Below are 71,617 nucleotides of genomic sequence, written 5' to 3' on the forward strand. Positions count from 1 at the left end.
CAACCCGGATTTGAAAAACACCCGGTAAACCCCCACAAAGCTTCCAGGGGCATCGGTAATGGCATCGGTGGCCTCCGGCAGACGAGGATGGAATTTGGAGTCAATTTCATACTTCCGAACGAGCATACCCATAGTCCGAACAGTTAACTTGGATTTTACCGTCCCAATGTGAGAAATCCCAGTGCTCTCCATATTCAGAAAAGAAAAAGGAGATGTGAGAAAAGGTTGGCAGAAAAAGGAGAATAAGTCTAACTAAGATGGTGAATGGTGAAACGGATGATTCAATACCAAATATTTATAGTAAGTCTAGAACATATGAGGATTAACGGTAGACAATGTGGTTGGTGGGTACTGTACCCCTATTAAAGAAAAAGTAGCCGAAAAGACGGTTATAGGGATCATCATGAGGACTAGCATAACCTTCAGCACGTCACGTCAAAGTTAATTCAGTAGTTTTTCGCCTTTATCCGATTGCAATGGCTATAATGTCGTTCCTTCCAAAGTTTACATCCCTACTCCACCGATTACATAGATATACAAACTTGGGGGACTTAATAGGATATAGTCCGGAAGTACCTATATCCTTCCTAAATATACCGAACCTGCATGTTGCAAGCTCACTCAAAGTCACCTGCCCTATATGTCTCGAAGTTGCCCACCTATATACAGAATTGGCACGAAGACTCGAAAGGAAAAGAAAGGCCAACGAGAAAGTACAAAGTGACGTCGAAACCGTAGCAATAGTACATCGTAACCATGAGAATACAGTCTGTACAAGGATGTGTGGCTGACAAATCCTGGCACAGCCATATGACAGTTGTGTAACGACATACAAAGTACAACTAGTCGTACCGTCGAGCATAATGCCATAAATACGATAAGATGGCATGACATGGTCGATACGGGAAGAACCTGTTACCTCTTCCTCCTTCACTATAAATAGGTAATCCGACTTGTCAAGGAGGTACGTACACAAAAGTCATACTTATCTCACTTGTTTAACTCTCCACCCCTAAAATCGATCGATATTATAGCCTTTAGCTAACTTAACCATTGGAACGTTGTCAGGGATCTCATCCCGGCCGACTAGCTTATGGTTTGTTTGTATTCTTCAGGTCAATCTATTTGCTCAGGTAAAACTTATCCAAGGGTGAAAGATGGAAGACGGACCCGATGGTACATCATATAAGAATAAGTCAGTCGAACCGCTAGTACGCCTCATTCACAAAGCCATACTATAAGGAGAGTTGAAGGAAGCGGCCTATAAAATGACCGCCACTGGGTATCCACTCTTACCCACCGTTCTCTTGTATGGTGGAGGGTAGTTAGCTGAACGGGTTTGATAGGACAAATTAATTCTCATTAACAATTATAATGAATTATAAAGTAACTAAACTTTTAAAAAAAATCCCATTCATAATTACTTTAGGAAAAATGTGAATTTGTATGCTAACCCATGAAATTGCACATTACACTTTATAAGTCGTTAGTGGAGCGCGTGTGGTTAACCGACACACTAATAGGGACAAATAAAAAGTGTCAATGGGTGTCTCAAATATTATCATTGATTAATGGAGCACGTGTGGCAAACCGACACATTAAAATGAGATGATAAATGACATCGAGAGTACCATGCTAATTTGCATATCCATTCACATCTTGTTTGTGATCCTCAGTATCCCAATCACAAATGGAAGAGCATAATCGAGATTAAACATGCCATTGAATAGTTTCAATGAATCTCAAAAGATATAGGAATTTCATTAATTAAAACCTAATTCATTCAAATTTCGTTTTTCGATGATGAAATTGGTAAATCGTCATTTACCTACCTTTATATAATTTACAGTTAGATTACGACATCCCTTTTCTAAGTTGTGAATTATCTAGTTGGATCCTAGCCTTAATATTTCATTTTGGGTGTTATATTAAGGATTATTCTTATCTAACTAAAACTATCTTCTTTTTCAGATGTCTACTCCTACTGATGCTTCTGGTTCCTCCTCCTCCTCCAACAACAACAACTTTTCTTTGTTGAACATCCGCTCTAAGGTGTAACCAGATGACACCAACTACAATGACTGTATGTGCAACATAAAGATGGCCCTTCGTTTTGAGGACAAGGAATATGTCCTCGAGAGACTATTGGATGAGATCGACAAAGAGAAGGCCACTCCTGATGAAATGGTCGCCTACATGAAACACTACAATGATGCCACAAAAGTTGAATGCATCATGGTGGGCACAATGACTCCTAAATTGCAGAGACACTATGAGGATTACTGGCCGTACGAGATGAACAAGGACCTTATGTAAAAGTATCATAAGCGAGCTCGTCAAGAAAAGTACGAAGTAGTAAAGTCCCTCATAACAAGCAAGATGAAAGATGGAGAGTCTATGAGCAGCCATGTGCAGAGGATGCAACGATACATGGATCATTTGATCAAGATTAATGTAAATTTTGATTAGGAATTGGCTATTGATATAGTCTTGCACTCTCTACCTAGTTGTTATGATCAGTTTATTTTAACAACAATGAGACGACTTTGTCTCAACTTCAGAACCTCCAGCGAATAGCTAAAGCGGGAATGAAGGGAAAAGGTGTTGCCTCCACTCCTGCTACTACTCCAGTTATGGCCATAGGTCAAAGGAAATGGAAAAAGAGGAAAGGTACTCCCAAGAAAACTGGAAGGGAAAGTCCCAAGCTGGGTCGTCTAGTAATGGGCCTAAAGGAAAATCCAGTTCTGATGCTCCACTTGTCTTTGACCCTAAAGAAGCCACTTGCTTCTACTATAACGACAAAGGGAATTGTAAACGAAGCTGCCCAAAATACTTGCAAGATATCAAATATGGCAAGGTGAAGCCAACTTCGGCAGGTATTTACACTATCCTATCTAATAACTCATCATATTCTCATTCTTGGGCCTTGATACATGATGTGTATTTCATATTTGTTCTGATTTGCAGAGGCTAAAAGGAAGTGAGGATGTGGAGCATGGAAGGACGCACTTAATCATGGGGAGTAGGCGATCTTCACCTGTCACCAAGATTGGAGTTTATGGCTTAGTGCTTAGTAGTGGGTTAGGATTAGATTTAATAAATTGTTGCTACTCATCAAAGATGACACGAAACATCATTTCTTTTCATGCATTGTTTTAAACAAGGTTTTAGATATTCTTTTAATGATGAGAATGATTCTATTTCTTCTTTTAAAAATGGTGTTTTTTATTTTGAAGCTTTACCTTGTGATGGTGTGTATGAAACTCTGATGATTGTAGACAATTTAGGTAATGGTGTTTTTCAAATTGATTCGTCTAATGGTTTAGACAAAGCATGCTCGTGGCATTGTCGTCTTGGACGCGTTAACAAGAAAAGCATCGCCCAACTCCAAAAAGATTGAGTGTTGGAATCATTTGTCTTAAGATCAGATGATACATGGGAGTCTTGTTTATTGGGTAAGATGAAAAAATCACCTTTCACTGGATCTTGTGAAATAGGTGAAGGTTTGTTGGATCTCATACACATAGATGCGTGTGGGACTTTTAGATCCACCATAAAGGATGCAAATTATTTCTATGTGACCTTTATTCATGATTATAGCAGATATGGCTATATCTACTTAATCAAGCATAAGTCAAAAACCTTTGAAAAGTTCAAAGAGTTCAAGCAAGAAGTCGGGAAACAATTGGGCATGAAGATAAAGATGCTCAGATCCGATAGAGGCGGTGAGTATCTTAGTATCGAGTTCCACGACTACCTAAAGGAATGTGGAATAGTTTCACAATTGACTCCTTCTAGGATACCACAATTTAATGGTGTGGCTGAGAGGCGTAATCGAACCTTGTTGGACATGGTTCGTTCCATGATGAGTCGAGCTTTACTTCCAATCTCATTCTGGGGGTATGCCTTAGAGACTGCAGCCCACATTCTTAATCTTGTCCCAACAAAGAAGGTTTCCAAAACACCTCACGATATGTGGACAGGAAAGGCTCCATCACTAGCACATATAAAAGTTTGGGGTTGTGAAGCTTTCGTTAAACAAGAGACTCACGATAAGCTCGAACCTCGAAGTGAGAGATGTATTTTCATCGGCTACCCACATAAGTCCTTTGGATATTTGTTCTATAGACCTAGTGAGAATGTGGTCTTCGTAGCACGAAGGGGAGTCTTTCGCGAGAGAGAGCTCATATGCAAAGAGGACAGTGGGAGTACCATTGATCTTGAAGAAATTCAAGAGTCAAACGATGAAGGAACCTATGAAGATGCTAGGGCTCAACCTGAGGAAGAAATTCCAGTTGAACCGGTTGACGAATCATTCCCTCTTAGGCATTCCACTAGAATTAGAATGCAACCTGAGTTGTATGGTTTCTACATCACTACAGATGGCGATACATTTATCAGTGACATTACACTGGTAAATTTGGATGAACCAGCTAACTACAAGGAAGCAATGGCAGGCCCTGAGTCAGCCAAGTGGAAAGAGGCAATGGACAGCGAGATCAAGTCCATGTATGATAATCAAGTTTGGAACTTGGTTGACAATGTACCAGGTCATAAGACAGGTGGGTGCAAATGGATCTTCAAGAAGAAGACAAAAATGGATGGAAAGGTACACACCTTTAAGGCTCGACTGGTTGCGAAAGGCTTTACTGAAACCCCAGGGGTTGACTATGATGAGACTTTTTCACTAGTGGCCAAGATAAAATCTATTAGGGTAATGATGGCCATAGCTGCCTTTCATAACTATGAAATCTGGCAGATAGATGTCAATACCGCTTTCCTTAATGGGAAACTGGATGAAGATGTTTACACGAGTCAGCCATAAGGTTTTGTAGATGCAAAGTATCCGAATATAGTGTGTAAGCTTGAGAAATCAATCTATGGATTGAAACAAGCTTCTCGCAGATGGAATCTTTTCTTTGACGAGAAGGTCAAAGAGTTTGGCTTCTCCAGAAGTGAAGACAATTCATGTGTATATGTCAAAGTTAGTGGGAGTATAGTAACCTTCCTAGTATTGTATGTTGATGACATAATTCTTATAGGAAACGACATTCAAGCTTTGCAATAGGTTAAGTCTTGGCTTGGAAAGTGTTTCACTATGAAGGATCTGGGAGAGGCTCCCTATATTCTGGGGATAAGGATTTTGAGAGACAGGAGTAAAAGATTAATTGGACTTAGTCAAAGTACATACTTGGAAAAGGTACTAAAACGTTTTAGCATGGAGAATTCCAAGAAAGGAGAACTGCCTATACAGAGTAATACCAAATTGAGTAAGACTCAGAGCCCGAGTACCGATGTAGAGATAGCAGAAATGAGTAGAGTACCATATGCTTTTGTTGTTGGATCTATCATGTATGCTATGACAGAGTAATACCAAACTGAGTAAGACTCAGCCGTTATCAAGGAAATCCAGGTAGAGCTCACTGGATAGTAGTTAAGAATATCCTCAAGTATCTGCGAAGAACTAAGGATTGGGTCCTTGTGCTTGGTGTCAATGATGCATTGAAAGTAACAGGGTATAGTGACACCAACTTTCAAAACAGACAGAGACAACTTCTGTTCTCAATCTGGCTGGGTGTTTACCTTAAATGGAGGAGCGGTAACCTGGAAAAGTTCCAAACAGGAGACGGTGGCTGATTCTACATGCGAATCAGAGTACATAGCAGCAAGCGAAGCATCAAAGGAGGCAATTTGGTTGAAGAACTTCATAGGAGACCTTGGAGTTGTTCCAACCATTCAGGAGCCAATGGAGATTTTATGTGATAATGAAGGGGCGGTTGCCTTAACAAAGGAACCAATAGATCATGGAAGATCAATACATATCGACAGAAAGTACCATTTCATTAGACATAGAGTAGAAGAAGGTCACCTCATTGTAAAGAGGGTGTCATCTGAAGAAAATCCTGCAGATCCCCTCACAAAGGGTCTGAGTAGGGTCAAACACATTCATCATGCAAGGAGCATTGGTCTGAAAGATGATATTAGTTTTAGTAGTTAGATAGTTATTTTGAAACTTGTAATAAGTAAATGTAATTGACTTTTGGTGATTAAATAATAGAGATTTATTTATGAGTTTGTTTACTACCTTTTGTCAATTGTTTATTATTGTGTTTCATTTTGCATGTTTTACTTCCTGAATAATTCGATTATTCAAACATCCGCAGTCGATCATACTTTTGGAAGTAAGTAGTGAATTAAGATTGTCATGAATTAGATTGTATATTGTCAAAAGGGTTTTAGACATAGCAATAGTATTGTTGCAGTATTCATGAGTACTTTGAAATGGAGATTTAAGTATTAGATTAACCCACGCTCAGAGAATTACTTCATGGAATTTATCACGAGTAATTATGAGATGATAATATCTTATAATCCTTAAACAAAGATATATGAGTTGTGGTTTACAAATCAGTTGTGCATCGATAATACGTAAACGCATCAGTAACTTGATGTTATAAAATGTATTGTTGTGTATGATTTAGTGAGTAGATAGTACACCAATATAAGTCAAAGTTTATATGATCCTTTTTCCCTAATGGGAAAAATCGATATATTTGGGCCCCTCGATGATTTGGTGTTGACTTATAGTGTCGGGCCCGACCAGGACTAAATTAATGTGTTCGATTGGTAGTTCTTTGTCATTACAAATCAGAAATTAGGAAACAAAGTAATGGAAAATGAGATTGATTCTGTTCAATGTCTCATATTCGAATGATATCTTGAATAACAGAGGATTATATGATCTCTTATTCTAGGACACGTATCTGACTGGGTCAGAGCTCGACAACGACTTTTGGAAGCTACAATTTGCTGATCAGTTTAGAAGGTGTGCCAACAGTTATAGTTATTAGACTTATCCAAGTGGGAGACTATTGGATTAGGTTTCTAAGGTCATAACTATAATTGGTTTAAACTTGAATTGATAGTATCACAGTCCTTTTGGGTTGCCCTCAAACCTAGCAATTGGACAAATGATTTATTGGAGAGAGAGGTTAATTTATTATTTGATTAATAAATTGAAATAATTGATTTAGTAATGTATTATGAAAATAATATATTAATTAGAAATCATATTATTTAATTAATAGTTGATCAGAAATTAATTAGAATTACTTTTGGAATTAATTGTATTAATTAAAAGTGCAGGGGCTATTTGGCAATTTATTGCTAGTTGAGGAAAAGGGCTCTAGAACCTCCTTGAAGGAGGTTGGATGAAAACTTCTAGGAAGGGCCTAGAATTTTCGTCCAAAGGCTCTTGGATGGAGGCTCATGGGTTGCTTGGTCACCGAGCTAAGGGATTAGGGTTTCCTCCTTAAACCCTAGCTTTGGCTCTAAGCTACCTCACTTATATAAAGGGCCTTAAAGCCTCTCAAATTATGCACCTTAAACCCTTGAGAGCATAGGCCGAAAATTCTCATCCCTCCTCTCTCCTCCTCATCGTTCTTGCTAGCTTGGGTGTGAACCACTAGAGGCACGACAATTATGATGCTTGCTTCCAAATGATCAAAAACTATGTTTTCTTTTGTTGTTTCTAATTTTCGAAAATACCTAGGTATCCTTAGGGTTCTTATTTGATGTTCAAATTTGTATGTTCAATTAGATAAAACATAGATCAAGAATTAGGGTTGCATGCACACATAGGATTTTATTTGTTTTGCATAAAACCCATCATGAATGACCACCCAGTTTTGGAATGTATAAGCGGTAGACGTACTGGTCAAGGAAGGCTAGCTATTGTGGAACTCAGGTTGTCGATTGCTACCATCAGTAGAGACTGAGAAGAGGTAGCATATCACTCTTAAGTATGGGAAAGTGTTGCTCGCATGGGTTATTTCAGCCATCAGAGTTGTTAGCAGAAATTTAATGGTATCTATTGGCGATCCATTCGATCCGGTCAAAGGTTATAGTTCTATGACACGAGCTGAAGTGGTTTAAGGGTTGGACTTGTATTTGGGATTATTGAAATCATTGAGAATTCGAGAAGTGTTCCTCTAGTTTTGGATTGCGTGTGATTGATAATATGGCTAGTAATGGAATGCTAGTTCTTGTAAGCTCAGGCTGTCGACAGTTTGAAATTTCAAGGCTGCAAGATGGATTGGAAATCCATCAAATTTTGAGGATTGGAAGAGAACAGTCAAATCTAAGTTGGGGAGAATCATTTGGTCTAAGGGATTGCACAAGGATGGATATTCAAGTTTTGTTGCACACCAGAAGTGACGCATGGCGCGTACGTGGATGGTTTCAGGTTGAGGATTGTGTTAGAGCCTCTCTTTCATGTTCTTGACTGATTAAGGCTTTGAGTTTCGAAGCATGACACGAATACCCGATTGGGATATAGTCGAGTACGGGTTCGACCTATGATGATTATGGTTGGCGTGGCCCGATTTCAGACGGGGTTTGATGGATATACCGGGCGGGGCTCGATGTATGAATGTGTGTATACATGATGTGCATGGTAGAAGGATTGTTGGATCCTAGAGGAGGTTAGGCCTATACAACACTCGACTAAGTAAGATCCGTAGGCGAGACCGCATGGTTATGATAATGCGAGCGAGACTTGGAGGAGATTGGTTGGAACATGGCATTTGACTATGATGGAAGTGGATGACTCTGTGGTCAGTGATTGGTATCTGTGTAATGTATAGGCTAAGGTAGTCTTTTCCAGTAGGCTCTCAATAGGAGCCTGGTTGTTAGACCATGTATGAGACTATCAGTCTTAGTGATGGATTGGGGGATTTTTTATCCCGGTTCAGTGGGAGGTCACCATAGATGCAGGAGATCTGGACAGATCGGAAATGCTAATTTTTGGTTATCAGGATGTGAGTTTTTAGATTAAACTGGAAATTAGGGGTGATGCTTACATTGGGAGTCACCCTTTCACCTCAATTGATGGATTCGATTGGGATTAATGGTTGGTAATGTTATCCTTGGTTGGCTAGAAGGGATGTTGGAGCCATTGCGGCAAGCACGCTTGGATAGCTCTTGCCAGATAGACCTTCGTTCAGGAGTTGCGTGGTGCGACTATGTGAGCCTATCAAACTCATCAACCGGTTGGGAATCTGGTATATCAGTTAATTAGTAGGTAAGTACGAGACCAAGTAGGTCTCAGTTGCATCTAGGATGTAATTATGGGCCTGCAAGATGAGCCTGAGGTGGTACTAGTGATTGGGACTCGTGTTAGGAGTCGCTTGTTATTAAGTAAATATGTTAAGTCATTTGTTGCATGGGTTGGATAATCTTAGAGTAATTGATTTGACCTTACTGCGCAACTCTCGTATAAGTCTAACCGTTATAGGGATGAGTCTTGTACTCAAAGGATTATCTAAACCTTCTATGAAGTGAACAGTTTCGGCGGTAAGAATTGGTTAATGTTTATGTTTTCAGTGGAAACAACAAGATAATCAAGGGTTGGAAGTGTTATGATCAGTTAGAATCCGAAATGGAGTTGAAGTGGCAGTGATTCAGAGTGGACTATTTTTCGGGGAGTCGGACATGGTATTAGGATTTCGGACTTCAGACATAGTAGTAAGGGTTATTCTCTAGTGTTTAACTCTAGTGGTGTAAAGATCCGTTCGTCGCAAGGAAGTGAGAGCCCTGCTAAGTCCTGGCTCTGTCACAGGTTTGGGATGTTGTCGTTTGTGTGAGTTGTTCTCTCAGTTCATATCAGAGTTGCGATGGGCTATTTAATTATCTAGTGTGGCTGGGTGATAGTAAGGATTGATTTCAAGGACAAAATCGAATTTAAGTAGGGGAGATTTGTAACACCATGGTTTCCAGGTATTTACACTTTTAACCTTGTTGTATTAATTTTTGGCACTTTGGTCCAAACACCAGGCGTATGGCATAGGACGCTAGGCGTTCAAACTCCAGGCTTTTGCACGCAGAGACCGAACCCTAATTTGTAGGATTTTCACCCGATTTAAAGAACAATATGGCCTCAAACCCTTCACCACACCAGCCACCATCTTCATTTCGAAAACCCTAAGTGTGTATGAGAGTTTAAAGCCTTGGTTCATCTTTTTGATATCATTTAGTGTTCTTGATAAGAGAAGGAAGATCTTTGGAGTATTGTGGATGCTCTCTAGCTTGTGGATATGGACTCTTGACATCTTGGAGCATCATTTTGAGGTATAAAGTTCAGATCTTGATGTCTCATTTGTTAGATCTTGAATTAGGGCTAATATGTTCTTTTTTGTCCCAAAGAATTGATATTTGTGAGTTTGGAATGCTCCGGAGGTTTGGACTATCCTTTCAAGCATAATAGTGAGTATAGAATTATCAAAATGCAATCTTGGGTCTTCATAATCTTCCATGCAAGAGTTTTGGAGCCTTATAGTTGATTTTGAGTTAGGATCTTGATGTTGGGCTCATTGTAGCCATGCATGGCCATAAAGTTTGCAACTTTATGGATTTAGACGTTCCATTATGATTGGATCTGAAGTTTGGATATGAGATCTTAAGCCATTAAGACATTGGTTTGGAAGTTGGTAAGCAGAGAGCAAACGCCACGCGTTTGCATGGGAACGCCCAACGTTCAGACGCCATGCGTCATAGGGTGGGACGCCAGGCGTTTGCATGGGAACGCCCAACGTTCGGACGCCAGACGTCATAGGGTGGAACGTCAGGCGTTCTCAGCAGAAGCCCAATGGATTGATTTTGGGCCTTGGGCCATTAGGGGTTTTGGGCTTAGTTTAGTTGGGCTTGTATATAAAGGGAAAAATGGTCTTTTGCCCTCATCATGATAAGGAATGAACTAGACCATGGGTTTGGGTTAAACCCTAATTATTGATTGGGTTTGTTTCTGGTTTTGGTTTAGCGTGAGGAGCAGTGTTCGCTACGGATCGAGTGTTATTTCAGTTATCATCAGTAGAGGTGAGTTTCCTCACTGTGTTGATGGGTCGAAGGCACCAATACCGACCCATGGTTTATTATGGTTAGAATGCTAGTTGTCTGCGTGACTCTGCATGCATGATATCTGATATGTATACCGGGCGAGGCCCAATGCCAGGCGAGGCCAGATGAGTATATTATCTGCTAGTTATGTGTATTTGTTTATATGTTACCGGGTACGACCCGATGCCGGGGGGTGGGGAAGATGACTAGTCTGTATGCTATTTATTTGTGTGATTATGGCATGTGTTGTGTGTTTATATGTTTATATGTATACCGGGCGGGGCCCGATGACTGACAGATCTGTATACCGAGCGGGGCTCGATGCTGGACGGGGTCCGATGTCGGGCAGGCCCAATATATGTTGATATGTATGGTATGTGGTATTTTGGGGAACTCACTAAGCTTTGTGCTTACGGTTTTTTAGTTTATGTTTCAGGTACTTCCAGTTCGAAAGGGAATGACTTGACGTGACTGCACTGCATCCACCTAAGTTTCCGCTATGTGATGATTTTGGGATTGTACTCTGATAACTGTTTTTACATTAATATACTTTTGAATGATTGGTATTACTAAATGGTGTTTTATGGTTGAATTAAAAACAAAATTTTTACCTTGAAATTTTGGGACGTTACCTAAGGACTTTTGTTTTTGTTCTATCCAAACATTAAAAAGTGCTTATTAGCAATGTAAAGCACTAAGAAGCTAATAAGCGATTCAAATAAACAATCTCAAACACCCCTTATAATGTAATTTTTGGCTGTAGGTCATTAATAATTTATGTACCAAAACATATTTGTCTAATTGAAACATTTATGGCAATAGACTTTGAATTTTATGCACGTTATTTTGTATATGTAAAGGTCTTTGCAGAAAAAAAACACAAAGTGGGTTTGTAAGCTAAGTCATCTTATTTGAGTTTTAATGAGGTCCGACTCAATTTCGTTTTGTGAAGTAATGACACATTTACTTGCTTCACTAAATTTTAACAAATATTAAAAGGTCTATATCCTTATTTTCAAGTTCACTTTCATAATGATGCTTAAGGCAAAAGGGTCAAATTCACAAACCTAAGTAGAACTCAAGTTGCGCAAAGGGTCAGGCCTTAAGGCCTGACATGCCAGTGGACCTGCGAGTAGGCATCAGCAGGTTAAGCTCGATCAACAGTGGACCTGCGAGTAGGCATCGCTAGGCTAAGCCTGATCAACAGGCCCAACAAGCTTCAGACAAACTCATTTTTCATAGGTATGCCCTAGCCTCAACCAAACTTTTTGAGGTCTACTCGGGCTATACTTGGACCGAGTCGAAGCATTTCAGTTATTTACTTTTTTACCTTTTTTAGCATTGAAATACATGAAGTCTGATGATTAATATAAAATACTTGAAAACGATAAAAATAAATGGAAGTAAGATACTATAACTAACAATATACATTCATATATTTGTGCACTATAAACATCATACTCTAATTTCTTTTAGTTTCATGTATTTGAACATTATAAAAAACAAGTAGGGTGTTGTATAAGTAACATAACTACAATGATACATAAACTAGCGAAAAAAAATATGAACCAAGCGGAGCTTTTAGTCTCGAGGGTAGCACTGATAAACTTTTTTTGCTCGATATCTTCAATGCCATTCAAACCCTTGAAGCAAAATATAGACATATATCAGCACAATGTGTATTAGGTTAATTTTGATAAACGTTGTAACCGAATTCTATAAAGGAATATTTTAATATCAAATTGAGCTAGTCGCTACAAAGTTCTTCATGAGTAATTGAAAGGTTATACATTTAAATTATGTCATTCGAAATGTTCATTAAATTACCATGAATAAGATCAAATAACAAAAAAGGGTTTACTTTTGATTTCAAGAAAATTGAAGGGGTTGAACGACTAATCCCTACAAGTACATGAAATCTACATGGGTTTTAGGGACGAGAACTCAAATTGTTTTCAAGCAGAAGGCTCGTTTTAGATGGGACGTTGAAGGGGACGAGAACTCAATTTTTTTTTCACGTGGTTGTTAATAATAATTTAAGGAAAAATCGCATAAATGGTCTTACAATTGATGGTGTATGGTTAAATGATCCGGTCAAGATTAAAAATGAAGCTTGTGACTTTTTCTCAAAGAAATTTAGTGAGCCTATGTATAATTAGCCCACGTTGCTTAGTAATACATTCAAGAAGATTGATAATAGTGACAGGGATGCTCTCATGACTCCATTTTTGAAATTGAAATTAAGGAGGTTGTTTGGTGCTTCGAAAACGATAAGGCTTTTAGGCCCGGAAGGATTTACTTTCAAAATTTTGAAATTTTTCTGGGAGCTGATTAAAGACGATGTGATTAGGTTTGTTCGTGACTTTGGTGATTCCGACATCTTGGCTTGAGTCTGTAACTCCTCTTTTATTTCTCTTATTCCAAAGTCAAACAAACCTATCTGGCTGAAATATTTCAAACCGGTCAATCTTGTCGGTTGCCTATATAAAGTTCATTTCAAAGATTCTTGCCAATTGCCTCAAAAAAGTAATTAATAAAATTATTAGCCCGGAGCAATCGACATATGTGAGTAGGATAAGTATTTTGGGCGGTTCCCTGTTGCTTAATGAAATTTGTACTTGGTCTAAAAAGGTGAATAAAAAAGCCCTTATTTTCAAGGTCGATTTCGATAAAGCTTTTGATTCTTTAAGCTGGAAGTTCCTTGATTCGATTATGGAATAAATGGGCTTCGAATGGAAGTGAAGAAGATGGATTTCGGGTTGTCTTTCCTCTAGTTGGGCGTTCGTTTTAATTATTGGGTCTCCTACAAAGGAGTTCGATATCAAGAGTGGTGTTAGACAAGGAGATCCCTTATCCCCTTTCTTTTCATAATTTCTATGGAGGGTCTACATGTTTCTATGGAGGTGACATGTAATCTTCACCATTTTAAGGGTCTCTCCCTTCCTAATGGTTGTATCTCTCTTTTGCATCTTATGTGTGCTGATGACGTCACTTTCATAGGAGAATGGTCGAATTTAAACTTTGTTAATCTTAATAGAATTCTTTGATGCTTTTATCTTGCTTCAATATTGAAGGTGGACGTGCAAACAAGTAAGGTTTATGGTGTCGGCATGGATAGTTTGGAGGTGGAAAGACTTACTAGCATTTTAAAGTATGAGATGGCTTCCTTCCATTTTACCTATCTTGGACTTCCAATGGGTGCCAATATGAAGCTTGCTAAGAATTGGTTACTGGTTGTTGATAAATTTAAAGTTAGACTTTATAAATGGAAAGCTAGGTCCTTGTCTTTTGGTGGTCGCCTTACTCTCGTGAATTCGATGTTGAATAGTTTACCTCTTTACTATTTTTCTTTGTTCCGGGTTCCAAGAAGATTATTAAACTTCTTGATAGTATTAGAAGGAGTTTCCTTTGTGGTGGTGATGATGACAAAAAAAAAGAATAATTGGGTGTATTGGGACGTGGTAAATCAACCAAAGGAGAAAGGAGGTATTGGGGTCGATTGTCTTGATGTAGCTCATTTGGCGTTACTTGCTAAATGGTGGTGGCAACTCAAGAGATGTTATGACTCTTTTTGGATTTCGTATATAAAATCTATTCATAATTTAAAGCTTATTAATGGTAAATCATTGGCAAAGAAATCTATAAAAGGACTGTGGTTTGATATCTCGCAAATTGATATGGAGTTAAGTGGTAAAGACATTGTTCTTAATAATCTTTTTAAAAGAAAGGTGGTTATGGGGGATTTAAATGATCTTTTTCCTAACTTATATGTGGTGGAATCTAATAAAGATGGTTTGATGGTTGATAGAGTAGGTGGGGTGACAGGTTCAAGCTCTCGGTGGTCTTGGAGTTGGTCTAGACAGCTGCGAAATGGAAGAGAAACTGCTCAATTCTCTGTTTTATTTATAGCATGCTGAATAATTTTCATTTTACTAATGATATTGACAGATGGCAGTGGGTTGGTGATGTTGGAAAATTGTTTTCGGTGAAAGCTATTAGGAATCGCATTGCTGATTCAGGTGTTATCAATGATCAGGAGTTTACCTGGATTAATTTGATCCCTCTAAAAATAAATTGCTTTGTGTGGAGACTTGTCAAAAATAAAATTCTAACTTATGATAATTTATTAAAGAGGGGTGTTACTTTGAATTCGAATTTATGCCCTTTTTGTAAGATGTTTGAAGAGGACATTGAGCATGTTTTCTTCTCCTGTTCGGTTGCTTTGAAATTGTGGAGCTAGTTGTTAGATTGGTCGTCTATATTACCGTCAAAGCCTACTTCTTGTTCGGTTTTGTTTGATATGGCGAATTCAAGTATTGATGGAGTAAATATGAAGAGGTTGAGGTTATCTCTTGTGTACACAACCTTATGGATCATTTGGAAGGCAAGAAATTTCATTATCTTTAAGAACGAGAGGCGATCAATCATGTTTATGGCGGATGATATTCATGTCTTCACTTTTAATTGGATTAATAGTAGATCGAATAGTAGCAAAATTGTTTGGTCCGATTAGCGTATGTCTTCTATTATGAACTTGTTTAGGTAATTGCCTGAGGTCCTCGCTTTGGTTTTTTCTTTTTATGTTTAATGATATTGCTTGCTATCTGTTAAAAAAAATCTACATACTCATTAAATTAACCCTAAATTTTCGCCTACTTAGGAATAAGAGTGGCTGCAACAAGTTCTATTAGAGAGCCAAAGGAGCCCTAATCATGCCTAATATGTATATCTGTGCTAGTGAGTAAATGTGTCTATATAGTTATATATATTTTTTTCGCAATAAATTACTCTAAAATGTCCAATATCTCTCTTCCCATCTCTGACCTGTTGATTAAGAAAAAAAAAAACCATTATCTTCATTTGTCGGTTTTCTCTGTCAGAACCTCCTTTATTTCTTAAATTTATGACCTTTCAATTTCATTTGGGCTCTGTGAGGAACAAAATCCCTATCGATTTAGACTGTAAACTGTAAAGGGAGTGTGAGTGAAGGGGGAAAATGAAGCAAAATTGGTGGAGGTCAGCTTACAAGCAGAATCACTTGGTTTTCAAGTTAGGGATTTCGATTTTGTTCGTGGGTTTTGGATTCAGACTTCTTTTCTCGCAATCACCCAGTGTGATCCCCGATGTTTCTGATAATAATATTGATACCCCTGTTGCGGAGAAGAATGTGAAGCCGATTCCTTTAGATGTTTCTGAATCTCCCAAAATAGAACTGAATCATATTCATCCCAAAGGTATCCATGATTGTATTTTAGCTAACCTTTTTTTGTTCTTGTACTGTCGGTCTAGATTTGAACTGTTTGCAGTTTTGATCTGCATTTACTTGTGTTCCTGAAATAGAAATGGATTAAAACTTGCGGGTTTTACTATTTACCCAATAATGCCATCGCCCAGAATAAATCTCGAATTCTCGATGCATCTGTTCAACTATATTCGTACATTAACTTTGCAAAATTACTTTTTTGGAACTGATTCCGTTTCTTGGAAATTGTTGTGAAGATGATGGATCAGAAAAGTGTGATATTTTGGATGGTGAATGGGTACCATATTCCCGCGGAGCACCATACACCAATAACACCTGCAGATGGATCGAAAGTCATCAAAACTGTATGGGAAATGGTAGGCCGGACACCGGGTACATTAACTGGAGGTGGAGCCCTAAATCTTGCGAATTACCTCGTTTTGATGCGAAGAAATTTCTTGAAACGATGAGGGATAAATCGTGGGCTTTTGTTGGCGACTCAATAACTCGGAATCATCTTCAATCCTTCATCTGTCTTCTATCTGAGGTACGACTTTCTGTGGTACGTTTCTTGATGTTTAGCTTCCAAATCCAGAAATATTTATCTGTATCTTGTCTCCTCTAGGTAGAAGATGCCGTTGAGCTTTTCCATGACAAAGATTACAAGAACAGAAAATGGCAATTTCCATCCTACAACCTTACAGTCTCAGTTATTTGGTCTCCTTTTTTAGCAAAAGCAGACATTTTTGAAGACATCGATGGTGTTTCATCTTCAGAAATAGAACTCCATATTGACATTCTTGACAAAACTTGGACAGAGCAATTTCACACATGGGATTACGTGTTGTTCTCCTCTGGTAAATGGTTTATCAAAACAGCAATCTACTTTGAAGAAAACACAATTTTAGGTTGCCATGGTTGTGAAGGAAAGAACTTCACTGATCTTGGTTTCAATTTTGCTTATCGAAAAATCATAAAGAATTTATATGATTTCATTATGAATTCAAAGAAACAAAGTACGATTATTTTCAGAACATCAACCCCAGATCACTTTGAAAATGGGTCATGGTCAACCGGTGGGACCTGTGATAGAAGGGTGCCAGCTAAAGAAGGTGAGTTTGAGTTGACCGATTTGAACATAAACCTACGAGAGATTGAATTGCCTGAATTTGAAAAAGCAGAAGCCCGAGCTTCTGAAAAAGGGAAGAAATTGAAGCTTCTCGATGTGATGCCTCTTTCATTGGTGAGACCAGATGGGCATCCAGGTCCATATAGACATTTTTACCCTTTTGCAAAAGATAAGAAGGCTAAAGTTCAATATGATTGTTTGCATTGGTGTTTGCCTGGGCCAATTGATCAATGGAATGATTTGTTGATGAAGTTGGTGGTAGATGATTGATGTAATGGTTTGTGAATAGTGTTGAGAACTCCATTGGTATCCACTTTGAGGTTTTTTAACCTCTTATAACTTTATAAATATATGTTGTTTCTACCAATTCTTAGGGTTTAGAGGTGTATTGTTATTCCTTGTTTTTTAGTAGAGAAATCTTAAATGGTTGTAGATTGAACAGACGTATGCTTGTATAATATGGGCTTAATGGAGTATTTGTGATGTTTCTCATTCGTCTGTTTCATTTTCTTTGTCATATGAATCCCGTTCTTCGGTTGAGTATGGTTTGGTTTTTGCCTAAAACCAAAATCGAATAGAAAGAATCAAGTTTCTAGCTGTCAGCAAATATCAAACGACATTTGTGTTTGTTCGGGTTTGGGTTCAAATGTACATCGTAGATTCCCTTTCTAATTTTGTTTTTTCCATGCAACTTGGTTAAAATTTGACCAATTTAATCTATGAAGGTGTTAGTATATTGCTAATGTGGCATCTCATTGTACATCTTAATAAAAATCGTAAAATAATAGGAAAAAAATATTGTTGATAATTTTAGTATCATATGCATTTTGGGTAATTGGAATTGTAGGAGTGCAAATGAGATTCTAGACTATGATTGTATAAGAGTCATGTGGTGTAAAGTGTACATTCATATAATGCTAGTTTGATGAGATTAATGAATGACTATGATTGTATAAGTGTCATGTGGTTACAGGGTCACTCTCCTTAGATCTAGGGACAACACCCTTACAGGGTTAGGCAGTAAAGGTCGTTGCAGTAGTACAAGATAAATGGAGTTTACACACTACAAGTGTAGTTGAAAAGATTGAATAGAAATGATGATACTCATATAAGTCATTAATTTGGTACATGCTACTAAGGTTAGTCATTGATTGAGTTAACTATCCTAGCTAATGCTAAGGGGTCACATGTTGCCGGGGTTCATCATATATTTTTATCATTAATTGTTAGACTTACATACCTATAACATGTTGTTTGAAGTAATATTATTGAAATAGATGTTGGAAAAAGGGGGTTGGTGTTGAATTGGCGGGCCATTGTAACATATTCACCACCGGTGGATGAATCGAAATATGGGTATGGTTGAAGTGTTGTGTTTAACGCGTACAAACTGATAGATAGCGTTGTAAAAATCCCGACAAGTCTCATATTAGTCCCTAGTCGCTACTTGATGGACTGCGATGCTCCTAACAAGTAATCTATGCCTAGAAAAGGAATGAATCTGTAGAAACCGATGAATTTTTAACAATTTTAAGAAGTTTTATCTCAATAGAAACTATTTAAGGAATGGTTAGTGGTGTATTAATCATATTAACCTATTTTGTTATGATATTAGTGACATTTACCAAATTTTTTATGATATTAGTCGTATTTAATTTTTTAAAATCTAATGAATTTACAACTAAGAGTCTCCGACTAGTTGCTGATTAGGGTTAGGCTAATACCTATACGGTTTAGATTAAGCCATGAGCCTATTTTGTATTCCTATTTATATGAGGTTAAATCGTCAAAATGATTAGACAATATTAAAGCATTCTACACTACAAAATGATATCAAAGTTTTAGGTTAAAACCATACCGTTGACCACAACCCGTAGTCGTCACTAAACTAGAGCTCCTTCATCTGCTTCTTCCTCCTCCTGCCTCCTCCTCGGATGGCCCTTACCTCCAAGCAGCCTTCTCTCTCTTCCTCGACTGGCCTCTTTTTATCCGGATCTCTTTTCCGATTCAGCCTCTTCCGATGTTGCTATTTCCTCCCTGCGATGACACCTTTTCCACTGCGCAAGCTCTAATTTGCAGTCTTCTCTCTTTAAATCAACATTGTAGTCGCCGATCTCTTTTCCGAGTCAGCCTCGTCCGGTGCAGCTCCATGCCTTTTTCTTTCTTGCTGTTTTTTTTTCAGACTGCTCTATCGCCCAACACATGATAGTCGCCCTTCTCTCTCTCTCTCTCTCTCTCTCTCTCTCTCTCTCTCTTTTTCTCTCTCTCCAACAAAGCGACCTCTAGCCGCCATTTCTTCTCTCTTCTTCTCCGATGAGTAGTTATTGTTAGCCGCCAATCGTCAGAGCTCTGCCACCACTATTGCTATTGTCTTCATCTATTTTTTATGTTTTGTTCTTTTGTTTATTTTTCTAGTATAATATTCTCCTCCCCGTCAAATTGCGAGGAGTTGTTAGTGATTAGGATTAGATTAATACCCTCATTATGATCATGCAATACCAAGAGCCCATTTTACATTCCTGTTTATATGAGGTTAAATCCATGATCATGCAATATGAAACCGTTCTATATTATAAACAAGAAGAAGGGGGATGGGGTAAATTGGTATTTTATAGACATTTAACGATTCATTTAGATGGTAACAATTTTAGAGAACATGCACTCAACTTTTAGAAATTAGATGTACAAGGCATGTCAAAAATTGAAGACTTTGACTTAAATTTCACATGGTGCAAACCACACTGATCAAAATTGCAAATTACTCTTAGTTTTAATAAAAGTTGAAAATAATAGAATTATTTCCATAGACTGTCTATAAAGTATCCACATTACGTAGTTTTTTGTCAACGCATGGAAAACAATATGGGTCACCCCTCTTAAATATATGAGCTTCCTTTGTGGGGAAATAGACTGTAAGGAAACTATGAGTGAAGTTGTAATGAAGCAAAATTGGTGGAGGTCAGCTTATAATCACTTGGTTTTCAAGTTAGGGATTTCGATGTTGTTAGTGGGTTTTGGATTCAGATTTCATTTCTCACAATCACCCAATGTGCTTCCTAATGTTTCTGATAATAATATTAGTACACCTTTTGTGACGAAGAATGAGAAGCCGATTCCTACAGATTTTGCTGAATCTCCCGAGTACTTAAATCAAATTCGTCGTAATGGTATCCATTTCGTACTTTGTATATTGTCGTTCATTTTGTACATATTAGATTTTAGTTTTCTGTTGCTTCTATCTACAATTCCTTATGGCCACGGGATAAGATTTGTGGATATTAATGTAATAAAAACAAGGCTCGTATTTTTAGTATTTACACAATAATATCATAGCCAGAATAAATCTGGATGCACATATCTGTTCATGTTCAACCATATTCATACATTAAACGTGTTTTTTGAAAAAAAATACAAACTTTCTGGAACTGAATGTGTTTCCTGGAAATGGTTGCGAAGATGATGATGAATCAGAAAAGTGTGATATTTTCGATGGTGAATGGATACCGAATTCCGGCGGAGCAGCATACACCAATAACACCTGTAGATGGATTAAAAGTGATCAAAATTGTATCGGAAATGGTAGGCAGGACACTGGGTATCTTCACTGGAGGTGGAGTCCCAAAGCTTGTGAATTGCCTCCTTTTGATGCCAAGAAATTTCTTGAAATGATGAGAGGTAAAACGTGGGGTTTTGTTGGCGACTCCATAACTCGGAATCATTTTCAATCCTTCATTTGTCTTCTGTCTCAGGTAAAGCTTGTTTGAGTTTCTTTCTTGATATTTAGTTTTGAAATCAAGAACTAGTTTATTATATATTTTCAAAAGAACAGTTATGATCTCGGTGTTTTTGTATCCTGTCTCCTTTAATTAGGTAGAAGATGTGTTGACTTTTTCCATGACAAGGATTACAAGATCCAAAAATGGCATTTTCCATCGTACAACCTTACAGTATCCGTTATTTGGTCTCCTTTTCTTGTAAAAGCCGAGGCTTTTGAAGATACAAACCATATTCCGTCCTCTGAAATACAACTCCACGTTGACATTCTTGACAAAATCTGGACCCAACAATTTGACACATGGGATTACGTCTTGTTCTCCTCTGGTAAATGGTTTGTAAGAACAGCGATCTACTATGAAAACAATACCATTCTCGGCTGCCATGGCTGTGAGGGAAAGAACTACACTGATCTTGGTTTCAAATTTTGCTTACCAGAAAGTCATAAATAATCTTTTTGATTTCATTATGAATTCAAACAAACAGAGTACGATTATTTTCAGAACATCAACCCCGGATCATTTTGAAAATGGGTTGTGGTCAAGTGGCGGGACTTGTGATAGAAGGGTACCAGCTAAAGAAGGTGAGTTTGAGTTGGGAATATTTAATAGAATCCTACGCGAGGTTGAATTGCCAGAATTTGCAAGAGCAAAAGCTCGAGCTTTTGAAAAAGGGAAGAAATTGAAGCTTCTTGATGTGATGCCTCTTTCGTTGGTGAGACCAGATGGGCATCCAGGTCCATATAGACATTTTTACCCTTTTGCGAAAGATAAGAAAGCTAAAGTTCAGTATGATTGTTTGCATTGGTGTTTGCCTGGGCCAATTGATCAGTGGAATGATTTGTTGATGAAGTTAGTGGTAGATGATTGATGTAATGTCTTGTGAATAGTGTTTAGAACTCCATTGGTATCCCCTTTGATGTTTTTTAACCTCTTATAACTTTATAAGAATATGTTGTTTCCACCGATTCGTAGGGTTTAGAGGTGTATTAAATATTATTCCTTGTTTTTTACTTTTTTAGTGGAGAAATCTTAAATGGTCTTAGATTGAACAAGATTGTATAATATGGGCTGAATGGAGTATTTGTTTCTTCGATTTATGAATCCCATTCTTGGGTCGAGTATGGTTTGGTTTTCCCTAAAACCAAAATCAAATATAAAGAATCCAGTTTCTAGCCTATAAAAATCGAGTTTGTTCGTTTTTGGGTTCAAACCGGTTTTTTTTTTTTTTTTTTTTTTTTCAAGAGAATGAATCTTCCTTTCATTTCACTTTAATTCTCTACGACTTAGGAGAAATTTTTTTTAGGGAATATTAGCATGGATTTTTTTGCCTTTCTCCTCTTATTTTTTCTAATAAATAAACCGAAGAACAATGATATTTTCTTAATCTTCCCACTTCTTTTCCTTTCTATCATTGGAGTCATTGGACTCTGGAGAGTAGAGTTTGAGTTATATTATACTTCATCCGTCTCATATTTATTGTTCATTTTTGACTTTTGAAGTCTTTATTTTTTAACTTTGATGTTAAATATTTTTTATTTATGTTATATATTACTTGATGAAATTTATAATAATGAAAAGAAATTTAAAACACAATCCTCCATTCATATAATTTATATAAAGTATTATATATCAGAAACAAAAATATTTATGGTCAAAATTGTAGAATAAATACTGAAAAAGTCAAAAATAGTAGACAATAAATATGGGATAGATGGAGTATAAGTCTTTATCCACAATATTCAAGTAAGAAAACTCATACATTTTAAATTTATGTTCATTTAATAAATAGTATACATACATTGAGTTGAAGGGTCGATTGACTCATTTTATAGTTGAGTTAAAATCACCAATTCAAAACACATTTTTTTATGTGTTTAAGTTATTTTTGGTCATTTAATTTTTGGTTATATGCTCATTTGGTCACTTAACTCATTTTAAGTTTTAAAATGTCATCGAACTTGAAAATTTGTGTCAACATGGTCATGAAACATTTTTTTGGTCACTTAACTTTTGAGTTTGTGCTTACCTAACGATTTAACCAAACAATTTCACATTTTCAACCAAAAATCAGCAAAATCCCAAAAGTCTCCAAAAACCTATAAACGGGAATTCAAGGTCCATTATCAGTAGAAAAATGTTAAGAATTAGGACACGTGTATTTGAATAGAAAAGGAATCGAAAGGAAGAAAACGACAAAACCTAGAAATCACGGCATGCAAGCCTCATATGGGCCCGAATCCCGAAAAGTGGAAGAAAAACGGAGGTGTACGTCGAAAAAGGGGGGGGGGGCAACATGCGCTTTATACACCTGACCCCAACGCGCGCGGCTCACCCGCTTGTGTGGCGTTCATCCCCAAAAATTTGAAATTTACCTTTTAAACCCTAAACTATTTTACATGATCCTTTCCAATTTAAAACCATAGAAAATTTACCTAGAATACCCATTACTTAGATCAAATGAGCTCTAGATGCACCAAAAAGCCATAAACTAGAATAAAGTTCAAGAAAAACAATAAACAAATAGCGGAAGAATAAAAGCGACATAAATCGACAAACCTACCTAGAAGTCGATAAGCAGACACGTTGCTAAGAAATGAGATTAATACAAACACTGCCCAGAAGTAAACCACGAACCGTCAAGCAAGATAAGAAGAAATCGATCATTTAGTGCTAGGATAAATTAAGGAACTCATAAAAGAATTACAAGAAGTAACAACATACCTACCATCCTTGGGCGATATAATGACAACTCGAAGGCCAAATTTAGTAAACCTTACCACCATTAAGGCAATAAGAGAAAACAAGTCACGGGCATCGGAAGAAATTCCAAAGTTAACAAAAAAGGGAAAGGGCTCTAGCAGGATAGCTACCAACAAATAAGCATCTTGAAACACTCATAAAATATGGTCCCAAAAATTTTATTTTCAAATCATGAATAAGCCAGAGTTATTAAAATCATCTCATCAAAACATAAGTCATAGTAGTTCAAAACATCGTAAATGGTATATCCATATCAAAACATATGTCAAATATATAAGAGTAAACCTCCCAGGCTAAACATCATGGTGTGTGCAATGCAGTCATCCCGAGCTCTTCCCTTTTCTACCAGAAGTACCTGAAACCAAAACTGAAAACCGTAAGCACAAAGCTTAGTGAATTTCCCCCAAACTACCACATAGCATACATATAACATGCAACTAGGAGATTCGGGCCCCGCCCACACTCGGATAGCGTGCCCCGCACTATGATATACGGGCCCTACCCACACTCAACTAACTAGGAGATACGGGCCCCGCCCACACTCGGCTAATAGTGAGATACGAGCCCCCGCCCACACTCAACTAACTAAGAAACACATACATGTATCACACAGACAACAAGTATAACCAAAACATACCAATCCATTCCATATCCATACTCAAGTAATGCTAAGATACGGGCCCTCCCCATACTTAGCTACTAATCAGCACACATAATATACACGGACCGGCATTCGTGCCTTCGGCCCGTTCAATCCTGGAGGAAACTCACCTCAAATGTCGGATGATAGCTGAACCGTCTCTGCCCCAGAATCAGCTCTACTCACTCCCTGAACCAAAACAATCCCTTAGATACCATTTCATACTCATAACCCCTTTAGGTTCATCTACAGTCAGAATCAAGGTCAATGTCGAAGTCAAAGTCAATGCTCCAAGTTGACTCAACTCGTCGAGTTTACCCCTCAACTCGTCGAGTTCCCATGATTCACAGAATCGTGAAATGGCGATCCAACTCGTCGAGTTTTCCTCTAACTCGTCGAGTTCTTCCTTTTAACAGAATCGGGATACTTCGACCCAACTCGTCGAGTTCATCTATGAACTCGTCGAGTTCTTCAGTCTGTTAGCCCTTCTTAATGCATTAAGCCCTTATTCTTTAGATCTACACCCTATACTCCAGATCTAGACTGGAAATGCTTCTAAAAGGGTAAAGTTTCCAACTTTACCCATTAATACCTTTCCTAAATGGATTAAGCTCGAACCCTAACCTAAAAAGGCCAAAGTCTTAATCCCAAACACAACCAAAACTACAAGATAGACCATGAGGTCATAGATCTGGACTCTAAGGACAAGAAGATCATGTAAAGTCCCAAATTTCTCTTCATGCATGGACATTAGAAGCTCCAAAAGGCCAAAATGATGGTCTAAAGATTGAATGGGACTTCCATGGCCATAAAGTTGGCACCTTTATGCCATGAAAACCCCTCAAGACCTTAGATATGAAGTGTAAACCCATTTGGGACGTCCAACTCCCAAGGACCATGATATTTGGACCAAAACAATCAAAATAACCCTAAAAGAAGATCTAAACAACTACAAATCAAGGTTCAAGCTTTATACCAGCAAAATGTCGTGGATGAGGCAAGGATTCTGGATCTATAAGATCCTTCTTGTGTCCTCAAGCTTTTCCTTCTTCCAATGGCTTCAAGCACACACTAAAACACTTAAAATGGCTCACCAACACTCACAATAGCATTAGGGTTTTGAGATCTAGGGTTAGGGACTTGGAGGCTAGAAATGAGGCCAACACCTTGGGGTTAAGGTGTTTACATAGGGCGCAAACCCCGGAAATTAAGGTTTCATATCTGCCAGCCTACTCGTCGAGTTGAGGCCTCCCAACTCATCGAGTAGGTTACTTAAAATACGCGACCCTTATGATCTCTAATCGACGAATTTGGGGCTCCCAACTCGTCGAGTTTCTCTATATAATAGAATAAATTATAAGTTAAATACATACCAGGAACCAAGCGTTACAATTCTCTCCCAATTGTCTCAGACTTCGTCCTCGGAGTCTGCTATCTCAAATAATTCTGGATAATGCTCTCTCATCTCTTCCCCTGGCTCCTAAGTCCACTCTGACCCCTTGCGGTGCTGCCACTGCACCTTCACCAACTGTACAACCTTGTTCCTCAAGGTTTTCGTTTTCCGATCCAAAATCGCTACTGGCCTCTCAACGTAGTTCAGGCGGTCGTCCACCTGAATATCTTCCAAAGGCACAACTGCGTAATCATCCACTAAACACTTTCGCAGCTGGGAGACATGAAAAGTACTGTAGATCTGACTAAGCTCGGCTGGAAGATCAAGACGATAAGCTACGCGGCCCACCCGAGCCAAAACACTGAACGGACCGATGTACCTGGGACCCAGCTTACCCCGCTTCCTAAATCGGATGACACCCTTCCAAGGTGACACCTTCAGGAGAACCATGTCTCCCACCTGAAACTCCAAGTCTGACCGGCGCTTGTCGGCATAGCTTTTCTGCCGACTCTGAGTAATCTGGAGCCTGCTCCGAACCTGCTGGATCTTCTCAGTGGTCTTGAGTACCACCTCAGTACTCCCCATGACTCTCTGACCGACCTCGCCCCAACAAATCGGGGTCCTACACTTTCTCCCGTAGAGCATCTCGAAGGGAGGTCGATCTATGCTAGCGTGGTAACTGTTGTTATACGAAAATTCCGCTAACGGAAGATACGTATCCCAACTCCCACCAAAATCCAATACGCATACGCGTAGCATATCCTCCAGAGTCTGAATTGTCCTCTCACTCTGCCCATCCATCTGAGGGTGAAAAGCTGTACTGAAATGGAGACGAGTACCCATCTCGTCATGAAACCGCTTCCAAAATCTGGAAGTGAAACGAACATCTCGGTCTGATACAACCGACACCGACACTCCATGACGTGCCACTACCTCGCGGACGTAGATATCGGCTAGCTTCTCAGCCGATATACTCTCATTCGGGATGAAATGTGTACTCTTGGTCAACCGATCCACAATGAACCAAATCGAATCCACTCCACGTGCAATCCTGGGAAGCTTTGTGATGAAATCCATGGTGATGTCTTCCCATTTCCACACGGGAATCTCCAATGGCTGCATTTTTCTGTGAGGTCGCTGGTGCTCGGCCTTGACTTTCCTGCAATTCAAGCACCGCTCCACATACCATGCTATATCCCGCTTCATGCAGGGCCACCAATAATCAGGGCGAAGATCTCGATACATCTTCGACGCCCTGGGATGAATGGATAATCTCAACTTGTGAGCCTCCTCCATCAGAACCTAGCGTACACCGCCCCAGTAAGGAACCCATACCCTCCGATGCAGGGTCAACAACCCACAACTCTCATAATCAAATGGAGCCACCTGACCTATGATCCGCTCACACTTCCGGTGCTCCTCCTTCATACCCTCGACCTGAGCCTCCCGAATCTATTCCAATAACGGAGTAATCACTGTCTCCTCAGACATATATCCCGAATCGGAGCCGCGACCGCCTTCCGGCTAAGAGCATTGACCACCATATTGGCCTTTCCCAGGTGATAAAGGATCTCACAGTCATAATCCTTCACCACGTCCAACCAACGACACTGTCTCATGTTTAGATTCGGATGGTCCATCAGATACCTCAGCTCTTGTGGTCCGTGTAAATGGTACAACGAACCCCATAGAGGTAGTATCGCCAAATCTTGAGGGCGAAAACCACAGCCCCCAGCTCCAAATCGTGCGTCGAGTAATTCGCCTCATGATACTTCAACTGCCTTGAAGCGTGTGCTATCACGTGACCCCGCTGTATCAGAACTGTACCCATTACTGTGATCGAAGCATCACAGTAAACGACGAAATTGTCGACCCCCTCTAGCAAGGACAGAATCGGTGCCTCGCCCAATCGCTGTCTGAGAGTCTCGAAAGCTGCCTGCTGCTCAGGCCCCCAGCGAAATGTCACCGTCTTCTTGGTCAGTCGGGTAGAACAGCAATCTTGGAGAAATCCTGGATGAATCTCCGATAATAACCCGCCAAACCAAGAAAACTCTGAATCTCAGATTGAGACCTCGGAACCTCCCACTGCATCACGGCCTCTACCTTGGCCGAATCGATCAAAATACCCTTCTGGTTGACAAGGTGCCCCTGAAACTGCACCTCGCACAACCAGAACTCACACTTGGAGAACTTTGCGAAAATTCTCTCCCCCCTCAGTGTCTCCAGCACCTCCCTCAGGTGCTCCTCATGCTGCTCCTAAGTCTTAAAGTAAACCAAGATATCATCGATGAATACTATCACAGACCGGTACAACATCGGTCTGCACACGCGGTTCATGAGATCCATGAACACGGCAGGAGCATTGGTGAGTCCAAACGGCATCACCATGAACTCGTAATGACCATAGCGAGTCTGAAAGGATGTATTCTGTACATCCTCATCTCTGACTCTCATCTGATGGTAGCCTGATCGCAGATCAACCTTGAAAACAAAGATGCTCCCTGAAGCTGGTCAAATAGGTCATCAATCCTCGGGAGGGGATAACGGTTCTTCATCGTTACCTTATTCAACTCCCGGTAATCTATACACATCCGATATGACCCGTCTTTCTTCTTCACAAACAGGATCGAGGCTCCCCATGGCGAACTTTTTAGCCTGGTAAATCCCTTGTCTAACAGCTCCTGCAGCTGTGTAGACAACTACTGCATCTTGGGAGGAGCCAACCGATATGGTGCCTTGGCTATCAGAGCCACACCAGGAACTAGGTCAATCCTGAACTCTACCTGCCTCTCCGGAGGTACCCCAGGCAAATCCTTTGGGAACACGTCCGGGTACTCCCGTACGATCGGTACATCATGCACGGTCGCCTTACCCTTATCCCGGCTATCCATGACAAATGCGACATAACCTGCACAACCCTGATGTAGGTAGCATCTCGTCCTCGCTGCTGTACACAAAGTCGGTCCACACTGCGACCTCTCGCCCTCAATCACCAAGCCGCCCCCACTTGGGGTCCGAACTCGCACTAACTGCTGCTTGCAGTCGATCACTGCCCCATTGGGGGTCAACCAGTCCATACCCACGATAACCTTATTCCCGTGCAGGGGAATAGGGACTAAATTCACGGAATACTGCTCATCGAACAACGCAGTGTACATCCCTGGTGGACCCTAGCGACCCGAACGATCCTATCATCCGTAATTTCTACATCAAGGGGGCAGTCCAGCTCCCCCGGAGCTCCAACAAATCGCTTGCTAAGCGCAAGTGATACAAAAGATCAGGTAGCCCCCGAATCGAATAATACCAGAGCAGATATACCTTTCACTAAGAACGATCCTATAACGAAACACATAAACATAAGCGACAAATCAATATAAATAAAGAGATAAGGAGAAGATACATACTCGTCACAACATCGGGAGCTGCACGTGCCTGCTCTACGGTCAGCTGGAAGGCTCTGCTCTTCGCCACAGGCGCCTCTGTCCGGCCCTGGAGACCATCGATAATCCTCAATGTAGCAGGAGCGGGCACCGCCACCTGTCCTGCTACTGCTAAACTTGGGCACTGGGACCTCTTGTGGCTCCTCTGATTGCACTGGAAGCAAATCAAATCAGATACTGTGGTGGTGGTGGTAGCAGTAAAATCCCAGCTGACATGACCAGTTCGGCCGCACTTAAAGCAACCCGAACTACCCACCCTGTACGTCCCCTCGTGCGTCCTACCACACTTGTCGCAGCGGCCTCGGCCCTGCTGGCTCTTCCCTCGGGAATCCACCTTGGGCTTCTTACCCGAACCCTCCACACTAGACGCCGCATCTGGTTTACTCTTCCTCTCCATCTCTAAATCAATCTCCCTTTCCCGAGCCCTCGCTATCATATCTTCCAGGGTCTTGCAGCTGGATCGGCTCACAAACTGCCAAATGTCGCTCCTCAACATCTCATGGTACCGGGCCTTTTTCATTTCCTAGTCTGCCACATACTGCGGAACAAGAAGGGCCCTTTCCCTGAACTTGGCGGTGATCTCAGCCACCGTCTCAGTCATCTGCTGGAGATCCTGGAACTCATGTGCAAGCTGTTGCACCTCAATTACAGGTGAAAACTCAATCCTGAACCTGGTCGAGAAATCACTCCAGGTCATCGCATCAATAGTGGAATCATCTCCAATAGCTCGCCCAACCTCCTCCCACCAATCTCGCGCCCTGTCCTTTAGGAGGCAGGAAGTAAGTCGTACCTTGTTGCCCTCAGGACAACGGCTGGTGCGAAAGGCGTTGGCGACATCCGCCAACCACCTGCTGCTAGCGATGGGGTCCCTAGCCCCATGATATTCTAGAGCTCCACAAGCTCGGAACTCCCTGAACGTCAACGTGTGCGCCCCCATCATGGCCATCATCTCAGTGTGGAATGCACCCAGCCTTTCATCTAAAATCTACAAAATGCCCTCCTTGACCATACCGAAGATCACAGGAGTCTGATCCATGATACTACGCGTGATCTCATATGAAATGAACTCCCTCATCTGATCATCGAGCTGCCCGGCTCCAGAGCCCGAGCATGATCCCTCACCGGTGCCAGAACTACCAACTGGTCTAGTGCATAGCATCACCATACTGAAAATACACCATAACAATCATCAGAATACTCATCATAACTCGAGGGATCTCACACACTACAAGTTTCCTAGGTTCATCTCAACCCTCCTTGACTCGAGTATGGATCCTCTGCTTTTAGTAGTATTGGCCCATACTACCTTCCATATCTATCCGTACTTCCTCAAGAATTGTCTTGAATCCACCAAGTCCCTTTCACTACTACTGCTTTCCGCGCTAATCTCATCCTAGGCTTACCCTAGGGTAATCTCCGACCCACTCTCCGCCATCAGTTGCATAAGAAGTCCCTGCTACCTTTCCCTAACTAGCTCGCGGATACCATTACATATTACTAAGACCAGATAATTCTTCGAATGAGAGGTCTCTCCCCATAACGGTTAGACTCGGACGAGAGCTACAAAATAGGGCTAAACCTAACCTTCTTAAATTATTTAGTCCTCGTAATATGTAACTTAACATATTCGTTAACTAATTAGTTAAAGATAACTAGAACTCCTAAAAGAACAAAGCAAGCAGCATTCGGGCATCGAGTAAACACAACCAAACATATCCTAATCAGACCATCATATCACTGACTAATCAATACTAGCATGCAATTCAATAAGCTCATACAGTAGGCATACAAGGCATCCTTCCTAGATCCTTAGCCCTAATCTAGCATGCAGTTCATATATCCACGATTCATATCATAATATAAACATGTATGGGTAATTTGGGAGAACTGACTTGAGCTCGGCTGATTGCATGCACCACACCCTTTTCTCTTTTAAAATTCCTTTTTATAAAAATGATTTTCTTTTAAAAACTTTCTTACCAAGTCCTCAGTTTGAGTTCAGACATACCTGAGAGTGTGCCCGAATCCCTCAAACCAAGGCTCTGTATCAACTTGAAACACTCATAAAATATGGTCCCAAAAATTTTATTTTTAAATCATAAATAAACCAGAGTTATTAAAACCATCTCATCAAAACATAAGTCATAGTATCTCAAAACATCGTAAACGGTATATCCATATCAAAACATATGTCAAATATATCAGAGTAAACATCCCAGGGTAAACATAATGGTGTGTGCAATGCAGTCATCCCGAGTTCTTCCCTTTGCTACCAGAAGTACCTGAAACCAAAACTGAAAACCGTAAGCACGAAGCTTAGTGAATTTCCCCCAAACTACCACATACCATACACATAACATGCAACTAGAAGATTCGGGCCCTGCCCACACTCGGATAACGGGCCCCGCCCACACTTAGTGAGATACAGGCCCCACCCACACTCAGCTAACTAGGAGATACGGTCCCCACCCACACTCGGCTAATAGTGAGATACGGGCCCCGCCCACACTCAGCTAACTAGGAGATACATGCCCCCCCACACTCGACTAATAGTGAGATACTGTTGGGTTTTGAGCACTATAACACTCCTATGGTGCACATGCAACCCTAGATTATTTGGATATATGTTTTCTCTAATTATACATGCATTTTCAATTTTCCAAAGCATACATCCTAACTAGCATACAAATTCACAATTGAACAATACAACTAGTTAGATAACTTACCTCTTAGTAGGACTTGTAGTTCTTGACCTTTGAAAGCTTGAGCACCTCAAGTGTGATGCCTCTAATGTGTCACAAACACCAAATGCAAGAGGAGGCTTGAGAGAATAAGTTACTTAGCACAAAATCTATATCACTCTCTTAGAATGATGGTGTAGCCGATTTTGGTTCTAGTGGAGTCCTTTTATAGTGTAGCAAATGCTAGGGTTACACCTTGCAAACCCTAATGACCTTTCATATTACTTAGGCTCCATTGGTTAAACCTCCATGGACTATCTCATTGGTTTAGCCCATCCTAAATAACCATGGATCATTAGCCCACACTATAAGAATCATTGATTTACATAATCAATCTCCACATATTTAATTAGTCTCTTTTGATCACAAAATTAATTCCAAATTAATTCTTGATCAATACTAATTAAATAATATTATTTCTCAATTAATATATTATACTTATAATATATTAATAAACCATAAATATCCTTATTCTCAAAAGTCCATCCTATCAAATTGCACTGGTGAAGGCAACCCAAAAGTACCATGTTACTATCGGGTCAAGTACATCCCAATTATAGTTTCAGATCTTGTCATTTTCAATGACTTAACGGATAAAGTTTCTAACTTTATCCATTAGGGCTCCACCACAACAAAATATCTACACTTCTAAATCTAATAAGTCCTTAATGAGGCCAAATCTTGAACATGGACACAAAGTAACTCCAATCATGACTCTTTTATCAATTATCAAAAGCTTAGAGACCACAAGAGGACCATAACAAGCTCTGTAGTTTCTCAAAATCCAAGAGCATCCATGGAAAGTGACCCTAATTTTGAATCTAGAAGAAGAAATGCCAAGGTATGAAATATATACCTCAAGTAATTCAGAAATCAAAAGGAAATGATGGATCCAAATCAACTCCTTGCTTCCTTGCACCAAAGTGAACTTCCTCCTTCCTCAAGCTTTACCAAAATCCAAAGACTAAGCTCCAAATCAAGAAAATAGAATTTCAAGCATGCATGGAGGCTAGGGTTTCATGTTGAAGGGTTGGAGGCTGAAGATGATGCTCTAATACGTGACAATATGTGCTTAAATATGGAGGAAACCTTAAAAATTGTGGGCTTGGGTTGCATCAGTTGCCACGTTGTGGCCTTCCTCTTGCCACGTCGTAGCGGCCATCCAAAACGTGTGTTCTTGAAATTGGTATGCAACGTCATGGCGACCATCCAAAACTCACGTTCTTGAAATTGGTATGACATGTCATGGCGGCCATCCAAAACGCACGTTCATAAAATTGGTATGCCACGTCGTGGCACAAGGGTTTACCTGTAACGCCCAGGTTTCGGGGCTAAGCATTTTTAGACGATGTAATAGTCTAGGTCAACTATTGTAACTCTTTTGATATAATAAAGATGAAATATTTGAGTATTTTGTGAACTATGTGAATTTATATGTTTATTATTTAATTATAAATGTATAATTAATAAAGAATAAAAATAAGCGTCAAAATTAAAATGTGAGATAAGCCCGATATTTTTATGTAAAGTTGTAGTGGTCGAAACAAGGATTCCGGAGATATAAAGACCGCCGAAATCCGAGTTATAACGAAGAAGTTATGACCCGTCGAAGTTTCGCGACGGAGCCGACACGACACCGGAAAGCGTAAATAGTGAATTTACGATAGAGCGAGTTTTAGCCTTAGCAATCTAAACGAAAGTCGTAGAATACGTTAAACCGAGAGCGTCCATAAAAAGAACGCCCAAATCTGACTTCGTATGAGGAAGTTATGATTTTTCGAAGTTTAGGCTTAGCAGTGTACAGCCCGAAGTTCGAATATTAGATCGAGCGGTTTTTAGCCGACACAACCTAAACGAGAATCGAAGATCTCATTAATATTAGCGTAACGATAAAAAGACAGACGAAAACGGAAGTCAGATGAAGGAGTTATGAATTTTAACGGACCAATCGTGTCCCGGCCTGTTAAAAATATAACTTTTAAAATAAATTCAAAATTAGCCAACAGAGTTAAACGAAAGTTGTAGAGTACGGTCCCGCCTACGCGTGGATATAAAGAATGTCGAAAACGGAGCTCGTATGCCAAAGTTATGAATTTTTGAAGTCGGGATGATAAATTGCGAGCTGGTCCGAAGGGGAGCGCCCTGCGTAGTCCGAAGAAACGCGCAACGTAGGAGGACTTGGCTTCGGATGGACCACGTAGCCCCAGAAGACTCCGTACACCTGTCTTGTACGAACGATGGGCGTAGCCGAGGAGCGCCATGCGTCCGAGGAACGCTGAGCGTAGCTCCGAGGAACGCAGCGCGTTCAGCAGCCTCGCCTGGCTATAAAAGGGCTGCGAAGGCAGCTCATTTTTCACACCAAATTCAACCTTTCCTTCTCTCTCTAGGTTCTCTCTCTAGCTCCCTAACCCTCCCCTAAGCCTAGGTGAACCCCTAGCACCCAAAGGAAGCCCCGAGGCTCCCGGAGTCCCGAGAAAAAGGGTATTTCGGTTCGGAAACGCTGCTCTGAGCAAAGCCCGGTTTTCTTTAAAATCCGTTGTAAGTGAGCTACGCCTACGCAATTTTTAATATAACTTTTAAATAATTATAGTAATGTTATTAGGTCCTTAAAATAATTATTTGGGCTATTATTATGAGTTATATTGGGTGTTATTTAACGCTTATATAATAATAATAATAGTTAGACTATTAATTAGTCACGGTTAACGTTAAAACTAAACCCTAGTGGTATTGATACTAGGTTTTGGTCAAGGAAAAATTGTTTTGAGGTAACAAAGTGTTGTTCAAGTACCGAGTCACCACCTAATCAGGTGAGTGCATAGTTACTTTCATCTTACACATAGATATGAAGTATTTAATATAAACTACGTGCTATGTGTGCATATTGTCTGAATACTTGCTGTCCATGCTGATGAAAGATTTTTATACATGTTTTAAATGATTTAAACTGTATATGTATTTTATATCTACAAAATGTTGGGGTAAAACATGGGTAGATGTAATAAGACGATGTGTGATAAAATGATGAGAGGCCTCGATGTTGTTGGTGATCCAGTCATCTAGCGGAGTATAGATGACGACCACGAACTCTTCTAGACAGTCCAGTGGAACGCTAGCAGGCTCGCAACCTGTAGGTGTTTGTGAACGATGTGTTCACCGGTGTACTCCATCCCCCTCATGGTTGCCTTTAGGACATTTATTGCTGAGGAACCCCCTTAGCAATAGTGTTCATCCCGATGATGATCCTTAGGCTAGGTCCCTTATGATAGGTGTTTAGGGACGTAAAGTGAGGATAACGGGAACGGGTAATCGAGTTATTATTGGTTGATGAAATTAATAAACTTATTTATTGTGGGTTGAAAACCCTATGTGCTCACCAGGCCCCCAAGCCTGACCCACTCAGTTTCATGTATTACAGGTAGTGGCGCTCGAGCATAGATGTGATGTTTTGGATGAGGGATTACGGATATAGGCCTGTAGATATGAAATAATGTAGTAAGGCTTATATTGTACTGTTTATGCTTTTGATCTGTATCGAACATGACATCCCGAGTCTTTTAATGAAATACATTTCCTTGGAAATGCTTTTGATAAATCTTTATCATATTTTGTTTTGGGACAAATTCCGTAACACTTTTATTTAAAATGTAACTCTGATTTTCAAACAAGCATAAACAAAATCGGTCTTTTCTGGTCGTGAAAATGGGGATGTCACAGTTGGTATCAAAGCATTAGTTTAAGCGAACTAGGAATTTGTAGGATTTCTAGACTTAAACTTAGAATGCTAAGCGATGATTGTGAGGTGTGAGCACTAGCTTATTTTAGGAATTGTGCCTAAAATGCTTTTATGTGCTAAATGCTTTGTGCCTGATATGCTGTTATTTGTTCGGATCTATGGTCTGTTGCCGACCGGATCTGGAAACCTTATGTGTTTAGGATTCTAAACGTACGACTACGATATTAGAACTAGCATGTGAACGTTTCAGAGAGATAAGGATGATTTAAACGTCTATCGTGAATAAAGATCTAAATTCACCTTATTCGGTGTATAGATCAAAATGGCAAGAACCCGCAGTGGAGCTGGGAATGCAAATGGGAATAGGAATCAACCCCCAGTGATTCAGCAAATACATGTTGCAGAAGATGTTCCTGAGCCAATCACGATGGCCGGAGTGCAAGGGATGATCCAGATGATGTTGGATCGTCAAATGGAGGAAACCAGGCGTTTGCTCCAACAAAATCGCGAGGAAACTACCATACCAATCGTAGAGCCCGAGCTGAATGATGGGCCATCTGAAGGAGGAAACTACAGTGGGACTGTTGGTCAAGCCAACCCACCGATAGTTAGGAGAAACCACCAGGATGAAGGAAATGATGGACGTGGATGCAAATACAAGGATTTCATGGCATCCAAACCACCGTGTCTATCTGGAAACCCGACACCGGTGGAAGTCATGAACTGGATCTCCGAGATGGAGACAATGTTTTAGAGTTGTGAATGCAGCAACAGGCAGAAGACCGCTCTCACGATTCCTCTGTTAAAATCTGGAGTACTAAGCTGGTGGAAGCTGCTAGCTGATTCAATGCCCAATGGTGAAGCGAGCAAGATGTCTTGGGAGGATTTTCTGGTGCAACTAAAGATGCAATACTGCTCTGAGCAGGATCTTCTGGAGATCAACAATGAGTTCCAGAATCTGAAGAAGGGAAGAATGAGCGTTAATGAATACGCTGCAAACTTTACAGAGAAAATGAAGCTTGTTCCTCACCTCGTCCCAACTGAACTCTCCAAGGTTAACAAGTTTGCCATCGGATTACCAACAGACTTCGGTCCAATGGTCAAGCAAACAACCACTCTGAAAGCCGCCATCTGGGCTGCTAAGAATGTGGAGACCCAGATACCAGAGAAGGGTGTGGAGAGAGAGGTGGTGGGAGAGAAAAGGAAATTTGATGGGTCGTCGAAATTCAGTAAGAAAAACAAGTTCTCAAGGTCTGGTACGTAGAAGTCTGGAGGAGGTGAAGCCAAATGGTGCGACAAGTGCAAGAAGAAGCACCAGGGGAAATGTGACGGAGGAGTCACTTGTTTCAAATGTGGAAAACCTGGGCACTATGCCAACGAGTGCACGTTCACTAAGAAGGTTTGTTATGAGTGCAACGAGGAAGGGCACATTTCGAGGGACTGTCCGAAGAAGAAGGAGGCAGGAAGACCCAACATTCCACCGAAGCCGAAAGCAAGAGCCTTCCAGATGACGCTCGAGGCTGCGAAGGAAGCAGCAGACGTCGCCTCAGGTACCTTTCTTGTAAATGAATTGCCTGCCAATGTACTATTTGATTCGGGAGCAAGCTATTCCTTTGTATCGCATAGATTTGGAGGAAAATTAGCATTGCCTGTAGAAAAACTTGATAATGCCCTAATTGTGGAAGTTGCCAGTGGCAAGTTCGTACCTGTTAGGAATCGTATTAAGAACGTCTTCATCGACCTAAATGGAAACGAATTCCACGAAGAGCTGTTGCCCATAGAGTTGAACGGTTTTGATATCGTTTTGGGAATGGATTGGCTTAGCGCCAACGATGCTGAGATTCAATGCCGAAAGAAGATAGTAAGGGTAAACCCACTGTAAGTGAGCTACGCCTACGCAATTTTTAATATAACTTTTAAATAATTATAGTAACGTTATTAGGTCCTTAAAATAATTATTTGGGCTATCATTATGAGTTATATTGGGTGTTATTTAACGCTTATATAATAATAATAATAGCTAGACTATTAATTAGTCACGGTTAACGTTAAAATTAAACCCTAGTGGTATTGATACTAGGTTTTGGTCAAGGAAAAATTGTTTTGAGGTAACGAAGTGCTGTTCAAGTACCGAGTCACCACCTAATCAGGTGAGTGCATAGTTACTTTCATCTTACACATAGATATGAAGTATTTAATATAAATTACGTGCTATGTGTGCATATTGTCTGAATACTTGTTGTCCATGCTGATGAAAGATTTTTATACATGTTTTAAATGATTTAAACTGTATATGTATTTTATATCTACAAAATGTTGGGGTAAAACATGGGTAGATGTAATAAGACGATGTGTGATAAAATGATGAGAGGCCTCGATGTTGTTGGTGATCCAGTCATCTAGCGGAGTATAGATGACGACCACGAACTCTTCTAGACAGTCTAGTGGAACGCTAGCAGGCTCGCAACCTGTAGGTGTTTGTGAACGATGTGTTCACCGGTGTACTCCATCCCCCTCATGATTGCCTTTAGGACATTTATTGTTGAGGAACCCCCTTAGCAATAGTGTCCATCCCGATGATGATCCTTAGGCTAGGTCCCTTATGATAGGTGTTTAGGGACGTAAAGTGAGGATAACGGGAACGGGTAATCGGGTTATTGTTGGTTGATGAAATTAATAAACTTATTTATTGTGGGTTGAAAACCCTATGTGCTCACCAGGCCCCCAAGCCTGACCCACTCAGTTTCATGTATTACAGGTAGTGGCGCTCGAGCATAGATGTGATGTTTTGGATGAGGGATTACGGATATAGGCCTGTAGATATGAAATAATGTAGTAAGGCTTATATTGTACTGTTTATGCTTTTGATCTGTATCGAACATGACATCCCGAGTCTTTTAATGAAATACATTTCCTTGGAAATGCTTTTGATAAATCTTTATCATATTTTGTTTTGGGACAAATTCCGCAACACTTTTATTTAAAATGTTACTCTGATTTTCAAACAAGCATAAACAAAATCGGTATTTTCTGGCCGTGAAAATGGGGATGTCACATTACCCAAAAACCTTACCTTTGATCCCACTAATCGATTAAGGTGTTATTGTTGACGTGGGATCTATTGAACATCTTAGTGAAAATCACAAAAAAAATACGAAAAAACGTTGTTGGTAAGTTTTGTATCATATGCATTATGGGTAATTGGATTGCATAAGTGCCAAATTAGATTCTAGACTATGATTATATGTGAGTCATATAGTGTAGAGTTTACACTTGTATAATGCAAGTGTGATCTATATTATATTAATGACGTTGGTTAAGAGCGTTACTCTCAGGGCCAACACCCTTACAAGGTTACGAAGTAAAGGTTCTTGCCTTGGTACTAGATAAATGTATTTTCACACTACAAGTCTAGTTGAAAAGGATAGAACTGAAGTGTTGATATCATATAAGTCAATAACCTCGTACATGCTACTAAGGTTAGTCATTGATGGAGTCAACTACAATACTTACCGATAAGGGGTCACATGTTATCGAGGGTTCATTACATTTTATTGTTATATATTACAGTTGCATAACTATAACAGGCCGAAGCAATTATGTTGAAATAGATGTTGGAAAAAGGGGTTTGGTGTTGAATTGGTGAGCCTTGTGACATATTTATAACTCGTCGGTGGATGAATTGAAATGTGTGTATTGTCGATGTGTTGTGTTTAGCACGTACAGACGATGGTTGAATCGAGTTTTGGTGTGTTTGGTTTTTGTTTCATGGTTTGATTTTATTGGAAGGAGAAATAATTGATAGTATAGATAGAAAGAATTGGTGGTTGCAGTGTGGAAATGTGTATATAGTTCGTTAGTTAGTATTTATAGGTAAAATTTTGATTTTTTTTTCTTTTTAAATCCTTCAATGGTCTTGAGACCATTTGTTCTTTCCCTCTTTCCTCTATGATGACCCGTAACAAGCTCCACCCCACACCATCACTACAAGACATGGGGGCGGTGTTCACTCGTAGACATGCCACCAAATCATTCTTACGCGCTATACATAGCCACCGTACTGTGTGGTCTAAAGAATGGGGAGGAGAGAGTAAAGGGTCGTTTGATAGTTGCTGATTGGGTTAGAGCTGACTGAGTTAGGAGCTGATTGGGTTAGAAATGCTGACTGAGTCCACATCTGACTGAATTTATGATGTTTGATTATTTATCTGACTGATTGTGCTGAATGATTAAAATGACCATATTATCCTTATGTTGTCCTTTTGTGTTGGATAAAATAATTATACAAATAAAAATTATCACATTAAATCCAAATTAAACATACATAATTAAAAATCCAAATACGAAGTGTAATACAAAATCCAAATACACATTGTCATACATAATAAAAAAAGTATATCATTTAACGTGAACCATTTGAAAGTAACTGATTAGCAATCTGGTCACGCAAAGTAGTCATATACTCAACGGCTTCCGAACCCCATTCTATGCCTTGTATGTTTTGGCCCTCACTTCCTCCACCTCCCACATTAGGAGTAACCATAGTGTTTTGTTCAAAGTTCGTAAATAGGTCATCTTCAATATCGTACTTCTTTATAAAATTATGGACCGCGACACAGGCAATGACTATGTCTCTTTGCACTGGAAAAGGATAAGGAGCCATACGTTTTAAAATTGGAAATCTCGCCTTCAATACACCATAAGCACGTTCAATGAAATTTCTAAGTTGTGCATGAGCATGATTGAACCTTTCTTCCTTAGTTAAAGCTCTGTTTCTTCGAAAATCAGCTAACCAATACCTAGTATTGCGGTAAGGAGCCATAAATCCACGGGTGTTGGTGTATGCGGCATCACAAAGGTAATATTTATCTGTAGATGGGTGACAAATTAATCATATAAATAATATAGATAATAAAACTTATAGAAAAATGACAAACCTGGTGGAGGGAATGGAAATCCAGAAGTCGGATTAAATGCAACTTCTTTCAAAACTTTAGAATCGTGTGCTATGCCCTCCCATCCAGCCCATACAAAGGTGAATATCATATCAAAATCACAAATTCCGATTACATTTTGATAACATTCACATTTTCCTCTTCCCCTATAGTGAGTTTGTTCATCAACGGGCACAACTGCATGTACAAGTGTTCCATCTAGTGCACCTAATGCTCCAGGAAATATGTTTTTTAGCCGTCTATAACGTTCCGAGGTATTTCTTGTTGTATTAGAAGATGTTGGTACAATAATTTCTCTTGCAAAACACATCATTGCTTTTAGCACTTCATGAAAACATTGATGAATCGTTTGTATGGAGTGGTGAAATCTTTCTTTAACAGCTCGAAAATGTTCATTATGTCCTATAACATGTAAAAATATAGTCATCTTCTCTTCAACGCTTATTGTCCTACTATGTTGCAACCAATTTCTTTGAGTAAAATGATTGCATAATAATACAAATCCATCTTGTGAAAGACGTATCATATCAAAACATTATATAGGATCTCCGTGTATCAAATCTTGTGTATATGCATGCCCAGTTTCTTCCGATTCATTAGCTTTTATTCTTTCAATTCTTTTTTTTTTCTTTTTCGAACCAACATCAACCAATAGCATGAGAGTATAAGGAAACCTAAAAACTCACCTTCCTTATCCATATGTAACCTGTTACATGTTAATACAAATCACATAAGTTTTATAACATAAACCATAAAATTAATCAATAACATTAAAATGGATGGCATATAACTCCATAAAATAAAAATCCATAACATAAAAATCCATAACAAAAAAGTCAATACCAATTAACAATCCTAAACATAACACATAAACAACCTAAACTTAAAAATCCTAAACATAACACATAACAACCCTACACATAAAAATCCATACCATGTACCATAATATAAATCCATAAAGCATAAAGACAAAAACACCCTAAAGTCATACTAAAGTCAACCAAGTAATCCAAAATTCTTTCCCGCACTTTTCACCCACAACTCACAAGTCGAAGACTCGAGGCGTAACCAAATTTTCCTGTTACCAGGATTTTCAGCGAACAACATAAGTGCAGTGATGTACTTCGGATCAGAATTTCCCCACTCCAAGCCTTTCAATTTTTCAATACATTCATCCATCTCCTTATCAAGATTATTAGTTTGCGCGAACGCCTGAGCCGCCTTCATAATTTCCTTGCCAACCTCTCTTATGTCATCATCCAGTGTGTCCGTGGGTGCATTTCGTTTTCCTCTTTTATTTTTAAACCAAGCAGACGAATCTCCACTTGCATGTGATGCACTTGTAGGTGGGGGTACTGTTGAAGTTGAGGCTGGGATATCCATTTGAGGTGGAGTATCTACCATCTCAATATCGTCATAATCTTGTGTAGTAAAGACTTCTGCAGGATGAGGGAGTGTCGAAGATGGTCCCCAACTAGCAGCACCGGTCGAGGTTGCACCGTCAAACAACTGGGCGCATAGATTAGGGTAAAGGAGGGGTGCATTTCTTAATTTCTCAACCATCTTGTTTGACTGTTTGAAAAAATGATTTTATTATTAAACTTTTGAAAAAATAATAATGTGTTTTAAATTAAAAGATTACCTTTGCCTCCGCTTTCCACTCTTCATCCGTCATTTGAAACGTGTTTGTAACAGGATTATAGAGATTCCCAGTTTTGTTTTTTAATTTCAACCAAACTGAATACTTGCTTTTCAAGTAGTCATAACGATATTTCATTTGTTTTTTCTCAACAACAAAGTCATGTCTTTTTTTAGTTTTTCAGCTATTGTATTCCATGAGGTACCTTTGAGACCACTACCCTCCCTACCGTTACTTGTTAGTTCTTCGATACATGCATTAAGAAAAGTTTTGTTCACAAAATCCGAAGACCAACTAGCTCTATTTCACTTTTCTGCCATGTCTAAGGAATAAATGATAAACAGGTTACACAAATATATACACATATATGCACACATAAACACAAATATATGTACATATACAAAAAGACGTTACACAAATATATACACCAATATACACACAATTTTGCACACATATATACAAATATATATACATATACACATTTAGTTTTTTAGTATAAAAATTTAAGAAGTAAATTAGTGTCTTGTTATTTTTTATAAAGGAGAATTTTTTTCAAAGAATACGAAAATATCATAAATTTGAATTTTTTTTTTCTAATTATCAAATTTATAATTTTGCTAAAACTTTACAATATTGTTATGCATTGTACACAGTTGCTTACATGAAATCATTCGGCTCTTAAGATATAAGATGCATTTATGTAATTTAAGCTTTATGCATGAAGTGGTTTCCTTTTATGATATGAAACAAAGAGGAAACTAGGCACAAGCAATATGTGAATAAAGGGTTTTGACATAGAGTTGGGTAACATATTAAAAAACAGACAAACATAAACAGCAAGAAAAAGAAACATGATTGTTCAATCAAAAGCTGAGTAGTCAGGTTTAAAATAGAATCCATAGTTCTAAATGCCAGATTTTCACTACCAAATGATATAAAAAAGATGACAGTGACACAGCTTCAAGAATTCATGAAAACTTGACATTCAAACTTCAAGAATTCATGACTGCGAGTTACATCCTTGCCAGCTCAAGGAGATACAATACCACAAAAATATATGGACAATTATGGACAAATTTGCCCCTGATTATGGGGTATTGACAGAAATTACATGCAGAAAAATTTATCAAGATATGGACAGTTATGCCCCTGACTATGAACACAGAAAAACAACGATAAAAAAAAAAACAAACTTATTGATGCGTTGCTATTGATCACCGAGGCTATTGCTGTGGATGATGACCGCTGCAATGCTTTTGATCGATAAGGGAAAAGCTTCTGGCTTCGTCGATAGGAGGTTAACGGGGGAAAGGAAGAAATCAAAACCTCGTAACAATATGTAGGGCAGCAACGTTTTTTTTTTTTGGGTTCTATTTTTCTCGGTCCATCTAGTTGAAAGCAAGGACCGAGTCCTATGTTTTTATTGGACCGAGTCCACATGTTGGTCCCATTCCTATCCCTATCAAACATGCCAATTGGTATTTTTTGGACCCAGTCCCGCTTTGGACCCAGTTAGATGTCATATCAAACGACCCCTAAGTGGGGTCCATAATAATTTAAAATCTTAAATTATATAAAAGTTCTGTTAAAATAAGAAAAAAAAATTAGGGTAAATTGTCATTTTACAAGCATGTGACTGAACATCTTAAATGATATTAATGTTAGGAACATTTAAATTGTAGGGTCAATTTTATTTTATTTTGTTTTTAATATATGATTGGCTGTGTAAAACCATGTTAAAATAACAAAATTGCAAAAATGGTCTCTGTGGTTGGCAATTTTATGTGGTTTTGATCCAAAACGTTTTGACGATGCACCAATGGTCTAAAATTGAATCTTTTTATTGTTTTTGGTCTCTATTAATTTGAAAAGTCTATTATGTCTTTTAAATTTGTTTTTTTTTTTAATTTTTTTGTATTTATATTAATGTTTTTAAATAACTGAAAATACAAACACCCATATCTTTTCTCTCTCTTTATCTATCTCTCTCTCCCTTTCTCTCTCCCCCTTTCTCTATCTCTCACTCTCTCTCTCTCTCTCTCTCTCTCTTTCATACATAGTTAAACCCTTTCAATAACACCCACCATCCAACTGACACCATCGTCGTTCGCCGCCACCATCGTCGTTCTCCACCACCACTCGCTGTCAACCACCTCCATCTCCCTCACTTTCACCCTCACCTCTCCTTCCTTAACCCGATAACCCTCCACCACCACCATTCGTCAAGCTCCACCATCTTCTCACCATCCATGAAGACTTGAGTTTGAATCTCGTCCTCGACTAAATCAAACAGATCGACGGGTTTAAACAACAGGTCAGCGGCGCTAGGGTTTCGGAAATCTCCATCGATGGTTATCCCCACCAAGTACCATCACATCCCTGTGGAGAACCTTAACCAAAGATCGAACCAAAACCCTCATCAAGATGGAAGGGCGGCGACACTAGGGTTTCAAAAAAATAAGAATGTTGGCGACGCTAGGAGATCTAAAAACTCTTATGAAGGTGGTCGTGGCGGCTGAAAACCCATATAATTGAAAGACAAAGGCATCGTAACCAAGAAATGTTAGACAAATCCATGGCTTTTATCCCGACGCTAAATAGCCATGGGTTCCGACGACTCTAGTGGTTAGATGAGACTGACCTTCTCTACTTTGCTTGGCTAACCCAAAATATGTAAGTCGAGCTCTCATGTTTGAATCCAAAAGTATGTTTGTAGCTTTGATGTCACAATGGTCTTGACTTTGATTTGTATGTGGGAAGGTTTTAGAAAGGTTGGAGTTTGGCAAATGTAATTAATTTGCAGATTTTAATGGCTGATGAAGGTATCTTAAGAGATGATGGTGGGTCTGTGATGGCGAGATAAAGACCAGGGGGTGGAGATGGTGGTCGATTTGGTGGTTTGTGTGATGATGGTGGTTACTGAGCCGTAACCAATCCATGAGCCTCTTTTGTAGAAAGTTGCAGTGGAGTATGATTATCGATGTACTGTTTGCTTGAAAGATGAAGACGGTGAAGACGATGAAAATGGACTTTAAGGCTTCTGGTCAGGAAATGGTTGGTGTGTGTTGTGTGTGTGTTTCTTCTAGTTTATGACAAAATGAGAGAGAGAGAGAGAGTGTGTGTGTGTGTGAGTGAGGTTTAGTGTCTTTATGAGTGATGAGATTTTTACTTTTTATTTATTTTTAAATTAAATAATAAGAATACAATTAAAAGAAATTTAAAAAAAAATCACTTAAGGGTATATTTGTCATTTCAAGTAGGGTATAGACTAAAATCACACAAAAATGGCAACCATAGGGGCCAAAACCACACAAACTATCTAAAATTGGACCACTATTGCACCACCAAATTTTTTTGGACCAAAACCATATAATTTTGACAACCACATGGGCCATTTTTGCAATTTAAGTTTGACTAAATTTTAAACAGATGTAAACCATGGACCAAAAGTGACAATCTACTCTTAGTTTTAGTAAAAGTTGAAAATAAAAGAACTTTTTAATAGTCTATATACATCAATTAAGTAGTTTTTGTTTTTTGGTCAAGGGAAAGAATGTTGGTCGCCCCTCTTAAATATATAAGCTTCCTTAATTTGTGGGGAAATTGACTGTAAAAGAAACTGAGTGAAGCTGTAATGAAGCAAAATTGGTGGAGGTCAGCTTATAATCACTGGGTTTTCAAGTTGGGGATTTTGATGTTGTTAGTGGGTTTTGGATTCAGATTTCATTTATCACAATCGTCCAGTGTGATTCCCAATGTTTCTGATAATAATCTTGGTACTCCTTTTGTGACGAAGAATGAAAAGCCGATTCCTTCAGATTTTGCTGAATCTCCCAAGGTTTTAAACCAAAGTTATCCTAAAGGTATCCATTTCGTACTTGTATATTGTCATTCATTTTCTATTATGGATTTGAATCGAGATTTTAGTTTTCTGTAGTTTCGATCTACAATTACTTGTATTCAGTTCCTGCAATGGTCACGGGCTAAGATTTGTAGATATTAATGTAATAAATACAAGGCTCGTATTTTTAGTAAACATACAATAATATCATACCCCAGAATAAATCTGGATGCAGATATCTGTTCATGCTCAACCATATTCATACATTAAACGTGTTTTTTGAAAAAAATACAAACTTTCTGGAACTGAATGTGTTTCCTGGAAATTGTTGCGAAGACGATGATGAATCAGAAAAGTGTGATATTTTCCATGGTGAATGGATACCGAATTTGGGAGGAGCGCCATACACCAATAACACCTGCAGATGGATTGAAAGTGATCAAAACTGTATGTCTAATGGTAGGCCGGATACCGGTTATCTTCACTGGAGGTGGAGTCCCAAAGCTTGTGAATTGCCTCCTTTTGATGCCAAGAAATTTCTTGAAATGATGAGAGGTAAAACGTGGGGTTTTGTTGGCGACTCCATAACTCGGAATCATCTTCAATCCTTCATTTGTCTTCTGTCTCAGGTAAAGCTTTCTTGATATTTAGTTTTGAAATCAAGAACAAGTTTATTATATGGTTTCATATGAACAGTTATGGTCTCTGGTGTAAGTTTCTGTATCTTGTCTCCTTTAATCAGGTAGAAGATGCCGTTGAACTTTTCCATGATAAAGATTACAAAAACCGGAAATGGCATTTTCCATCGTACAATCTTACAGTATCGGTTATCTGGTCTCCTTTTCTTGCAAAAGCCGAGACTTTTGAAGATATAAATCATATTCCGTCCTCTGAAATACAACTCCACGTTGACATTCTTGACAAAACCTGGACCCAACAATTTGACACATGGGATTACGTTTTGTTCTCCTCTGGTAAATGGTTTGTAAGAACAGCGATCTACTATGAAAACAATACCATTCTCGGCTGCCATGGCTGTGAGGGAAAGAACTACACTGATCTTGGTTTCAATTTTGCTTACCAGAAAGTCATAAATAATCTTTTTGATTTCATTTTGAATTCAAACAAACAGAGTACGATTATTTTCAGAACATCAACCCCGGATCACTTTGAAAATGGGCCATGGTCAAATGGCGGGACTTGTGATAGAAGGGTGCCAGCTAAAGAAGGTGAGTTTGAGTTGGGAATATTGAACAGAATCCTACGAGAGGTTGAATTGCCTGAATTTACAAAAGCAGAAGCTCCAGCTTCTGAAAAAGGGAAGAAATTGAAGCTTCTTGATGTGATGCCTCTTTCGTTGGTGAGACCCGATGGGCATCCAGGTCCGTATAGATATTTTTACCCTTTTGCAAAAGATAAGAAAGCTAAAGTTCAGTATGATTGTTTGCATTGGTGTTTGCCTGGACCAATTGATCAGTGGAATGATTTGTTGATGAAGTTGGTGGTAGATGATTGATGTTGGAGGGATTCCAGTTTGATACAAAAACCAAATTTTCATTTTTTTTTTTTTTTTTTTTGCTGTCTTGGTTACGTAAAAATACCAAGGGAATACGTGAATGTGTTGAAATGAAAATCCAGGAAAATATTTAATAGCAAAAGCCAAAAAGTATGTAGAAAGTTTATGTAATAACACAACTGATTTGAGTGTAATGGAAACTATAATGATTTTGAATCTCTAGAAGTATTGGTTTCTGGGCATATTAAATTATTGATGACTGGACATATCAATTTAAAATAGACATATCAAATTATCAATTATTTTTTGTTCGTTTATCCGTTATGTCTATATAAAAATTTAAGTTAAAAAATTAGAATGTCAAAAATAATTAATTGAACCCTCCAATGGTTAAGCTTTTGGGATAGTTTTTTTTTTTTTAATTGAACCTTATTAAATGAAAAGTTCCTCAACGCTAAAATTTTCAAATTATTCTTCTTTTTGGACATTAAATTATTAACCGGATATGGAAAGTTGTTCAACGGTAAGATTTTCAAATTTAGGCAAATCATTCCGAATTCCAAAAGATAACCGTTAGAAAGTCACCATAAATCCCTCGATCACTACACAGTGCACAAACCAACAAAAGATCCTCCTCTTTACACTGCAAAATCAAATACCCAAATGGCCGACGTCGCCACCGCGATTCCCATCGTTATTCCGACAAAGAAGAGAACCAGAAAGCCACTGCACCCCAAAAACTCTTCACAGAATGAATCTAACATTGTCGCTGGAGCTATATCTCAGCCACCATTGGCGTTTGATCACATCTTTGCCGGAAAAGAGAACTCCGACAGCCTTTCTCAACACAAATCTCCAAAGATCAAGAAATCAGGAAAAGGGAAAAATCATCCGAAACCCGAAGCAGCATCAGCTTCATTTGAGAAAGAGTTGCAGGAAATGCAAGAGAAACTTCAAAAGATGACGCTTGAGAAGCAACAAGCAGAGGATCTTTTGAAACTGAAGGAGCAAGAACTCGAGTCACATAATAGAGAGCAAGAGAAAGTTAAAATGGAGCTCAAGAAGTTGAAGAAGTTGAAAGAATTCAAACCCACCATGGTATGTCATTAACTTTTCTGAAACTTCCATTAATCAGGGTTTTCGATAAATAAGTGATTTCAACCACGAGAATACATTATTTTCTGCATGCAAAATCTCGATTTTAAGTTTGCGAAAGTTTATATAATCTACGGAAGTACTTGATCCTGGCACTAGGGTTTGCATCTTGCATTGCGAATTACTGGGAAATTCAGAATTAGGTTCTTGATTATCTGTTCTACATTTATAATAAAGCCTGTGCGTTGATTCTTGATTTTGAAAGCTCTTGATTCTGAAACTAGGGTTAAATCTTGAATGAGTACTGTTGTGAAACGTAGAAATAGGGTTTTTGCATATATTTTTTTCATCACATCTTTAATAATCTGTGTGCTTGATTCTTGGTTAATAGTCTTTGAGAAACTTGATCACCACTTATGAAAGTTCTTGATGATTTGTTCTCAGACACTGCCCATTTTGCACTCGTCGAAAGACAAAGATCAAGTGAAGAAGAAGAAGAAAGGTTCCACAGATACTAAAAAGCCAGCAACTCCCTACATCATGTGGTGTAAAGATCATTGGACTGAGGCAAGCAACAATCCTTTTTCTTTAATTTCATCTTATATTTTGTTGGTAAGGCCTCTAAGCTTCGATAAATTGATAACATCATGGGGTTTTTATGATTTTTACAGGTCAAGAAAGAAAATCCAGAAGCAGAGTTCAGTGAAGTCGCAAACATTTTGGGGGCGAAATGGAAGACACTCACCCCCGAAGAGAAGAAGCCGTACGAAGAGAAGTATCAAATTGAGAAGGTAGCTTATTCAAAAATTGTGGATAATGAGAAAAGAGAAAGTGAAGCTATGAAGCTTTTGGAAGAAGAACAGAAACAGAAGACAGCTATGGAGTTGCTTGAACAATACCTGCAGTTCAAACAAGAAGCAGAGAAAGAGGGAGATAACAAAAAGAACAAGTAATTATCTATTTACTATTTGAAGCAAAAATCAAGTCCTTTGATACCCTTTTCAAGATTTGAACCAAAAATCAAGTTCGTTGACACCCCCTTTCAAGATTTATTAAAAAAACTTTTCAAGATTTGAAGCAAAAGTCAGTTTTTTGGTAACCCTTTCCAAGAATCAAGTTCTTGAACATTACTATGGTTTATGGATTTTCTTTTTCTGCATACAGGAAGGAGAAAGATCCATTGAAGCCAAAGCGACCAGAGTCTGCGTATTTCTTGTTTATGAAAGAGAAAAGAGCTGCTCTGATTGCAGAAGGCAAGAGTATGGTGGAGGTAATTTGAGTTTAAAGATCAATTTAGTAAAAAATGTGTGTTCTTTTATAATGAACTAATTAATAATGAGTTTGGTTCATATTTTGGTGGTGGTAGATTGCTAAAATCTGTGGAGAAGAATGGAAGAACATGACAGACAAGCAAAAAGCAGGGTATGAAAAAGTGGCGAAGAAGAAGAACAAGCAATATACACAAGAAATGGAGGTGTACAAGCAGAATAAAGAAGAGGAAGTTGAAAATGCTAAGAAGGAAGAAGATGAGCTTTTGAAGGTTCTAAAGCAGGAAGCTTTACAATTGCTTAAAAAGAAAGAGAAAACAGAAACCATCATTAAGGTTTGGTGTTTGTGTCCCCTAGCTTTTGCTGTTACTTTTGAGTTGGTTTGGGCGTTTGATTAATTGGGCCTTGTTTTTTTTTTTTTTTAGAAAACAAAGGAAGAGAAGAAGAACAAGAAGACGGTTGATCCTAACAAGCCAAAGCGTCCTCCATCTTCTTTCCTTCTTTTCAGGTAACTTCTTTTATATCCATTTCAAGATTCGAAGCACAATGTAAATTTTTAGATACCCATTTCGAGATTTGAAGCAAAATAAGTTACTCAATTCAAATTCGATAATCATGTGTTGTTTAACATGCATCAGCAAAGAAGCAAGGAAGGATTTGTCAAAAGAAAAGGCAGGAATGAGCAATTCCCAACTGACTGCTCTGATTTCCGTGAAGTGGAAGGAATTGGGAGAAGAAGATAAGCAGAAACGGAATGGTGAGGCTGCAGAAGCCATGGAAGCTTACAAGAAGGATATGGAGGAGTATAACAAGAATGCAGCAGACATCCCTAACAACGATAACTAGCACTAATGTGGCCTATCATGTTCAACTTGTTCTGTTGAACATCTATCATCCAAATTAGCTTTTTTACTCTCAAGTAATTGGACCAATCAATTTTTTGTGGTTTGCTTTCATTTATCGTGTCACCCGAATAGAATTTTCATCAGAATTGTTGAAAATTTATCAAAATAATGGTTTCATTAAAAGTATTAATTTTTAAGTGGTAATAATCAAGAACTCTCAAAAAAAAAAAATTATCTCTACAAGGGACGAAAAACGCAATAAAAAAATATGTTAGGGATGGTCCTAGTGCAAAAATAATAATAATAATAATAAAATAAAGTTAAGAGGCTCAGCGTACAATTTTTACCCAAACCAATAGTGTCATTAATTTGTTCTTGAATCTTAAATCAGTTTTTAGAGTATTTACAAAAATGGCCCATAATGTTTTCTAATGACCTTGGGTTGTACCAAGTCCATCCGCAAGTATTTCCCCACATGTAGGCTCGATATATTGTGATCAATGACCAAATTCGTGAGTGATTATTGTTACAATGACAAGTATTGATGTAAAAGTACTCAAAACAATCGTAATCATCCATTTGAATGTTTGCCACATGCTGAGATTTTGCCTTGTTCAAATTATGACAATAAGCCTGGAAAATGAATCTTATGTTCCCCTCAAATTTTCTAGCACATAGTTTTTGCCCAAATTCAAATGTTGTTATCAAACATTACCTACTTCGATAAATAACCCAATACCTTTTTCTTGGAGTGCAATTGTTTTTCCGAACAAGTGTGTTCATCAACACATACATCCTCACATATACATCTAAAAAAGATCGATTTTTATCCTAAAACCCTATTCAACACATTCAGTCCCAAAAATAATTTAATATCTTATTTTCTTTTGAACGTTTGTAGGTATTTGACATATGATCTTGGCTAGTGGCAGAATAAAATGTATACATGTAAAAAGTGGGTATTGCAATGATATTGGGTGAGCCATACCCCAAAAAAGTTATTCTTTTTCTTAAACAAACCATCCCTACAAGATCATATACCTACACAATATTCTAACAACTCCTTATGAGGATATAAATTCAATTTGTTCTTTGTATTCCCGATTTTTACCGTTGTTATGTTTTTCTCTCATTTCTAACTGTTAACTTTGATGACATGACCAATATCGTTGCTATGACAACATAGTTGAAAAAAAATATATATCCATCAATAACTAACTTCGGTTATGTTTCACTGTTGAAAATTTTTGAATCCTTATATAAAATAAACATTCGACATTAATATATAAGTTTACAACTACCACTGTCATGTGTTTTGCATAAACAATCCCCATAAATCAACGCACGTTACCAAAAAGCCCCTAAATCTATGCCAATGTTGTATGAAGATGCTGAAATTATATGTTCATCTACTCTACATGTATCCATATGATACAAAACGCTAGACTAGTCTAAAGCTATTGCTTTCTCGATTGTTGACCCTCTCCCATCTTTATCATATATATGTTTACTAAGCTTCAATTTTAATATCCTTTCGGACTTGTGCCTCTTTTTCAGTATCATCTCTGACTTCTTCCTATTCATCTGTAGACATGTAATTAACATTGTGAACTAATTTTAGAAAATGATATCTTGACCAACAAATAATAAATTTAATCGCACTTACGAAAATATGAGTTTCAACATTTTGGTTTTCTTCATAATCAACTTGTTGTTCCTCTTCAACATTTTCCCTTTCTTGACCAAATTGAATTGCATCAACTTCTAGTTCACATGTGTTCTATAAAAATGTTGTGAGTTAGTGCCATGTTGAGTCTTTGTGTTTGCACAAATTTTAGGTTGTATTATATGTTTTTCGTATTCAAATTGTTGACTTTCTCTGCTATTCATACACTCAATCAACACTTGAGATCGTGGTTCAAACTTTGATGCCAAAAATCAACCTCGAAGATATCATAGAATTACACAAATGGCAATCCCAATTAACTTTTTTCATGTATTGTTTTTTTTTTAATATTTGGCACTTGTGGCTCCAATTTTTAGCCACATATTCAAGTTTATCTTCTTCAGTATTTTGGCTGGTTGTTTTTTATGCCACTTTCTGCCAAATTTACGTTGTTTGCTTCCATTGTCCCTAGAGAGGTTGCAATTCCATACACACCACTAATTATATTATATAATATAACATCTGTGGCTACCAAAAACCCCAAATCTTTAAATCACCCTAAGATGACGAAAGAATCAAACCATGTATGCAAACACTACTGTAAGGCACTAACTAACAAAAATAGAAAATTAAGAATCCAATTCCAGTTTTGCAAAATGGGAATCCAATTCCCATTGCAGATATCACTATATAAATACATATGCCACTGTGTGTTTCCATGTGTGTGAGTGAGCAATCAATCAAGATTCAAGCCATTAAAAAAAAAAACACTAATGGCTTCAATCCAATGCCAAAGACCAGTTGACCACACCCATGCCCAGAACCACCACCAAAAACCAGTTGGCCCCACCAAAAACAATCCCCAAAATGCCCCTACCCAGAACAAATGTAACCACACCTGCTCCTGCTGCCAAACTAAAGAGAATGAACACTCTTTCACCAACAAAGTCAAAGTGATGGCAAATTCGGCAAAAGGAATGGCAAATTCGGCTTACAAGAAGGTGGCTGACCAGATGCACCACCATGATCAGCCGCCAAACGCCGCCCCAAAACAGGCGGCAGGAGGAAAAAAGAAGGAAGGGACCATGACCAACTGCATACCTAAGATAGGTGATCTCAAGAAGAAAGAGAAACACTCAAAAAAGAAGGAAAACAACTGCAATTGCAAAAGAGATGGAAACAGTAGCAGCAGCAGCAGCAGTGATAGTGACAATGACAATGATGCTCATGTCAAAAAACATCTCTAAGTGTGTAACAATAACAACTACTACTACTATCTTTCCTATGTGTTGTTATCTACTTTAATAAATGATAAATTAACAATATAACAGAACTTGGTAATAATATGAGTTATAAATATTCATTAGGGAAATTAATTATGGTTGTGATGATGATGTTATATAGAAACTGTTACTCATACAGACTTACTGTGGGTCCAGTGATCACTTTTTCATTCTTGATTCGTGAAACAAACATTGCAATGGATTCAGCAGCACGTTGTTCAGCTTCTTCATGAGTCATTCCAGTTGACTCAAGATTCTTTTTTGCAATTTGGAATGAGTGGTCACCATGTTCAATCACATGCAAATCATTTAAAGATTTCAGCTTCTGCCTAACCACTTCCAAAAGTTTCAGTGGACAGAAATTATCATTGCTTCCCTACATCACACAAGAATAAAAACCAAACCTTCATGCTAAGTATCAAATTTCAAAAATAAAGATATTACGATAGTTTTTTTTGAATAGTTCCATTTTTGTTTTACCTGTACAAACATGATAGGAGCTGTAAGTTTCATGAGGGTTTCGTCTCGAATGGCTCCATTTTTGGCCTGCAACATTATCAATCTTTTCAAATACTATTTTACAAGTGGTCTACAACAATGTCAGCATTTTGCATTTTTTTTTTGTTTTATTGAGAATCTGTTATGGAGCAAAACTTGTAGGTCTGGATTTAAAAGAAAATGCAATATTAGACATCCAAACAAATAAATGAAGGATTTTTAGTAGGAAACCTTTAGTGGGTATCCCAAACAAACTACAGCTAGTGCCCCGATATCATTTTCAGCAGCTACCATACAACTGACTCTGCATGGAAATTAAAGAAACTCTTCTTTATCCATAATGACATTAGAGGAATGCTTCCTAATTGAAAGTTTTAGATGCACTTTTCATATACTCCATCATTTTCAAGTTCAGTTATCATTACCTTGAACCCAAGGATTTTCCTATTAAGATCAAAGGGTGTTCTGGGTATTTGGCAGCAACCTTTCTCACAAATTCCAAGTGAAACCCAACAAGCTTTTCTGCATCTGGTGCAGCCTTTCTTCGACCAGAAATGTCTGCAAGAAGTCTTAATCAGTTATCATAGCACTGTGCATGAATTTCAGATCAAGTGTATATGAAAAGCTTAAATGCATAACTTCATACTGCAAAAGGGTATCAGAATTAGAGAGAGATGTAAATGGATTAAACTACTAATAACTCACATGGGTAGTCAAAAGTTACAACTTCGACAGGATTTAAAGCATTGGCCAACAAGGTCCTCCATCTGCATAAAACTCATGCCTGAGGTTCGATAGAAATCTTAAGGTAAGCAAAAATGAAGACCTGAGTAAACATGCCTTTGCCCATTGGCCCTTGTAGATCTCTAATGAAATTAGCATTTCAAATTGCAATGTTCAAATGATAGTATGTCCATGATTAGTATACTTTTGACTACAAAAATCAAACTAATCCTATGGGATCCGATTATTAAAAGCCCCCAATATGTACAGACAAATTTTAGGCGCGCTCAGACTTCCGATCTGTAAGTGTGCACTCATGGAAACTGACGGCATGTAGCTGGAGTCGAACCATGCATTACAACACATTGGACATAATTCCCAGCTACTCACCACTAGCCAGCCCTATAATCTAATTGATGTGCATTATACAGAAAGGCCACCCTAAAGGATCCTAATTTAGCCGAAGCCTGCAGTGTCCGATTTTGAACTGATTTAGCAAAATTAGCATAACACACAGAAAATGTAACTAAGTCACGTAAATTTGTGTGAAGACATATGCATATATAGCAAAAGCAAAAAGTTCAAAAAGACCTAGTCATCCACTCGGAAGTTGAAGGAGCACCAGCTCCATGAGCAAAGACGACCACCGGCGGATTATGATTATAATTATTGAACTTCACCGACGAGCTTTCAGCTCTTCTGATCATAGGGGCACATTGATGTACTACTTGTTCGTCGCTTTCCGTCGAACGCGGTCGCTTCGAAGCCATTTTTGCTGATCAAACAGAGATAAAGCGTAGGTATAAAGTTGATTAAATTCAAATTGCTTTAGAATTTTCGGGGCGAATACGAAACCCTAACTTCTTGCAGCTTATTTTTTCGCGCCAAATGATATCGGCTCATCGGCTGGCGCGGCCGATGGAGAGTTTCTACTTCGGCTTATAGAGAGTATCATTTGGGTTCATGCGAAGCATAATCAAGCCCAAATATTGTTGGTACCTCTTTGTAATGTGAAGAAGAAATACTGAAATCGATACATATCTATAAACGTTGCAGTACCTCTTTGTAGACAATGTTTTTTGTTTTATTAGTTGAACGACCTTCATCGTCACATATGAGTAGAGTATGAACACTTATCATATAATCATTCAATAGACATTTAAACATAGTTGGTATGAATTAGTTAAAAGAAAAAAATATCTGTTTTCGATCTTAGAACAAATGCACAGAATTCTTGAATGTGTAGAGAGAGATAGAATGAATGAAATCTCGGTTATTATATATACATTGTAAATAAATTAAGATCGACAATTATTATTGGGACGATTTCATTCCAAAAAACTAATACATTCATAAATTTGTTATGAATGGAATATTGAATATAGTTTTAAAAATTAAAGATCATCTTAATCTTTACCAAGTTAAAGATAATATTGAATATACTATACGATATAATCCCATAATTTAAGTCTAACAAAAAGTTGATAAATTGAATATTGAATATATTTTTAAAAATTAAAGATAATGCTAATCTTTACTAAGTTAAAGATAATATTGAATATATTATACGATATAATTCCATAATTTAAGCCTAACAAAAAGTTGATAAATGGAATATTGAATATATTTTTAAAAATTAAAGATCATGCTAATCTTTACCAAGTTAAACGACTTGTATGCTAAATATATGGAATAAATTAGTATTATTTACTAAGGATATGTTTAAGCATATTATGGTCGATTAAATCTATTTTTGGTATAATAAAATGAATTTAAATTTGATTTCCTAAAACTCGGTCGTTAAATTTAGATAAGATATTATATAAGTGGCATAATTTAGGGAGTAGATACGTTTCACTTATGATTGATTATAGATAATTATGGCATAAGATATTGTATTTAAAATTGAACGTAAAAGTCAACAATTAAATATAGTAAGTATGATCTAATCGTGGCAAATTTTAGAGGGTAGATCAGTCTGACTTATGTTTGATTAAAGATAATTATGTTATTTGATCATGTATTTAAAATTAAATATATAAAACAAAACCATAAATTGTAGATTGTACGATATAATCCCATAATTCAAGTCTAGATAAATTCAAACAAAACAGATTATTAGATAATTATACATTTTTTTATTATGTTCTTTTATTATTTTATATCATATTATATATATTATTATATAAAAAACGAATATTGTTTTCGGGGACGAAAGTAGAAACAAATGAAAGTAGGATGCTATTTCATTTTAAATACATCAGAACATGTAATTTACAACAGTAGAATTGTATACAGAATTAATCTATCACAGTACATAAAAAAATTGATCTAAGTCATGTGTGATTGATTGTGGTGATATACAGCCATTTCTGATGAAATATAAACAAATGACGAAAAGACCCATGTCACAAGTCTGTATATAGGTACGTTGTTAAAAGTGTTGGTCATTTTTTACATGAGTGAAATTTGAGTGTGTTTATATGGGCAAAAATGGTACTTCAATATTTGTAGTTTAATAGCATCTAATGTATTAATGTTATTCCATGGGTATTATTGTCAAGTTGTACTTATAAAGGGTAAATTGATAACTTATCATTGGTTTTGTTTGTAGTTTAATGGATTTGTTGTATTAATGTCATTCCATAATATTATTGTCAAATTTTACTTCTTAAGGGTAAAATGGTAATTATTTTTTGTGGTTATACTTCCCAAGTTGCTCCTGCAACCTCATCGTTATAGGAAGTACTAGTTATAACCAAAAAACAGAAAATTAAACTTATACCTTTAATACCCTTCATACAATTAATGAAAAATAATGTTGATTACGAAAGAAAAAAAATAAGAAGACAACACTACCCTTGTAATTGACATGCATTATATAAGTAAAGACATAATATCTCAAACGAAATTACATGCATTAAAGTGAAATAATGAATCAGTTCAATAGAATATGCTTCAATTTTTGTAGTTTTTGGATATGAAAATCCCACCAGAGTTAAAATAAACTTCCACAAAATATCTCAGACGAAATTAAAAATTCGCCTTGGCATATCTCTGATGTTAGCTGCTTCCAACATCTTCGGTTCAAACACTATGTTTGTTAAACCGGTTGAAATCAAAACATTTACTGCAAATAAAATAATAGTAATTTATAAACGGTGTTAATTACTTATATTTATATTACTTTAAGGAGAAAACAAAAAAAAGTATATATACTACTATGTAATCATTCAAAACAAAAAGGATTGATTACCTGCTGTAATAGATGTTGGCAGATTAATTTGTGATGATGAATTTGATGATGTAAACTCAATCTCGCAAGAAAAAGAATACAGTTGAAGTAACAACAGAAACATGAATATTACAACTATAGAATTGAAAAGTTATGAAAGAGGATGATACATGCATAAATCAATCAGGTTTTAGCAAACAGGTTATTGGAATACTTAAAGCATCCACAAAACCTGTTAAGTGAAAAGAAGTGATTAAAAAACAACATGATGATCTTATTGTTCATATGCATGATACTTTTTAAAAAACATATACAAGTAGTACAAAACCATACTTTTTATCTGGAAATTAGTGGTCAATTTGGGTTAAATTTTACGGATAGCATACTAAACAACAATTTTAGGTAGCAGATAAAACATAAATCATGTCAATGCAATGGGTATACATATAGCTATTATATTATACATCGAAAAAAAAATGTATGTCTGACTGTTTTGCTAATGTAATGCTTTTTGTAATCACACATATCTCAACAACTATAATAATAATATAGTAAATCTGCCATAAAAATTTAACACACATGCATTACTTAAGCCACACCATAATTCCAGATCACTAATCCAAAAATGAGTAATGCTTTTTGTAATCACACATATTTTCGTTCTTTTTTCTTTTTTTTCTCAATGTGTTCTATCATCTGGAGTAGTGGGGACAACAACTTCAGTCGTCTCCATGTCTTTCCTTTTTTTTATTGCAGCTTTTTTTCTTCTTCTTTGGAGAATTTACACCTTCCAGATTATCTACCAAGACTTAAAGATATATTATATTATGTAATGTAGCCATACAAATGAAACAATGCCTTAATGGGGAAAAAAAGAAACAGGGGCTTATTAAATTAGTCAAAGCTTGCAAGTGCGTACCATTTTGTTGGTTGGCATTATCTTCACCTGCATTATCATGTGGAATGCCTTCATGATCACCTCCCTCACTATTTTCTTTATTTCTTTTCTTTTTCTTCAGCGATTTTGATCAAATGATAAAGGGGTATTTTAGTCAAAAATTTGCAGATGGTAATGAAAGTTTCCAAAGTTTTTTTTTTTTGTTCAGGGATTTTATCAAGCAACTAATATGCATCCTAAATAAATCTATATTAATGTTCAAATGGAAGCTACAAAAACCCAAAGCAATTAATTTCATCAAAAAATTCGTAATAAGAACTGAAACTTTAAAACTCGTAATAATTGCAAAAGTAACCATACATCACAATATCAGAAGGCAATTTCAAAAAAGTTACCTCCAGATTCAAATTCATTCAGGTATGATGTTTAATTTTCTGGCAACACACATGGATACATTAGGCAATATCAATCGAAATTTTTATTAGCAAAATCAACAGAAGATACATTAGACAATATCAGTGACATTTGAATTAGCAAAATCAATAGAAGATAAAGTAGGCAAGATTAATAACATTTTTTATTAGCAGAATTGAGACAAAAAAAATTAAAAAGAATGCGTACCTTGAGAAGAAGAAAAGCGCACTGGGAATAATCTTTGGTAGTCAATCTCAATTTCAAGTTGTTGGTGACAAACACGATGCAGGAGATGCATTGATGGAGAAGATAAGTGGCTCGTTATATATAATAATATGGCTTAATGATCATTGATTTTGAGGAGGAAGAACATGGATAGAAATTGGAGAGATCATCGGCTCTTGATATTATCTTCATCAGAGAGAGAAAAAGGAAGAGAGTAATCCGTATTTTGGAGGAAAAATGGTTTTAGACGGTAACAAAGGCGTATTTGTAGTTCCCTTTTGTTATGATAACATCAACAAAATTGATCCAGTGGTTTAAAATAATCAATGAAAAACATTGAAGGGGCCAGATTGTTTTAGGTGATGTAATTAGGTTTCTAGTTTAATATATATAAAGATAGAGTATATAGTAAACTACAAAATGTGGGTTCATCGCTTAGTTGATGCCTTTTCTTTCGATGAAAGAAAAAAAAATTGGAAACGGCTAACAAATATACTACCTCCTCTCAAATTAATTGTTCACATTTGACTTTTGAAGTCTTTATTCTTCAACTTTGATCTTAAATATTTTTCTTTTTGATAGATGATACTTGATGCAAAATATATGAATGGATTGTATTTTAAATGTCTTTTCATTATTATAAGTTTCATCAAGTAACATATAACACAAATAAAAATATTTAAGGTCAAAGTTGAAGAAAAAAGTCTTCAAAAGTTAAATGTGGATAATTAATTTGGGACAGAGGGAGTATAATAAAAGGAACATCACCTAGCAAGGAACTAGATGAAGCCCATTAGAAAAAAAAAGGTACATAAGATAGAAAAGATGAAAAAAACAATCATTTTATTGTTTTTAGTCCATACTCATTAATTATTTCATTATGGCAAGTTAATCAAAAAGGACATTATATATATATATATATATATATATATATATATATATATATATATATATATATATATATATAAAAAGGGAGCATTTTGTGTCTGTATATATTCAGTCCTTATGATCGGCTACTCCAAGTTAGTCGGTAAAAATGACTTAATAGGGTAATATATTTCTCACTTTGTACACATTTAGTCCTTAATTTTTTTTTGTTGCAAAATTAATCATTTTTGTTTTTGTGCTCATTCAGTACTTATGAATGATTTATTTAGGTTTTTCTCACGACATCTTACGTGGGACAGTTATTAATGAGGTGTTTGGGCCTTTGGGGCTTTTGATGCTTATGTTCATCGCGATCTCGACTACTTAGTTGCTTATGTCATGTGTTCTGAAATTCATAATTCTTCATACGATCTCGGATTTTAACAATCTTTATATCTATATGTTCGTATTTTAGTGTACTACAATATTTGTTTAGATTACTCCCGTTAATAAGTAATATATTTTTACTTACGATCTTTATATTTATACGTTGTTTATGAATGCATGTATGGATGTTTTTTTTATAAAATCGTAAGTAAAAATATATTACATTTTAACGGGAGTGATCATAATGAAAGTTGTAATAGACTCAAAAAACGAACACGTGAATATAAAGATCGTTAAAATCTGATAACGTATGAAGAAGTTACGACATTCAGAACACAAGAGCTAAGCCAAACCACAAAACCTACACAACCAAGCAGTCGAGATCGCGATGGACATAAGCATCAATAGCCCCAAACACCTCATCAATGATTGTCACACGTAAGGTGTCGTGAGAAAAACCTAAATAAATCATTCATAAGTACTGAATAAGTACAAAAACAAAAAAAACTTATTTTGAAACAAAGATATTAAGGAATAAATGTGTACAAAAATATTAAGGACTAAATATGTACAAAATGAGAAATATATTACCCTATTAAGTCATTTTTCCCAGATAACCTAGAGTAACCAGTCATAAGGACTGGATGTGTACATTTTAACAAGTTGAATGGGTAAATGTGGACGGAAAAAAACTCAGTGACCAAATGTGTACAAATCAAAAAATATATTACTCTTTAAGTCATTATCCCTAATATTTTTCCCACTAGGAGTGGCAAGTGGTGTGGGAGTTAGACTATGGATGTGCTAAAACACATTTTATATTTTTAGCTAGTTATTTCGTGGGTGCTCGAGATAATAAAAGGATGAAACCAATTGTAGGAAACTTACAAATCCTATATTGACAATAAATTGAAAAACTTTTTGATGAAAACATCATTTTTTACTATATGAAAAATATTATTAATAGGTTTGAAAATAGGTTTTTAATCTGGTTTTTCAAACTGGTTTCATTCAAGTCAGTTTCAATGGTAAAAATCCTCAAACCAATTACCTTTTTTATGGATGTATGGAGGAGTCACCAAATAAAGATGAAGTTTTGATTATCAAAGGCCCATGTGGAGAAGATAAAAATTTTATTAAGCATGCCAACAAACACAAACACAAAGATTTTCCAGCTCATGTGATCCAAAGGCACTATAAGATAATGACTTGTTTGATTAATGAGGGTTAAACCTCATATAAATAGGGATATATATAAATGGCTCTTGGCCTAACATAAACCCTAAGGGTTGTGGGCCTAAGCCTTAGATGCTAACATACTAACATCCCCCAGTAGTTTGATGGGGGAGAGACGATTAAACTAGAAAAAAACATAAAAACATAGATGTAGACAACGGCAACGATGATGACATAACTCTGATGATGGAGACTAACAGTGACAGCTCGTCGGAGAAGAAAAGAGAAGAAGCGGGGGCCCAAAGTGGTTCTGTTGTAAAATAAGAAGAGAGTCGACGGCGACGATGACATTCATGAAACCGGCAGCTGAGGAGTCGGTAGAAATGCAACAAGAAGGAAAGAGAGCCCGAGTTGCGGAGGGCGGAGCCAATGTCGACGATATCGACGGGTGCAGATCAGAGGTTGCCTAACGGAGAAGGTCCTGATAGAGGGAGGCAACAGCAACATTGAAAGAGGCGAGCCTAAGAGATAGGCCATCCAAGGAGGAGACAGAAGGCTCGGTGGTAGGGGTCATCAAAAGAGGAGGGAGAAGTAGATGAGGCAGTAGAAGAAACCAAGGAAGGAGAACTAGTTCAGAGACGGCGGTTGTATTATTATTTAGGAGGAGAATGATGAAAAGGAAAAATATTAAACCTAATAAAGGAACCTTCGACAACTATTAAAGAAGGTCACTGGGGGTGGAGGGTGGCAACTCTGAGTTATGGTCAGTAATAAGGTTTTAACCTAGAGCTCTGATACCATATAAGATAATGAATTGTTTGATTGACAGTGAAGGTTAAACCTCATATAAATAAGGATACATAAAGGTACCTTAGCCTAACCTAAACCCTAGATGCTACATACTAAGAGGCATTATGCAATGAACCATACAATCTTTTCAACAAGGTCCAATCAAATCTCAAAACTAATACCTTTCACTTCCTTTTTCAAATTTAGCAAGAAAAATGCATATGTTTTAGACAATTTTATCATTTTATGTGTGAGGATTTTTACTATTAAAGTAGTAAACAATGGTAGTTATCGGTGTCATTTGTTCTACCGATGTTTTAGATTAATTTCATAGGCATTTTTTTGTTAAACCATTTTGATTTTTTTAACAATGAGTTCGGTGTTATCTATGGAAATCTTTTATCTGATTTATTATAGGGATAAAATTTTCTCAACTTCAAAGAGGCTCATTCTCTTTCTTAATGTTCTTTCAAATCCTTAGAATAAACAAATCATATTTTCATTGTATTTCCGTATGTAAACTGCAAGCAAACAACTCATTTCTCACAAACCGACATACTCGACTCATTTCATATGTTAAGCAAAGATCCGTCTGCAACCAATTTTAAATCCTCAAACCAACCTTTATCCTTGAAAACATGGCTCATATTTATTATAGAGATAAATGTCTATCTTAATTAAAATCTTACTTTGTGATGGAGCTTGGTCCTTATGCCTATGTCTACTCCTACTTGTTCAACTGACATGTTTGTTTAACATGAATCAACAATCATATTTGATATGCCTCACATTATGGCATATCTAATAAAAAAAATTGTTGGATTTGTCATGGCTATCAAAGTTACACTTTTTCCCCTTTTTTGTTGTTTACATTGTTTTACTTCTCGTCAACCATATGAACTAAAGTTTGTATAATTCAACATTTCCCATATTTTTTCTTTTTCTTGAATGTTAGAATATTCTTCAATATGTAAATGACTTCCAAGTTGAATCAAATACATTTCTTGCGATTGATGTTGTAACACTTGAATTTGGTATGTTCATATTTAACCCTCCTCGTTTAAAAGCATTACACTTTTGGTCCTTTTGGCTAGTACGTGGGGCGTACCATAGAGTACGCTTGGCGTACTAGCTGGAGATTGATCGCAGGCATCGACCATGTCCGTTGGGCGTACGTGGGTTACGCTGGCCAGGGGCAAACCCTAATTTTTAGGGTTTGTGCCCTATTTAAGCAACATTAACCCACCTCTTGGACATTTTAGACCAACCTCCACATCCTCAAACCCTAATTTCGTCCCTTAGCCTTTGTGTGGTGCTTTTGAGCTCTTATGAAGCATTTTTGGGTGTGTTTGTGCATTTTGAAGATGAGGGAGAAGATTAAAGACTCGTCATTTGGAGATGAGCTTAGAGATCCAGCTTTAGCACCTCCATTTCATGGCTTTTGAGGTATAAAGTTCAAAGCTTGTCAACTTATTTCATAGATCTATTCCTTGGCTTGTTTTTGGCTATTTTGGTCCCTTTTGGTTGGTTCTTGTGAGCTAAGGCCGTTTATGGAGTTTAGCCTTTTAGATCTGGACATATTTAGGGTTCCTTTAGCATAAAGATGCAAACTTTATGGTGTTTGTGGACTCATGCATGTGTTAAGTCATTTTTTAAGCTCTTTTGAGCTCTAGAGCCCGCATTAAGCCATGCATGCACGTAAAGTTGCCAACTTTACGTGATAAACCACCTTAAGGAAGTCAGATTTGAGTGTTGGATTAAAGTCTTAATCGATTAAGAGCTGAATGATGGAAGTTGGCCAAGCAGGGGAGTACGTTGGGCGTACAAGATGGTACGCTGCGCGTACAAGCCCAAAAGCGAGTATGTTAAGCGTACGAGCTGAGTACGCCCTGTGTACTCAGTAGTTGGCTTCACAATTGTGGGCTTATCAGTTTTGGGCCCATATTTGACCTTAGTAGTCTTGGGCCTTATTGGGCCATCAAAATTCTATTTTTTGGGTTGATGTTATTTTATTGGACTCTTTTGGTTGAAGGCCCGTGAAGGGATTTGGGCCCAATTTAGAAAATTGGGCCATATTTGGACTTTAGGTGATTATTTTGGAATTTGGGCTTTTTGGATAGTTGGATTGGGCCTTGGCCTTGGGCCAAGTTGGGTAAAGGGTAAAAAAGTCTTTTACCCTAGTTTGGACTCTTAGTGTGAATCGGGATCCAATTATTAATTGGATGTTATTTTGTGATTGATAGCAGTGGGATTTTAGCGGGCCAGCAGCCAGAGATTTATCTGTGAGATTCAGCAGTCTGAGGTGAGTTTCCTCACTGTGTTTAGCGGGTCGAAGACACCAATGCCCAAGGGCGTATCTATGGTATATTAAGGTGGGTCCTAATTATCTTAATTGTAAGCTTAATTATATTGCAAAATTTTAGGGGAACTACCTTAAAATTTATGAAGGAACTATCTATTTTTTTTTTGCAACAAAAATAGCATAATGCCTAAACCAACTTATAATTTATCCAACAAAAATTATCCCGATCCATTAAAATTAAAATTAAACAAAAATAATATAATAAACAAAAGCCCACAACTGAATCGTCGTCTACAAGGCGCACGTTGATTCAATAGAACGACCAAATATGAAATTTTATCATGTGGAAAGGATGTATTAGAAAGTTTTGATTAAGATATGATTATCAATATATTTCAAGATATAAGCCCTCATCGGATACAATTCTAAAAATGTTGATATTTTGATCCGACCCGCTAGTAGTATATTTTAGTTTGTTATATGTTTCCTTGTTATTTAAATAAGGAACCACGTGGTTTTAGGTTCTAGATTCGCCACTGCCAATGTCGGCCCATGATTATTATCATAGGATGCTAGACGTCTATATGACTCTTGCATGTGTTATGTGCTGGTATGTATACCGAGTGAGGCCCGATGACTGTATAGTACACTATTGTTTTGTGATTATCGCATGTATTAGAATGATTATATGTTATATGTTTATTTATGTGTAACGGGCGGGGCTCGATGTCAAGCGGGGCCTAATGAATGACAAATTTGTAATCCGAGTGGGGCTCGATGTCGGGCGGGGCCCGAGGCCGAGTAGGACTCGATGACGGACGAGGCCCGATGTAGGGCGGGGACCCAGTATGTGTTATTCATGTATGGTATGTGGTATTTTGGGGAACTCGCTAAGCTTTGGGCTTACGGTTTTCAGTTTATGTTTTAGGTACTTCAAGATCGAAAGGGAAGAGCCTGGGATGATTGCAGAGCACACACCACTTTTTTCCGCATTTTGAGATTTACTCTGATATGTTATGATGTAGTGACATACTTTGGTCTACTTGGGTTGTATGACAATGTTTTGGATTACTGTTTTATAATATTAAAAATGAAATTTATGGGTCATATTTTTGGGACGTTACAGATGCTGCAAAGTATGCTTAAAATCTTTCAAAATGATGGTAGTTTATCAGTAACTGTAACACCCATAAAAATTGAGCCAAATTAAAACATTTTAATTCATTCAAAAACCATTAAGTTCATACATCTCGTTTTCAAAATAGTTTAAACATCAGAGTATCCCCCAGAACCATATCACATAAATCATAAAACATGAGGAGCGGTACGATCACGCCTTCGCCTTGCCACGATCTCCTGAAGTACCTGAAACAATACACTGAAACTGTAAGCCCGAAAGCTTAGTGAGTTACCCCCAAAATACCAACCACACATAAACATACTCATAACATATCACAAATAGAACAGCCATGCACAACGGGTCTACTGTGTGACTGGTCCGCCCGCACCGGGCCTTCAGTCCACCTGGTTCACCCTCCGAATCTAGCCATGTACATCGAGTCTACAGTGTGATTGGTCCGCCCGCACCGGGCCTTCAATCTGTTGGATTAGGTGTCTAAGGTCTAAGCCCATAACTATTATTGGTATGTATTCGACCCGAGAGTAGCATGGTCCATTTGGGTTGCATATCATCAGGACAATTTGTTAGGATAGACTTTTGAGAGAAGAGGTTATATATGATTTATTAATATATTATAAGTTCTAATATATTAATATGAAGTCATATGTTTTAAATAGTATTGATCAAGAATTAATTTGGAATTAATTTAGTGATCAAAAGAGACTAATTAAAACTATGGGGACTAATTATGGTAATTAGTTATATTTATATGTGTTGGGCTTATGATCCATGTTGGACCAAGTTTATGTATGGATACATAAAGAGTTGGGCCACATGAACCATGGATCATAAAACCCATGGATATGGGTTTGGGTTATACTCATGACTCTTAGAATTCAACACATATAAATACATATGTTATGACCTAAAACCGCCACCCCTAGTCACCCTCTAGTGTGTGTGCGTGTTCTTGGAGTTCATGAAGGTTTTAGAGTGCATGGAGATTCTCTATCAAGTACTACCTTTGTCCTTGATGTGTTGTGACTTCACTTGAGGCTTCCACACTATTGGGGCTAAGTTCTTAAGGCCAAATACATCAAGACTTCCAGCCACACAAAAAGGTATGTTACAATATCTAGTATTTTATGTAGTTTGTATGACAATTGCATGCTAGCTATAGGTTCAATACCTTGGAAACCATTTGCATGTATAATTAGTGAAAACATAGATCCAAGGTATTTAGGGTTGTATGTGCACCATAGGATGTTGTATTATACCAAAACCCAACAGTGGTGTCAGAGCCAAGGCTTGTTTTCATGTTATACTTGCTGAAATGGCTGAAAAATTGAAAATTTTGGCTGTCTGAGTGTTGGACTCGCCGAGTCCACTGAGGGACTCGCCGAGTCCATGAAGAAATTCATCCAACTCGTCGAGTTGGTTCGTGCACTCGACGAGTAGGACCCCCTGACAGCATATTTTCGACTTTTAAGGCTGGAATTGGACTAGAAACATTACCCTAAGCTGTTTTTGGTCTTGTAAACCTGTTTTTGATGTGGTAATGTTCATGCTAAACCAATTTCAAAGATAATTGTCAATAGATTCATGTTTTGTATTAGTTTAATGGTTAGGCTAATTTCATGAAAAAGTTTGATTTAAATTGTCTTGTTCTTATGAGTTAGTCTAGATTAATAGAAAAGTTATGTGATAATTTGTTTTCAATCCATATTAATCTTAAAGTTGCTCATAAAATGTGTTTTTGTAACTTGTCCTCAAGTTATATGAAAAGTCACATTTATGATTCTTTAAAACTCATAATATTTCCATAAGTTAGGAAAAATGAAGAGTCTTATTTTCTTGAATGATTTTAAAGTCTTCCATAACTTGTCCTCAAGTTATGGAACTTGAAGAGTTTATTCATTAAAATACTTTAAACTCATAGGTTATGAAAATGAAGAGTTTATTTTTCCCTTAAATGTGTTTTAAGTCTTCCATAACTTGTCCTCAAGTTATGGAACTTGAAGAGTTTTCATTAAAACTACTTTAAATTCATAAGTTATGGAATTGAAAAAGGTTTTTGAATTGTTCAAAACTTGCCCTCGAGTTTTGGAATTTGTAAAGTTTCCCCCCATGAATACTTTAGTTCCAAGTTAAACCCTTAGAATTTTAATAGTTTAAAATTCAACCCTTATACTATTATAATATTATAGGTTTAATATTTATATATATGTATAAGAGTAAAAGTCAGTCTTACCGTTAGTAGGCCTCATTCACGAAGCCGGTCTATAAGGGGGGTATAAGGTTACTGCCTATAAAGTGGCAGTTTAATGGGTGTCCACTCTCACCCACCGCTTCCTTGACTGGTGGAGAGTCGTTAGCCGAACGGGTTTGACAGGACTATAATTCTCCCTTCATTAAAAGTATTAATGATAAATACTAAGTAACTAAACACTTATTAATTCTCAATCTTAGTTACTGAGGAAAATGTGAATTTGGTGCTAACCCATGAAATTTACACTTTGTACCTTACCAAGTCGTTAGTGGAGCGTGTGTGGTTAACCGACACACTAACATGGACTAGTAAGAGTGGCGAAGGGTAACTTAATGTTTATCATAGATCGGTGGAGCGTGTGTGGTTAACTGGCACATCGATTAGGTGATAATATTAAGGGTACCAAGTGAATTTGCATGGTTATTCACACCTTGTTTTGTGATCCTCGGCATCCCAGTCACAAAATTTGAGAGGGCACAATCGAGATTGAAACATGTCATTGAAAGTTCAATGAATCTCAAAAGATCTAGGAGTTTCAAAACCAATTAAAACCTAACAAATTATTTCGTTTTTCATGGTCGAAATTGGTGAATCGTCATTCGCCTACCTTCAAATATTTTATAGCTTGGATTACGGCATCCCTCTTCGAAGTTGTAAAATATTGTGTTGGGTCCTAGCCTTAATATTTCATATTGGGTGTTATATTAAGGACTTAAAAATCAACTAACTTGAATATCTCCCATTGTAGATGTCTAGTTTAGACATCTATGATCTTCCCAAATCTCTTGGAATTTCACCTCCTCCACCCCCTTCAATTAATTTCCCTGACCCATAAGTTCAAGGTCACTCAAGCCCTATTGGCAAGCAAGGTTTATGTGTGATCACATCTTGGAGATGAAGTCACATATTGACAAGCCGGGAGAGTTGGGTCTCAAATTCTTGAGAAAGTTGGATCTTCAATCACTTTCTAAGTCACATAGTGAGTTCCTTTAGAGCTACTATATGACAGAACATGACATGACCCTTAATGATCTTACCCATTTGCTTGATGCTGCTGAATCAGCAATGATTTGGAGCACTGGTAAAGCAAATTTGATTGGAAGATCAACTTCCCAAACTTCCAAGGACATTGATAATGGTAACATTGGAAATCTAGAAAAACTTTCTCTTCCCAATGGAAAGGGATCGACCATTGTCAACTCGGTTGACCAAATGGTAAAGAGAAAGGCTAAATCTGAGATAGTCCCGTGTACCATTCCCAAAGAGTCCATAGGTTTCTATTGCCAAAGGAAGGGGCATTGGTTGCGAAGCTGGCCAAATTTACCTGATAGTTTGTAAGGATGGTAAAGTCAAAAGTTTTGACTCTACTTCAGGTAAAGTCCATTATCTAACTCTATTAAGTTCCTATTTGGAGATTCTTATTACATGATGTGACTAGATCACATTTTGATGTTTTAAGAATCAAAGTGAAGAGGAAGCTTAAAGGAAGAATTTTGAGCTGTTACTTAAAGAGTTGTGATAGATTGCTTAGGAATACATAACAACATAGTTTTTCACATGCATTTGCATTGTAAGGATAAGGTTTTCCTCAAAGTTCTAAAATAAAAGAAAAGTTCTTATTTTATATCCTACAGTGGCATTTATGAGAAATTGTTGTTTATATGTTTCCATTGATAGCAATATTGGAAAATGGATTTGATTCTTTCGACTGTGGTAGTGTTATAATTTACCAAATAAGGAAAGATTCTCATCATCCAAGTTTCAGTTGGGTAGAAACTTGGAATCATGCAAGTTGTATGAAGAATGAGAATTTTCATCTTTGGAAAATTAAGACTAATTCCTTGTTTACATGTATATGTGAGTCAAGTGAAGGACTAAGGGATCGAGTACACATTCTTGTGCACTGGTCAAGTCCACCACAAAGATCGATAAGCTTATTCGTCATGATTTACTAAGGTTTAGTAAATATGGTTATACTTACAAGTTTAAGTATAATTCTGAAACATTGCAAAAGTTTCAATGTATGGCAGAACGAATGAGAAGAATCAAATTAGGCAGAAAGATAAAAGTTTCTCGATCTAAAAAGATGGGAGAGTACTTTAGTATCATGTTTATGATTATCTTAGTGATTATGAAACCATATCACAATTGATTCTCTAAGGACATCTTAGTGCATTTCTTTGACTAAGAAGAGGAATCGTGAATTGTTGAAATGGTTAAATTAAAAAGATAAGTCATACTTCGTTCCAAAATTGAGTCATGGAGTAATACTCCAAGATTGTAACTTGAGTGACACATCTTAAAGAAGGTTTATTAACACTAGTCGAATGTAAGAATAAAAGGTGTCATACTCTTGTACATTTGAAATTGGTAAGTTGTGATGTTTTGGACAAAACAAAGACCAACTAAGGCCAATTGTGTGAAGTGTTTGTCTTGATAAGAATCCGCACTATCCCTTGAATATTTGTTTGTCAAGGAATGGTTCTTGGCAAGAGAGTCTTATATGTCAAGAGGACAGTGGGAGTCTAAAAGATCCTAAAAGAGTTTCAAGATCTAATCAGGAATAAAACCTGTAGTTTATCACTAGCACACGACTTGAGGTTTATAACCTATCATGTTGACATATTCCTGTTTCTGTGCCCATTCCAGTTAAAGTTGGTTTTGCATTGGGTGCATAACAACTTGGAAGCAATGGCAGGCCCTTGTGCTGCCAAGTGGCAAGAAATTAAGATTGCACAAGTTCGGTCCATATGAGTTTAGATTTGTCACTAACCTTGTCTTGTGATTATGGTTTGACAAATTCACATGGATAGGAACACATACACCATAAAATCTAAGTGTCATAAGGTTTCTCTC

The 71,617-nt window shown here is 37.4% G+C and overlaps 6 protein-coding genes across 6 annotated transcripts; 4 read left to right on the top strand and 2 right to left on the bottom strand.

The window, feature by feature from the left end:
• Positions 1–15,692: 15,692 nt before the first annotated feature.
• LOC145165326 (protein trichome birefringence-like 23) lies at positions 15,693–17,756 on the top strand. The gene is made up of 3 exons (XM_079084045.1): positions 15,693–16,127; positions 16,393–16,682; positions 16,761–17,756. Exons 1-3 carry the CDS (start codon positions 15,890–15,892, stop codon positions 17,532–17,534), a joined length of 1,302 nt encoding a protein of 433 aa, XP_078940171.1. The 5' UTR covers positions 15,693–15,889; the 3' UTR covers positions 17,535–17,756.
• Positions 17,757–20,124: 2,368 nt separating this feature from the next.
• LOC145165327 (protein trichome birefringence-like 25) lies at positions 20,125–21,271 on the top strand. Its single transcript, XM_079084046.1, has 3 exons — positions 20,125–20,431; positions 20,721–21,013; positions 21,135–21,271. Exons 1-3 carry the CDS (start codon positions 20,149–20,151, stop codon positions 21,240–21,242), a joined length of 684 nt encoding a protein of 227 aa, XP_078940172.1. The 5' UTR covers positions 20,125–20,148; the 3' UTR covers positions 21,243–21,271.
• An 18,881-nt stretch (positions 21,272–40,152) lies between these two features.
• Positions 40,153–42,482, bottom strand: LOC145163343 (uncharacterized). Its single transcript, XM_079082181.1, has 4 exons — positions 42,348–42,482; positions 41,791–42,277; positions 40,688–41,107; positions 40,153–40,619 (listed from the first exon to the last, which is right to left on the bottom strand). Exons 1-4 carry the CDS (start codon positions 42,480–42,482, stop codon positions 40,153–40,155), a joined length of 1,509 nt encoding a protein of 502 aa, XP_078938307.1.
• A 1,806-nt stretch (positions 42,483–44,288) lies between these two features.
• On the top strand, positions 44,289–47,926 carry LOC145165329 (protein trichome birefringence-like 23). The gene is made up of 5 exons (XM_079084048.1): positions 44,289–45,017; positions 45,167–45,398; positions 45,891–46,207; positions 46,522–46,814; positions 46,928–47,926. Exons 3-5 carry the CDS (start codon positions 45,979–45,981, stop codon positions 47,699–47,701), a joined length of 1,296 nt encoding a protein of 431 aa, XP_078940174.1. The 5' UTR covers positions 44,289–45,017; positions 45,167–45,398; positions 45,891–45,978; the 3' UTR covers positions 47,702–47,926.
• Positions 47,927–48,260: 334 nt separating this feature from the next.
• LOC145165328 (high mobility group B protein 13-like) lies at positions 48,261–51,020 on the top strand. Its single transcript, XM_079084047.1, has 7 exons — positions 48,261–48,799; positions 49,241–49,363; positions 49,468–49,745; positions 49,961–50,066; positions 50,163–50,399; positions 50,490–50,572; positions 50,703–51,020. The coding sequence occupies exons 1-7, from the start codon at positions 48,365–48,367 to the stop codon at positions 50,908–50,910; spliced, it is 1,470 nt and encodes a 489-aa protein (XP_078940173.1). The 5' UTR covers positions 48,261–48,364; the 3' UTR covers positions 50,911–51,020.
• A 1,144-nt stretch (positions 51,021–52,164) lies between these two features.
• LOC145165330 (uncharacterized) lies at positions 52,165–55,998 on the bottom strand. Its single transcript, XM_079084049.1, has 8 exons — positions 55,671–55,998; positions 55,062–55,123; positions 54,782–54,914; positions 54,588–54,660; positions 54,339–54,404; positions 54,004–54,234; positions 52,576–52,689; positions 52,165–52,493 (listed from the first exon to the last, which is right to left on the bottom strand). The coding sequence occupies exons 1-8, from the start codon at positions 55,847–55,849 to the stop codon at positions 52,356–52,358; spliced, it is 996 nt and encodes a 331-aa protein (XP_078940175.1). The 5' UTR covers positions 55,850–55,998; the 3' UTR covers positions 52,165–52,355.
• Positions 55,999–71,617: the final 15,619 nt, after the last annotated feature.

This window comes from Lactuca virosa, chromosome 3 (genome assembly GCF_052849685.1).
Source record: "Lactuca virosa cultivar CGN04683 chromosome 3, Lactuca_virosa_CGN04683_v6, whole genome shotgun sequence".
NCBI lineage: Eukaryota > Viridiplantae > Streptophyta > Magnoliopsida > Asterales > Asteraceae > Lactuca > Lactuca virosa.

Coding starts and splice junctions, on each gene's coding strand:
- LOC145165326 (XM_079084045.1), top strand. CDS start 15,890: ATGAAGCAAAATTGGTGGAGGTCAGCTTACAAGCAGAATCACTTGGTT. Junction 16,128..16,392: donor GAATCATATTCATCCCAAAG/GTATCCATGATT, acceptor ATTGTTGTGAAG/ATGATGGATCAGAAAAGTGT. Junction 16,683..16,760: donor TCATCTGTCTTCTATCTGAG/GTACGACTTTCT, acceptor TGTCTCCTCTAG/GTAGAAGATGCCGTTGAGCT.
- LOC145165327 (XM_079084046.1), top strand. CDS start 20,149: ATGAGCTTCCTTTGTGGGGAAATAGACTGTAAGGAAACTATGAGTGAA. Junction 20,432..20,720: donor AAATCAAATTCGTCGTAATG/GTATCCATTTCG, acceptor ATGGTTGCGAAG/ATGATGATGAATCAGAAAAG. Junction 21,014..21,134: donor TCATTTGTCTTCTGTCTCAG/GTAAAGCTTGTT, acceptor TCCTTTAATTAG/GTAGAAGATGTGTTGACTTT.
- LOC145163343 (XM_079082181.1), bottom strand. CDS start 42,482: ATGAAATATCGTTATGACTACTTGAAAAGCAAGTATTCAGTTTGGTTG. Junction 42,278..42,347: donor AGTGGAAAGCGGAGGCAAAG/GTAATCTTTTAA, acceptor TTTTTCAAACAG/TCAAACAAGATGGTTGAGAA. Junction 41,108..41,790: donor GTTGTTCGCTGAAAATCCTG/GTAACAGGAAAA, acceptor TACATGTTATAG/GACATAATGAACATTTTCGA.
- LOC145165329 (XM_079084048.1), top strand. CDS start 45,979: ATGAAGCAAAATTGGTGGAGGTCAGCTTATAATCACTGGGTTTTCAAG. Junction 46,208..46,521: donor AAACCAAAGTTATCCTAAAG/GTATCCATTTCG, acceptor ATTGTTGCGAAG/ACGATGATGAATCAGAAAAG. Junction 46,815..46,927: donor TCATTTGTCTTCTGTCTCAG/GTAAAGCTTTCT, acceptor TCCTTTAATCAG/GTAGAAGATGCCGTTGAACT.
- LOC145165328 (XM_079084047.1), top strand. CDS start 48,365: ATGGCCGACGTCGCCACCGCGATTCCCATCGTTATTCCGACAAAGAAG. Junction 50,067..50,162: donor AAGGCAAGAGTATGGTGGAG/GTAATTTGAGTT, acceptor TGGTGGTGGTAG/ATTGCTAAAATCTGTGGAGA. Junction 50,400..50,489: donor AAACAGAAACCATCATTAAG/GTTTGGTGTTTG, acceptor TTTTTTTTTTAG/AAAACAAAGGAAGAGAAGAA.
- LOC145165330 (XM_079084049.1), bottom strand. CDS start 55,849: ATGGCTTCGAAGCGACCGCGTTCGACGGAAAGCGACGAACAAGTAGTA. Junction 54,915..55,061: donor TGTAACTTTTGACTACCCAT/GTGAGTTATTAG, acceptor GACTTCTTGCAG/ACATTTCTGGTCGAAGAAAG. Junction 52,494..52,575: donor ATGTTGAAACTCATATTTTC/GTAAGTGCGATT, acceptor ACATGTCTACAG/ATGAATAGGAAGAAGTCAGA.